The sequence below is a fragment of the Enhydra lutris genome, unplaced genomic scaffold (genome assembly GCF_002288905.1).
Source record: "Enhydra lutris kenyoni isolate GAN:26980312 unplaced genomic scaffold, ASM228890v2 scaffoldscaffold4, whole genome shotgun sequence".
Classification (NCBI taxonomy): Eukaryota; Metazoa; Chordata; class Mammalia; order Carnivora; family Mustelidae; genus Enhydra; species Enhydra lutris.
The window spans coordinates 2,136,861-2,208,949 of NW_019154088.1; the positions used below are offsets into that span (position 1 = coordinate 2,136,861).

The 72,089-nt window shown below is 36.7% G+C and overlaps 2 protein-coding genes across 2 annotated transcripts; both read right to left on the bottom strand.

Annotated features, from left to right (window-relative positions):
- Positions 1 to 19,771: 19,771 nt before the first annotated feature.
- Positions 19,772 to 20,710, bottom strand: LOC111138565 (olfactory receptor 4F3/4F16/4F29-like). Its single transcript, XM_022490587.1, has one exon. It carries the CDS (start codon positions 20,708 to 20,710, stop codon positions 19,772 to 19,774), a length of 939 nt encoding a protein of 312 aa, XP_022346295.1.
- Positions 20,711 to 38,157: 17,447 nt separating this feature from the next.
- LOC111162466 (olfactory receptor 4F3/4F16/4F29-like) lies at positions 38,158 to 39,096 on the bottom strand. Its single transcript, XM_022526907.1, has one exon. The coding sequence runs from the start codon at positions 39,094 to 39,096 to the stop codon at positions 38,158 to 38,160; it is 939 nt and encodes a 312-aa protein (XP_022382615.1).
- Positions 39,097 to 72,089: the final 32,993 nt, after the last annotated feature.

Genomic DNA, 72,089 nt, shown 5'->3' on the forward strand with positions numbered 1-72,089 from the left:
CAGTGTATGAGGGTTCCCCTTTATTTGCATACTCTCCAACATCTGTCATCTCCTGACTTGTTAATTTTAGCCATTCTGACCAGTGTGAGATGCTGTTTCATTGTGGTTTTGATTTATATTTCCCTGAGGCCAGATGATGATTTTTTTTTTTTTTTTTTAATGTGTCTGTTAGCCATTTGTATGTCTTCTTTGAAGAAATGTCTGTTCATGTCTTCTGCTCATTTCTTGACTGGATTTTTTGTATTTTTGGGTGTTGAGTTTGATAAGTTATTTATAGATCTTAGATACTAGCCCTTTATCTGATAAGGCATTTGCAAATATCTTCTCCCATTCTGTTGGTTGTGTTTTGGTTTTGTCAACTGTTTCCTTTGCTGTGCTTTTTTATCATGATGAAGTCCCAATAGTTCATTTTTGCTTTTGTTTCTCTCGCCTTTAGATGTCTAATAGGAAGTTGCTCTTGCCTACTTGCCTACTGCTCTTGCCTCTCTTGCCTACATGTCTAGTAGGAAGTTGCTTTGCCTGAAGTCACAGAGGTTGCTGCCTGTGTTCTCCTCTAGAATTTTGATGGATGCCTATCTCACATTTAGGTCTTTCATCCATTTTGAGTATATTTTTGTGTATGGTTTAAGGAAATGATCCAGTTTCATTCTCCTGTATGTGGCTGTCCAATTTTCCCAATGTGATTTGTTGAAGAGACTGTCCTTTTTCCATTTGTTGGAAAGATTAGCTTTGTTGAAGATTAGCTGACCATAGAGTTGAGGCTCCATTATGGTCATATACTCTGTGACCATAGAGTTGAGGCTCTCTCTTCTGTTCCATTGATTTATATGTCTGTTTTTGTGCCAGTACCATACTGTCTTGATGATTAGAGCTTTGTAATAGAGCTTGTCCAGGATTGTGATACCACCAGCTTCAGTTTTCTTTTTCAACATTCCTTTGGCTATTCAGGGTCTTTTCTGGTTCCATGCAAATTTTAGTGTTGTTTGTTCCAGCTTTTTGATGTCCATTAGCATGATAAATGGTTTTCAATCCCCTCACTTTAAATGTGGAGGTGTCTTTGGTTCTAAAATGAGTCTCTTGCAAACAGCATATCAATGGGTCTTGCTTTTTATCTACTCTAATATCCTGTGCCTTTTGATTGGGTCATTTAGCCCATTTACATTCAGAGTATATTGAAAGATATGAATTTAGTGCCATTATATTACCTGTATAGTTACTATTTCTGCATATTGTCTCTTTTTCTTTTTGGTCTATGTTACTTTTGGGGTCTTTCTTTGCTTATAGGATCCCTTTTAATATTGTAGGGCTGGTTTGGTGGTCACAAATTCTTTTAGGTTTTGTTTGTCCCGGAAGCTCTTTATCACTTCTTCTATTTTGAATGACAGCCTTGCTTGATAAAGTATTCTTGGCTGCATGTTTTTCTCATTTAGCTCCCTGAATATATCATGCCAGTCATTTCTGGCCTGCCTTGTCTCTGTGGATTAGTCTACTGCCAATCTAATGTTTCTACCCTTGTAGGTTACAGACTTCTTGTCCCAAGGTGCTTTCAGGATTTTCTCTTTGTCTCTGATTTGCAAGCTTCACTATTATATGTCGAGATGTTGTCCTATATTTTTTATTTTAAGGATGTTACCTGCACCTCGTGGAATTGAATGCCTGTTTCCATCCCCAGATTAGGGAAGTTCTCTGCTATAATTTCTCCAACATACCTTCTGGCCTTCTCTTTTCTTTTCTTCTGGGATCCCAATTATTCTAATATTGTTTTGGTTTATGGTATCATTTCTCTCTCAATTTCTCCCCCCATTATCCAGTAGTTATTTATCTCTCTTTTTCTCAGCTTCTTTATTCTCCATCATTATTTCTTCTATATCACTAATTCTCTCTTCTGGCTCATTTATCCTAGCATTAAGAGCCTCCATTTTTTATTGCATGTTGTTAATAGCTTCTTTGATTTTGACTTGATTAAATTTTAGTTCTTTTATTTCTCCATAAAGGGATTCTGTAGTGTCATCTATGCTTTTCTTCAGGCCAATCTTGTCTTTATAATCATTATTATGAACTCTAGTACTGATATCTTAATTATATCCATACTGATGAGGTCCCTGGCAGTCAGTACTGCTTCTTGTTCTCTTTTTTGTGGTGAGTTTTCATCATGTCATTCTGTCCAGAGAAGAATACATGAATGAGAGAATAAAATACTAAATTTGAACAATCAACCCAGAGCAGTATACACTAAATAAATCACAAGAGACCTGAAACTGAAAAATAATTAAGAAGAAAGAGAGGATATAGTCAGATAGGTGAACACAATGGAGCAGTACACTGGGTCTTATGTGTATTTTGGTCTGTTTGTTAGAAAACTAGATCCTAAAATTGTGAAGAAAGAAAAACATATATGTAGAAAAATAAAATTATATAAAATAAAAGGATAGAATGTCATTGGAAAAATATAATATTAAAGACAAAAAAAAAGAATGAAAAAGAGAATATTAACAGACGGATGAATAGAACAGAGCAATATACTGTATCCTGGGTGAATTTTTGTCTGTTTGTTAGAAGAAACTACATTCCAAAATTGCAAAGAAAGAAAAACTTATATTTGTACAAAAATAAAATGAAATACAATGAAAAGATAGTATGTAACTGCAAAAATGAAAATTAAAAAAGATTTAAAAGGTGATAAAATAAGAAATTGGTTGAAGAGGAAAGAGAAAAAAAATAAAATTGAAAGACTAAAGAATCATGAAAAAAACCAACAACCCTTGAATTCTATATACCTTTTTCCCCTAGCCCTGGAGATTTGCAGTTTTGTGTGATCCATAAACTTTGTCTTAGTTGGATAGTCTTGTTGATCTTATGTGGGGGGGGGCGGTCCTGTTTCACGCATTTTCAGATGTCTTTGCTCTGTGCTGAGTTGTGCCACCCTGGCCCTGTGGGCCAGGCTAATTAAGGGGCTCGGGAATACTCTACATGGTCTTTATTCCCTGAAGGCTTTCTGCACCATGTTAGAGGATAAGAATGAAAATGGCAGCCTCCTAATCTCTAGCCCAGGCACTGAAAGCTTGCACACACATACCCCCGCCCCCTCAGTGTGTCCTCAGGGAAAAGCAGTTGATCACTCCTGTCTCCCTGGTCTCCATCTCCACTCTTGGTCACCTAGCCTGTGACCAAGCATTTCAATCTCAGACACACGATCCTACTTCGAGTCCCCAAACCCTGTAGAGTCCTGCTGTGTGCACCTGCACCACTCATTCTGGGGGAAGATGGGAGGGTCTCCCCATGGTTTTGCCATTTGCTGGGCACCTACTGGGAGAGCAGTCACCTGACCTGTGCTGTGGTTCATGATTTTTGGTGACACTGAGCTGAAAGCCCACTCCTGGGCTCACTGACTGCAGCCAGCTTCCCATCTGGTGCATGGAACTCTGATGCAGTCAGACACCCCTGTTCTTTCTGTGACCCCATGGATCCTGAGCCCACACTCTCCCACCTAGGTTTCCAACCTGCTTCTCCACTTAAGTGCCTTTCAGGCAGGGTTGTCTCTCACCAGAGTAGACTTTTAAAAGTTCCAGTTTTGTGTTCAACTTCTACATCACTTCCCAGTAGCCAACTTACAGAACCTTCTTTCCCCTTGTGGTTTATCTTCCCATATATTGCCTCCGATTTACTTCTTTGCATCTCCTCCCTTGCAAAAAGTGGTCACTTTTGTATTTGTAGAATTGCAAATTCTTCTTAAATCTCTGGTTGAGTTCATAGGTGTTCAGAATGATTTGATAGTCGTCTAGCTGAATTCCTGGGACCAGACAAAACTAAAGCCAGACCAGACAAAATTCCTCCACCATCTTGCAAAAGCACTCAGTGTCAAAATTTCTGGAATGTAGTTATCGCAATGGATAGGGACAGGTTTATAAAAATACTAATGTATATGGAATATAAGGAAGTTATTAAGTCAGTACTCTAATATTTCACCATAAGAAAATAGAACAATATTAAATATAGATAAGCAGAAGAAAAGAAACAGTAATGGTAATAGAAATAAATTTTGAAAATAAATCTGAAACTAATTCACCATATGTCAATTGAACTTAAATAAAAAAGAAAATAGATATATAAAGTAAGTAATAACATTGAAACCAAAAGATTTTTGGAAAATACCAATAAAATTGAAAACTTTCTAATCAGACTAATCAAGAAAAAGAGAAGATTAAATTATTATTATCAGAAATGAAAGTTGTGGCCTCAGTGTGTACTCTAGACACATCAAAAGGAAAATAGTGAGATGGTACAGGTAATTATTCCCATAATTTTAACATCTTAAGTGTTTTGATTTTTGAAAGAAAATACTCAAGTTGAATCAAGAAGTAAATAACACAAATAGTCTTATATTAGTTAAGGAAATAGAATTACTAGTTAAAAACCTTATAATAAAGAGAACTCTAGATTGAAATGATTTCACTGGCAAATTCTATCAGATATTTAGGAAGGATATAATATTCATTTTACACAATCTTTTTTTCAGAAAATAGTAAAGGAGAGAACACTTTGCAGCTTAATATATGGGATCAACATTACTCTGGTATCAAAACTGTACAAATATATTAAAAGAAAAGAAATTGTAGACCAATATCAACCATGTGCATACACACAAAAATGCTCTAAAACTATTAGAAAATTAAAATCAGACATGTATAAAAAGGATAAGTACATCATAACTAATTAGGGTTTATCCAAGGCATGAAAGGCTGACTCAACACTTAATTATCAACTAAGAGACTAAAGAAGTAAGACCACATGATTGTCTTAATGGATGCAGAGAAAACATTTGACAAAATTTAATATCCGCTCATGATAAGAACCCTCAACAAACAAAAATAGAAGGGAATTCCTTAATCTGATTAAAGGCACCAAGAACCTATAGGTAGACTCAAACTCATTGGCAAAACACTGGATGCTTTCATCCTAAGATTGGGAACAAGGCAAAGAGATACATTCTCATAACTATCATCACAATAGAAGTCCAGCCAGTGAAAAAGGCAAGAGAAAAAAGAGACATGTAGTTTTAAATGGAGGAAATAAAAGACTGCTTCCATGTGCCAAAGACATGACTTTCTATAAAGTAAATTCTAAAGAATCTGTAAGACAAGCTCCAAAAACTGGTAAGTGAAGGTCACAGGCTTCAAGTCAATATATAAAATTCAATTGTATTTCTATGTACTGGAGATGTATAGTTGGAAATAAAAAATTTAAATATGCCATTTATGGTAATACTTATAAACACGAAACACTGAGGTACAAATATAACAATATATACACTTTGATAATTATAAAACATTGATGAAATAAATGAAAGGGTATAAATAAATTATTAATGGGAACACTTAATATTGTTAATATGTCATTTCTTTCCATACTGATCCACAGATTCAACAATACCATAGTGAAAATGCCATCAGATTTTTGAAGATATCAACAGACTGATTCTAAAATTTGTATGGAAATGCAAAGGAACTAGAACAGCAAAAAAGCAATTTAAAAAAGGTCAAGTTGAATTTTATAAGATACACATGGATCAGTATAATAGGAAAAAAGGCTCAAAGAATAGACTACATATGTACAAACACCATTCAATGGAGAACCAGTAGTCTTTTTAACAAATTGTGCTAAAACAAACATTTATATGCAAACATTGAACCTCAACCCTTATCTTACATCTTACATGGAATTAACTCACAGTGGATTCTAGATCTAAATGTAAAATCTAAAATTATGAAACTTCCAGAAGAAAATATTGAAAAAATTTTTGTGACCTTGTCTTAGTAAAGATTTCTAAGATAGGACACCAGAAACATAAAACAAGAATTGATATATTGTACCTCATCAAAATTAAAAATTTCCACTCTATTAATGAAGTGAGAAGCCACATAGTGGGGAAAAATATTTTCACATTTATATCCGAGAAATGACTTTTATTTTGAATCTATGAAGTATTCTCAATACTAAGAAAAAAATGACCTCATTTAAATTAGCAAAAGATTTGAACAGATACTTTCCTAAAGAAAATATGTGCTACCAAACACATGAAAAGTTGCTCAACACTGTTAGTTATTAATGGCAATAAATGAATACGTAATAGAAAGAAGAAAAGAATAGAAAAGAAAACCTAACAATTTCATGGGCTCTTGAGGTTGCGGAACATCTGGAACTGCCATGCAGTACAGATGATAACGTAAACTGTATAGCCACTTTGCAAAACTGTTTGGCAGTTTCTTTTAAAAAAGTTAAACTCGGGGGCGCCTGGGTGGCTCAGTGGGTTAAACCTCTGCCTTTGGTTCAGGTCATGATCTCAGGGTCCTGGGATCAAGTCCCACATCATGCTCTCTGCTCAGCAAGGAGCCTGCTTCCTCCCCCCCTCCCACACCCCACCTGCCTCTCTGCCTACTTGTGCTCTCTCTCTGTCAAATAAAAAAAAAATCATTTAAAAAAGTTAAACTCACACTTACCTCATGACTGAGAAATCCCATACCTAGCACTGGAGGCCTTAGAGTTCATTTATGCTTCACTCTGTTAGCCAGCCAAATAACAGGTCAGCTCAGCATCAAAAGGAAGGAAGGAATAGACCTTGTCTCTTATTTAGGGAGTGGTGCGTTTATTCAGGGTGGATGGGAAGGAATTGACCATGGTCTTGTTAGAGAAAGGCTACCACACCATCCGCTCTCAGGCTTCAACAGTGTAAGCCTCTTCCAGGCACAAAATACATCTACCTCTTCCCAAGAGCCCCCAAATCTCATCTCATTATAGCCTTAGCTGAAAGTCTAAGATCTTGCCTTTTAAATCAAATTCAGATAATATTCCCCAGGTATTGTTCCTTAGACACAGCTTTTGGAGTATGATTCTTCTTGGTTTAAAGGTAAGTTATTAGCTCTCTGTCCCCACACAATACATACAATGGGAAGACTTGCATAGGGTAACAACAATAGACACTATCATTCAGAAAGTTGGAAATAGTGGGAACATAGCAGTCAGTGCTGTTTTAGCAGGTTTGGCCAAGGGAATACAACAAAATAAAAAGAAGCAAGAAAACTGACCATGGAATTTAAGTTGGGAAAGGAAGAGAGGTGGAGTTGAACGATAGTAAAAATATTGGTAGGATCATTGGATTGGAGGTCCTAGTGGAGTTGAATAATTCCTAAAATTGAAGCATTAGTTAGAGTGAGTGCATCTCCAACTAAACCCGTCATCAAGCCCCGTTGATATTCTCTCCCAAATATATGGCAAATATACCTCCTTCCCAGACTCTTATACCTAGTCTAAAGAACACTTTTTGCCCTGACAAGTATGTTTCTTTCTATTTTATTTTTTTTAAATTAAATTAAATTAAATTAAATATTTTTGGTGTGTGTTCCAAAATTCATTGTTTATGCACCTCAGCCAGTGATCCATGTAATATGTGCGCTCCTTAATACCCACCACCAGGCTCACTCAACCCCCCAACCTCCTCCCCTCCAAAACCCTCAGTTTGTTTCCCAGAGTCCACAGTCTCTCATGGTTTGTCTCCCCCTCCGACTTCCCCCAGCTTACTTCTCCTCCCCAACTCCCGTTGTCCTCCATGTTATTCTTTATGCTCCACAAGTAAGTGAAACCATATGGTAATTGACTCTCTCTGCTTAACTTATTTCACTCAGCATAATCTCCTCCAGTCCCATCCATGTAGATACAAAAGCTGGGTATTCATCCTTTCTGATGGAGGCATAATACTCCATTGTATATGTGGACCATTTCTTCTTTATCCATTCGTCCGTTGAAGGGCATCTTGGTTCTTTCCACAATTTGGTGACTGTGGCCATTGCTGCTATGAACATTGGGGTACAGATGCTTTCTAAATGGCTCACCTGCATCCAGTTTGGACTCCTTCAAATCCATTCTGTACATTGTAGCAAGAGTAAGATTTATAAATGTCAAGTCTGGTCAAATCACCCTTCTGCTTTAAAATCTTCATTTTCATTCTCTCAGGAGCAGTCTTTCACTACATAATTCAGCCATATCCTATATAATGTTCACCTCATTTTCTTGCAGTGTGGTTCCAGACACAACTCCCAATGCCATCTTTGACCTCACAAGGGAGCAAAAATTGTTCCCTCTGCAGGGAATCCTTTGTCCTCCACTCCTAGTTAACTTCTGTTTATCCTTCAGATCTTTGTTCCAGTGTCACTTCCTCAGGGAAACCTCCCCTGACTTTCCTGTTTACATCAAATTCTTCTACTAATGTGACATTCACTCTTTTGCAGAGTGGTTTTTAAAAAAATATTTTTATTAACATATAATATATTATTTGCCCCAGGGGTACAGGTCTGTGAATCATCAGGCTTACACATTTCACAGCACTCATCACAGCCCATACTCTCCCCAGTGTCCATAACCCAACCACCCTATCCCTTCCCCCACCACCCCAGCAACCCTCAGTTTCTTTTGTGAGATTAAGAGTCTCTTATGGTTTGTCTCCCTCCTCATCCCATCTTGTTTTATTTTTTCCTTCCCTACCCCCACAGCTCTGACTCTCATATTTGCCCTGACTCTCAAATTCCTCATATAAGGGAGATCGTATGATAATTGTCTTTCTCTGATTGACTTATTTTGCTCAGCATAATACCCTCTAGTTCCATCCACGTTGTTGCAAATGGCAAGATTTCATTTCTTTTGATGGCTGCATGGTATTCCATTGTATTTGTGTGTGTGTGTGTGTGTGTGTGTGTGTGTGTGTGTGTACATCACTGTATATACATCTACATCACTGGCAGTCAGCACAATACTGGCATATGAGTGCTTAGTAAATATTAGTAGAATAATGAATGAATACATTTTTGCATCCATTTAATCCTTTTATTAAGATTTCTCTATATGATGTTTTATTTCTTTTGTGTGTGAATGGCTTAATAATACCGAAGGTTTATAGATCATTTTAATTATTCACTGTTTGTAAGTTAATTCTTCAATTTTGTGTTACCTCCAAAGATATTATCCATTGAATCTTCATGATGAGATAGAAAGAAATTATTATACTTTAACCCTGTACCCCACTTCCCTCTCTACCTTCACTCAATTTTGATTCTAGTATTCTTAGTTCTTCTAATCATTACACTTATACTTTAACATAAAACTCAATTACCCTTAAAATGATCTATTGATTCTCTCCCACCGAGAAAGGTGAGGAAACCAGAGTTTTTCAGTAGAATTCTTTTAAAATTTTTGTTACTAAGATAATTAATTTTTAATACTGTTATGGTTTGTAACATTTGTATTCTATTCTTTAATCATAATTCCTGGAACTGTTTAACATTAGGCTTCATAATTCAATATGTTATCTTTACTCACTTTTGATTAGTGAAGTTTGTTCTCTAACAGTTTTCTTTAATAATACCATAAAGGACCTCTATTTCCTATGGTTTTTGTTTGTTTGTTTTTGTTATTTTGTAGGCTTTGTATTTTGTGCACATGGAGTCTGGTATCTTCAACTAGATTGGCCTTGATGTGATCCATGGTAATATTTTCCCCCCTGGGTCATGGCAGTCTCTTTAGACTGTAGGTTCAATGTTTCTTTTATTTCAGAGAAGTTTTAGACTGTAGGTTCAATGTTTCTTTTATTTCAGAGAAGTTTTCTGTTGAATTTTTTTCTTTACCAAATATAACAAATTCTTAAGAAACACTAATTTTTCGGGATGCCTGGGTGGCTGTTGGTTAAGTGTCTGCCTTCAGCTCAGGTTATGATCTCAGAGTCCTGAGATTAAATGCTGCATCACCGGCCTCCTTGCTTATCAGGGAACCTGCTTCTCTCTCTACCCCTCCCCCTGCTTGTGTTCTCTCTCTGACAAATAAATAAGTAAAATCTTTAAAAGAAAAAAAATAAAGGAACACTAATTTTTCATTTCTTTTTTTTAAAAGATTTTATTTATTTATTTGACAGACAGAGACCACAAGTAGGCAGAGAGGCAGGCAGAGAGAGGTGTGGAGGCAGGCTCCCTGCTGAGCAGAGAGCCCGACGACGCGGGGCTCGATCCCAGGACCCTGGGATCATGACCCAAGCTGAAGGCAGAGGCTTAACCCACTGAGCCACCCAGGCGACTCTCATTTCTTTTTTTAAAAAGATTTTATTTATTTATTTGACAAAGAGAGATCACAAGTAGGCAGAGAGGCAGGCAGAGTGAGAGAGGGGAAGTAGACTCCTTGCTGAGCAGAGAGCCGGATGAGGGGCTCAATCCCAGGACCCTGAGATTATGATCTGAGCTGAAGGCAGAGGCTTAACCCACTGAGCCACCCAGGCACCCCTTATTTTTCATTTCTTAGATCTTATTTTAACCTATGTATTTTGTCTATTTCTTTTGAGTTCTTTGGTTTTCTGTTTTATTTGCTCAAGATGTTTAAGTCCATACTTTTTTTTCTTCTTAGAGTGATTTTCATATCATTTTTTTTTTAATTTACAAGCATACCTCAGAGTTATTGTGGGTTTAGACTACCTTAGTAAAGCAAATATTGCAATAAAGTTGATCAAATGAATTTTTTGGTTTCCCGATGCATATAAAAGTTATGTTTACATGATACATAGCCTATTAATAGTACAATACATTACATCTAAAAAACCATCTAAAACCATATAAAAACCCATCTAAGAAATCATACTTTGACTAAAAAAGTACTTTTTTGCTAAATAATACTAAACATTATCAGAGCTTTTAATGCATCATAGTCTTTTTGCCAGTGGAGGGTCTCACCTCAATATTGATGGCTGCTGACCAGGGTGGTGGTAAATGAAGGTTGGGGTTGCTGTAGCAATTTCTTAAAATAAGATTAAATGAAGTTTGCTATATCCATTGACTCTTCATTTCTTTAATGATTTCTCTGTAGCATGTGATGGTGTTTGATAGTATTTTATCTACAGTACAACTTCTTTCAAAATTAGAGTCAAACCTCTCAAACTCTGCCACTGCTTTATCAACTAAGTTTGTGGAATATTCTAAATCTTTTGTTGTCATTCTGACGGCCTTCCCAGTATCATCACCAGGAGTAGGTTCCATCTCAAGAAACCATTTTCTTTGGTCATCTTTAGGAAGCAACTTCTCATCTATTAATGTTTTATCCTAAGATTATGGCAGTTCAGTCACATCTTCAGACTCCATTTATAATTCTAGTTCTTTTGCTCTTAGCACCACATCTGCAGTTACTTTCTCCATGGAAGCCCCCTCAAAGTCGTCCATGAGTGTTGGAGTCAGCTTCTTCCACAGTCTTGTTCATGTTGATGTTTTTGACTTCTTCCCATGAATCATGATCATGAATATTCTTTTTTTAAAAGATTTTATGTATTTCTTCATTTGTCAGAGAGAGAGAGAGAGAGAGAAAGAGAGAGAGAGAGAGAAAATGCAGGCAGAGGCAGAGAGAGAAGGAGGCTCCCCGCTGAGCAAGGAGCCTGATGCAGGACTCGATCCCAGGACCCTGGGATCATGACCTGAGCCAAAGGCAGTGGCTTAACCGACTGAGCCACCCAGGTGTCCTGAATCATGAATATTCTTAATGGCACCTAGAATTATGGATCCTTTCCTAGTTTTCAAATGACTTTGCCCAGATTCATCAGAGAAATCACTGTTTATGTCAGCTATAGCCTTATGAAATGTATTTCTTAAATAATATGACTTGAAAGTGAACATTACTCCTTGATCCCTTAGCTGCAGAATGGATGTTGTGTTACCAGGCATGAAAATATTACATCTTCATAAGAACAGGTGCATTGTTAGTAAGTGATTATATTTTGAAAGGAATCTTTTTTTTGTGAGCAGTAGGTCTTAACCATGGGGTTAAAATATTTAATAAATTATGTTGTAAACAGATATGCTATCATCCCGGCTTTTTTGATCCATTTGTAGAGCATAGGCAGAGTAATTTAGCATAATTCTTGAGGGCTCTAGGACTTTTAGAATGGTACATGAACATTGGCTTCAACTTAAAGTCATAGCTGCTTTAGGACCCTAACAAGAGAGTCAGTTTCTCCTTTGAAGCTTTGAAGCCAAACATGGACTTCCCCTTCCTAGCTATGAAAATCCTAGATGGTATCGTCTTCCAATAGAAGACTATTTTTCTTGTTCATTGTAGCCATTGTTATAATCTTGGTGAGCTCTTCTGGATAACTTGCTGTAGCTTCTGCATTAGCGCTTGCTGCTTCACCTTGCACTTTTATGTTACAGAGATGCCTTCTTTCCTTAAACTTGTGGACCAGCCTCTGATAGCTTCAAACTTTTCTTCTGTAGCTTCCTCATCTCTCTCAGCCTTCATAGAACTGAAGAGAGTTAGGGCCTTGCTCTGGGATAGGCTTTTGCTTAAGGGAATGTTTTGGCTGCTTTGTTCTAGCCAGACCGCTGCAACTTTCTCCATATCAGCAGTCAGGCTGTTTTGATTTCTTATCATTTGTATATTCACTGGGGTACACTTTTAATTTCCTTCAAGAATTTTTCCTTTTCATTTGCAACTTAGCTGTTTTGTGCAAGAGGCCTACCTTTTGGCGTATCTTAGCTTTTGACATACTTTCCTCACTAAGCTTAATCATTTCCAGCTTTTAAATTAAAGTGAGAGACACATGACTCTTTACCTTATTTGAACACTTAGAGGGTTTTGTAAGGTTATTAACTGGCCCAATTCAATATTGTGTCTCAAGGAATAGGGAGGTTCCAGGAGAGGGAGAGAGATGGGGAATAGCCATGTGGTGGAGCAGTGAGAACATACACATTTTTTAAATTAAATTTGCTGTCTTATATGGGTGTGGTTTGTGGTACCCCAAAACAATTACAGTAATAACAGCAAAGATAACTGATCACAGCTCTCCCTAACAATCATAATATAATGAGAAAGTTTCAAGTATTGTGAGCAAACCAAAATGTGATACGGAGACATAAAGTAAGCAAATACTGTTAGAAAAATGGCACTAATAGACTTGCTCAAGGCAAGGTTACCACAAAACTTTAATTTGTAAAAAATGCAGTTCTGCAAAGTGCAGTAAAACAAAGCAAAATAAAATGAGGTCTGTTTGTATTTCTTGAATTTCTCCAATTTATTTTCACCACTTCATATTTTCTGTCGTTTATTTCATTGCATAACACACATATATTTTCTGTCATTTTAGAAAGAAGTTAGATTTTTAAAAATTCATAGGAAATTTTCCTCATACCTTTTACTACTTCATGGTATATAGCCTATTATGTATATGATATTTATTTTGTGTCATTTCCCTTTACTTTCTTGAAGTATTTTCATGTAGGTCAGCTCCTGCTTTATTTTATAATAAAATTGTTTTTGTTTTTGTTTTTTAACATTTTTTAAAATTTATTTTCAGCATAACAGTATTCATTGTTTTTGTACCACACCCAGTGCTCCATGCAGTCCATGCCCTCTCTAATACCCACCACCTGGTTCCCCCAACCTCCCACCCCCGCCCCTTCAAAACCCTCATATTGATTTTCAGAGTCCATAGTCTCTCATGATTCACCTCCCCTTCCAATTTCCCCCAACTCCCTTCTCCTCTCTAACTCCCCTTGTCCTCCATGCTATTTGTTATGCTCGACAAATAAGTGAGACCATATGATAATTGACTCTCTCTGCTTGACTTATTTCACTCAGCATAATCTCTTCCAGTCCCGTCCATGTTGCTACAAAAGTTGGGTATTCATCCTTTCTGATGGAGGCATAATACTCCATAGTGTATATGGACCACATCTTCCTTATCCATTCGTCCATTGAAGGGCATCTTCGTTCTTTCCACAGTTTGGCAACTGTGGCCATTGCTGCTCTAAACATTGGGGTACAGATGGCCCTTCTTTTCACTCCATCTGTATCTTTGGGGTCAAAACCCAGTAATGCAATGGCAAGGGACATAGGGAAGCTCTATTTCTAGTTTCTTGAGGAATCTCCACACTGTTCTCCAAAGTGGCTGCACCAACTTGCATTCCCACCAACAGTGTAAGAGGGTTCCCCTTTCTCCACGTCCCCTCCAACACATGTTGTTTCCTGTCTTGCTAATTTTGGCCATTCTAACTGGTGTAAGGTGATATCTCAATGTGGCTTTAATTTGAATCTCCCTGATGGCTAGTGATGATGAACATTTTTTCATGTGTCTGATAGCCATTTGTATGTCTTCACTGGAGAAGTGTCTGTTCATATCTTCTGCCCATTTTTTGATATGATTATCTGTTTTGTGTGTGTTGAGTTTGAGGAGTTCTTTATAGATCCTGGATATCAACCTTGTGTCTGTACTGTCATTTGCAAATATCTTCTCCCATTCCGTGGGTTGCCTCTTTGTTTTCTTGACTGTTTCCTTTGCTGTGCAGAAGCTTTTGATTTTGATGAAGTCCCAAAAGTTTATTTTGGCTTTTGTTTCCTTTGCCTTTGGAGACATATCTTGAAAGAAGTTGCTGTGGCTGATATCGAAGAGGTTACTGCCTATGTTCTCCTCTAGGATTCTGATGGATTCCTGTCTCACGTTGAGGTCTTTTATCCATTTAGAGTTTATCTTTGTGTACGGTGTAAGAGAATGGTCGAGTTTCATTCTTCTACATATAGCTGTCCAGTTTTCCCAGCACCATTTATTGAAGAGACTGACTTTTTTCCACTGTATATTTTTTCCTGTTTTGTCGAAGATTAACTGACCATAGAGTTGAGGGTCCATATCTGGCTCTCTACTCTGTTCCACTGGTCTATGTGTCTGTTTTTATGCCAGTACCATGCTGTCTTGGTGATCACAGCTTTGTAGTAAAGCTTGAAATCAGGTAACGTGATGCTGCCAGTTTTATTTTTGTTTTTCAACATTTCCTTAGCGATTTGGGGTCTCTTCTGGTTCCATACAAATTTTTGGATTATTTGCTCCAGCTCTTTGAAGAATACCGGTGGAATTTGATTGGAATGGCATTAAAAGTATAGATTGCTCTAGGCAGTCTAGACATTTTAACAATGTTTATTCTTCTGATCCAAGAGCATGGAATGGTCTTCCATCTTTTAGTGTCTTCTTCAATTTCTTTCATGAGTGTTCTGTAGTTCCTCGAGTACAGATCCTTTACCTCTTTGGTTAGGTTTATTCCCTATGACCCTGCAATTGCACTACTGGGTATTGACCCCAAAGATACAGATGGAGTGAAAAGAAGGGCCATCTGTACCCCAATGTTTATAGCAGCAATGGCCACAGTTGCCAAACTGTGGAAAGAACCAAGATGCCCTTCAACAGACGAATGGATAAGGAAGATGTGGTCCATATACACTATGGAATATTATGCCTTCATCAGAAAGGATGAATACCCAACTTTTGTAGCAACATGGACGGGACTGGAAGAGATTATGCTGAGTGAAATAAGTCAAGCAGAGAGAGTCAATTATCATATGGTTTCACTTATTTGTGGAACATAACAAATAGCATGGAGGACATGGGGAGTTAGGAGAAGGGAGTTGGGGGAAATTGGAAGGGGAGGTGAACCATGAGAGACTATGGACTCTGAAAAACAATCTGAGGGGTTTGAAGCGGCGGGGGGTGGGAGGTTGGGGGAACCAGGTGGTGGGTATTAGAGAGGGCACAGATTGCATGGAGCACTGGGTGAGGTACAAAAACAATGAATACTGTTATGTTGACAATAAATTTAAAAAATGATTAAAAAAAAAAACAAAAAAAAATAAATAAAGAAGAGTTAATACCTAGCCTTCTCAAACTATTCCAAAAACAGAAAAAAAAGGAAAACATCTACATTTAATTCTATGAGGCCAGCATTACCCAGACACCAAAGTAGATAAAGACACCACTTAACAAAAGAAATGCAGGCCAATATACCTGATGAACATAGATGTAGAAATTTTCAATAATAGACCAAAAAACTGAATCCAACAAAACATTAAAAAAAAAAAAATCATTCACCACAATCTAGTGGGATTTATTCTTGGGTTGCAAGTGTGGCTCAATATTCTTAAATCAATCAATGTATATTACATTAATAAAAAAGGATAATAACCATATAATCATTTCAAGAGATGTGGAAAAATCACTGGACAAAGTAAAATATCCATTCATGATAAAAAAAAAAAAAGCCCCTCCACAGGTAGTATTAGAAGGAACATACCTCAACATAATAAAAGCCATACAGTATCATCTTAAATCAGGAAAAACAGAGTTTTTCCTCTACAATCAGAAAAAAACTAGGATGTCCATTCTCACCACTGTTATTTAACAAAGTACTGGAAGTCCTAGCCACAGCAATAAGACAATAAAATTAAATAAAAGCATCTGAAGTGGCAAGGAAGAAGTAAAGCTTTTGCTATTTGTAGATGGCAAGATACCTGATAGAAAACCTGAAAGATTCTACCAAAAACCTGTTAGAAACGATAAATGAATTCACCTTTGTCACCAGATACAAAATCAACACACAGAAATCTGTTGCATTTCCATACACCAATAATGAAGCAGCAGAAAGAGAAATTAAGGACTCAGTGTATTTACCATTGCACAAGTACCTAAGATACCTAGGAATAAACCTAACCAAAGAGGTGAAAGACTATACTCTGCAAACTATAAAACACTGATAAAGAAATTTAAGACCACAAAAAAATGCAAAGACTCGGGGTGCCTGGGTGGCTCAGTGGGTTAAGCCTCTGCCTTTGGCTCAGGTCATGATCTCAGGGTCCTGGAATCAAGCCCCACATCAGACTGTTTGCTCAGCAGGGAGCCTGCTTCCCCCTCCTCCCTCTGCCTGCCTCTCTGCCTACTTGTGATCTCTCTCTATATGTCAAATAAATAAATAAAATCTTAAAGAAAAAATGGAAAGACATTCCATGCTCATGGAGTGGAAGAAAAAATACTGCTAAAATATCTATACTACTCAAATCAATCTACATATTTAATGTAATCCCAATCAAAATACCACCAGCATTTTTCACAGAGCCAGAACAATCCTAAAATTTCTATGAAACTACACACAAAGACTCTGAATAGCCAAAGAAATATTGAAAAAGAAGAGCAAATCTGAAGGCATCACAATTCTAGATTTTGAGCTATATTGCAAAGCTATAGCCATCAAAACAGTATTATATGGCACAAATACAGACACATGGATCAATAGAACAGAATAGAAAACCCAGAAATTAACCCAAAACTTTATGGTCAATTAATCTTCAGCAAATTCCTTGACACTGGCCACAGCAACTTCTTTCTAGATATGTCTCCTGAGGCAAGGGAAACAAAACAAAAAATAAGCTATTGGGAAGTCACCAAAATAAAAAGCTTCGCAACAGTGAAGGAAACAATCAAGAAAGCTAATAGGCAACCTACGGAATGGGAGAAGATTTGCAAATGACATATCTGATAAAGGGTTAGTATCTAAAATCTATAAAGAACTTATCAAACTCAACACCCAAAAAACAAATAATCCAGTTAAATAATGGGCAGAAGACATGAATAGACATGTTTCCAAAGAAGACATATAGGTAGCCAAGAGACACATAAAAAGATGCTCAACATCACTGATCATCAAGGAAATGCAAATAAAAACTACAATGAGATACCACTGTGTGGCTAAAATCAACAACACAAGGAACAACATGGTAAAGATGCAGAAAAAGGGGAACCCTTTTGCATTCTTGGTGGGATTGCAAACTGGTACAGCAACTCTGGAAAACAATATGGAGTTTCCTCAAAAAGTTAAAATAAAACAATCCTACAATTCAGCAATTGCACTCCTAGGTATCTACCCAAAGAATACAAAAACACTAATTCAAAGGGATACATGTACCCCAATGTTTATGGCAGCATTATCTACAATAGCCAAACTATGGAAGCAATCCAAATGACCATGGACTAATGAATGAATAACAAAGAGTTGGTATGTGTGTATATATATATACATATATATATATATACACACACACATATACACATACATACATACATACATACATACATACATAGTGGACTATTACACAGCCATAAAAGAAGAATGAAATCTTGCCATCTGCAACGACATAGTTAGAGCTAGAGAGTATTATACTAAGTGAAGTAAGTCAGTCAGAGAATGACAAATACCACATGATTTCATTCTTAACAAACTATAGAACAAACTGATGGTTACCAAAATGGGGCAGGAGGGAAGGAGGAAACAGGTGAGGAGATTAAACAGTGCACTTGTGATGAGCAGTGGGTATTGTATGGAGTGCTAAATCACTGTATTGTACACCTGAAACTAGTATTACAGGGTGTGTTAACTAACTAGAATTCAAATAAGCTTTTAAAAAATTGAATAAAATAAAACAAGTGAATAAACAAAAGGCATAATGAAATCTGCAAATACAAAGAACAAATTGATAGTTTCCAGAGGGGAGGAAGTGGAGGGTGGGCAAAATGAATGAAAGTGAGTGGAAGATACAGGATTCTAGTTATAGAGCAAGTAAGTCATGGGAATAAAAGACACAGCATTGGTAATATACTCAGTGGTATCATAACAACACTGTATGATGATGGTAGCTATACTTATGGTGTGCATAGCATAACATATACAGAAGCTGAATTGCTGTTATATACCTAAAACTAATGTAACACTGTGTGTCAACTACATTGAAATAAAATTTATTAAACTTTTCAATTAAAATAAAATAGATAAATATAAACATAATCTTCTAGGCCATACATTTTAGGGTACTTCCATGAATTCCTGGAACCAATTCCAGATATAGAGTAAGCACAGCTCCATATATATAGTAAGACAAAAAAATCGTTTTAGAGAACAAATGAATGAAACGAAGAATGAATTACTGGTTCATGAACATGCACATGTATGTGATCAAAAGGAAATCAGAAGGTGTCATTGTTTTATGCTTTTCAAAATTCTTCCCAGAAGGAGTTACATCACCAATAGATAAAATATTGAATGATCATGAGGCACTTATCTAAGAGAAAGGTTAGCAAGAAAAGGGGGCTGAAGTGAGAACACAATGAAGCAGGGAAGATCAGTACTCCTCTAGTCTGAATCAGATTGTTTTTAATTATCTGAAGAACAATATGAACACAAAATTTTCCTGCTGAACAAGATAACTATGTCCTCCAAATCATAAAGAAAAAGTTGGCTTGTAAGAGACTTGAAGAACCTGGATTAGATGGGGCACCTGAGTGGCTCAGACGGTTAAGCCTCCACCTTCAGCTCAGGTCATGATCTCTAGGTCCTGGGATGGAGCCCCACATCAAGCCTTCCAGGGGGCTCCCAGATCAGCAGGGAGTCTGCTTTTCTCTCTGCCATTCTCCCTGCTTGTGTTCTCTCTGTCTCCCTCTCTAATGAATAAATAAAATCTTCAAATAAAAAAACCTGGATTAGATATGAATATTTCCCAATTCACCATAGGAATAAGAAAAAGCCATTATTGGTAAAAGAGGAGATTATCGATCATAAGTGAATAACTAGCACCTGGGATACATCAAGAGAAAGATTATAAGAAAGTATGTGGATAAATTGAACAAACAATGATAAACTGAAAACTTTAACAGAAAAAGTGAAGCAAAGAAAATAAGAAAAGTAGCACATTTATGTGCAACTCCTCGTGAATCAATGTAAGTTTTCAATTAAGGTTTTATTTGTCAAAGTCGTCATTATTCTAAGGAAAGAGGAGCATTCATAAAGGATGTGGTAACACACAAATCAACTGCAGATGCACTAAAGAAACCAGTTCTAAAATGCCAGATACAAGCTACATGATGATCATGATAAAAATCTTATAACATTTTTTATGAAATCTTTCTAAAAATCACTAATGGGCTGAAAGCTCTTTTCATTGCTACCTTCATCTCTTTACTCCTGAATGTGTAGATGCCTGGATTTAAAAAAGGAGTGAGAACAGCATCAGAGAGAGCAAGAAATTTGTCCAGTTGTGAATTGGGATGTGGCCATGTATAAATAAACATGGTTGGACCAAAGAAAAAAAGTACCACAGTGATGTGAGCTGACAGTGTGGAAAGAGCTTTGGACGAACTGCCTGAGGAATGTTTCCAAACAGTAAACAGGATGAAGACGTAGGAGATGAGGAGTATAGAGAAAGAGCCAACACAGATAAATCCACTGTTGACAGTGACCATGAACTGCAATCTGTAGGTATCTGTACAAGCCAGTCTGAGGAGACGAGGAAGGTCACAGTAAAAGCTGTCTAATACATTAGGATCACAGAAGGGTAAATTAACAATAAATGCTAGTTGGAACAGTGAGTGTATTATGCAAAGGGCCCAAGCAGCAACCAGAAACAAAATGCACATCCGTGGACTCATGATGGTCAAGTAGTGCAGAGGTTTACAAATGGCAACATATCTGTCAAAGGCCATGGCAATGAGCAGCACCATCTCCACGCCACCAATGACGTGGATGAAGAAGATCTGGGCAATGCAGCCTCCAAAGGAGATAACTTTGCGCTTTCTGAAAAGATCATAAATCATCTTGGGTGAGGTGGCAGAGCAGGCTCCCAAGTCAATGAAAGAGAGACTGGCCAGTAGGAAGTACATGGGGGAATGTAAGTGAGGATCGATGGTCACAGAAAACACAATGAGGATGTTTCCAGTCATGCTTGCCACATAGAGCACAGAGGAGAACACCAGGAGAAGAAGCTGGATCTCCCATGAATGAGTCAGTCCCAGAAACACAAACTCAGACACAACCGAGTGATTCCCTCCATCCATGAACCCAGCCAACTCGGCTGCCACTAAAATGAGGAGAACTAACAAGGTGAGAAAGAAATTATGATTTTCAAGAATGATAGTGGTATTAATGATTTATGTTGCATTACGAATCAGAACTACCTGGTAACCCAATTCTTCAGACTTGATAAGTAATGATGATAATGACAATGACATAAGCACAACTCAGAAGATCATATTATAACTGGAACTATCAGGAAAATCTCTCATTGCCTAAAATTAATAGGAGAATTTGGCAAGAAGAAAAGCTTCTCAGGTACCTGTAACAAGAAACAGAATATACAGCAAGAAGGTGTATTTACTCACAAAAGAAAAAGAGACAGCAAGTGAATATAAAATTTAATTACCCGCAAAGGAAAATTATACAGTTATACAAATTATATCTGACCTTACTTTCCCATATCAACATATTTCATCTCCCTTTTATGATCATTTTAAGGGGCACCTGGGTGGCTCAGTGAGTTAAGCCTCTCTGCCTTTGGCTCAGGTCATGATCTCAGTCCCGGGATTGAGCCCCCCATCAGGATCTCTGCTCAGTGGGGAGACTGCTTCCCCCTCTCTCTGCCTGCCTCTCTGCCTACTTGTGATCTCTCTGTCAAATAAATAAATAAAATCTTTAAAAAAAAAAGAAACTATGATCATTTTCAATTTCTTCTCTCTGTACAATTTACAGTCAGAGTAAGTAAGATTGTGGAGAAACTGATTAATCAATGGATCACCATTTAGGAATGAAAGTTTTCTGAAACATGAGATAGGAATGAATTAAGGAGAAACACACTGTAGAACAAGATGCAGACTGAGATTAGAGACAATAAAACTGGGGAATAAGAAAATACCAAAATCAGTCAAGAGTAGTAAAAGGGGAGAAATGGGCTTTATCAAAGATAGAATTTCATTATTTTTCATCACATCAGATCAGGTTCACTGCTTTTCTGAATCTTTCCATTTTTTTTTATTGTGGTAAAAACCATGTAGCTTTAAATATTATGACACAAATCCTGAATAAGTGTACAGTTCAGTATTATTAAGTGTATTCACCTGTGGTAGGAAAGATCCCTAGAATTTCTTCATCTTCTAAATCTGAAACTCAATACCCATTAAACAACTCCCCTCAGCTCCTGGTAATCACCATTCTACTTTCTGTTTTTATGAATTTGAGTACTTTAGGTACCTCACAGAAGTGGAATCACACAGTATTTATTTTTGACTGTCTCATTTCACTCAGCATTATATCTGCAGATTCATCAACTACATCTTCCCATTTTTAAAAGTACTATCAAGGGGCGCCTAGGTGGCTCAGTGGGTTAAGCCTCTGCTTTCGGCTCAGGCCATGGTCTCAGGGTCCTGGGATCAAGCCCCGAATTGGCCTCTCTGCTCAGCAGGGAGCCTGTTTCCCCCTCTCTCTCTGTCTGCCTCTCTGCCTACTTGTGAACTCTCTCTCTCTCTCTGTCAAATAAATAAATAAAATCTTTTAAAAAAAAAAGTACTATCAAAATCATACAGAGATCTCTACCGGCCATTCAATAAAGTTGTAACCTACTCTGATACTTGATAAGATTGTGCTCAATGTGTCTGAAATCCATGCAGGTATGTGATTATCTCCAAGATCATTTGTACTTTTCAGCTTTAGCCCATTTTGAAATGAAAAGAATGTCAAACTTCAGTAACATAGGAGGGCACCAGAGCTATCACCTTGGCTTGCTCACATGCACCTAAAACAGATACTAAAAGCTTGGCAGCTGGGACACCTGGCTGGCTCAGCTGGTATAGCATGTGACTCTTGATCTCAGGGTTGTAAGTTCAAGTCCCACAGTAGGTGCAGAGATTACTTAAAATCTTCAAAAAAAAAAGAAAGAAAAAGTTGAGGGTGAGTTGGTGTCTATTAAGTTTGGGCTATGTTTTGTATTTGGGAGAAGAAGGGATGAAAGTGCTGAAGATTCCATTGCTCTATGTCCAAATACCCATCATAATGAATTCCCCAGTAGAGGGTAAGCCCTGAAAATAGCTGCTGAAATTTTATTCCTTTAGCAGGTGCTGGAATGTAATACAGGCTTACTGACAATCTTCTCCTTTTGCAGACACAGCTCCAGGAATTTGAAGAATCTTCTCAAAAAAAAAAAAAAAATACAGTTGATACTCTCATCTCTCCTAAAACATCCCTCTGCCCCAAAACTTAAAAAAGCACTCACTGATCTAACCCCAATTCTAGCTCGCCAATACAAAGCTGAGTCTCTCTACACGTAACTGAATCAAATGATTTTGCTGTCACCTCCTGAGTCTACAGTCCATAGTCTCAAGATACACACTTACTAAAGCTCTGAAGCTCTTCGGCCAAAAATCTCTGAGCCTGGGCTGGAGAAAAACGAACCACCTATGTTGCCATTGTGTGAGGGACAGATGACCTGTTGAATAAATATGTGTGGGTGACTTGACAGAAGCACTGGGCTGATGGTCAGAAATACTCAGCAAGTGAGGATGCAACATTGAAACTCTACATGGAAAGCATACTCACCTAGTGAAGTCATACCAATATTTCTATCTAAGGGACAGCCTATCCCAGATTGACCATTATTCAGATGAAAAACCTGAGATTCAAAAATGTAAACTGAATTGCTTATAGTCAGCAGAAAGGAAGGTTGATCTCCAGTTCTGGGGATCAGAATCCAGGTCTCTGGATTCTTGATCCAGAAACTACTGTTCCTGTAGAATATAACCTAAGAAAGAAGAGTAAAAAATCAAAATTAAAAATGTGATTTTCTGAGTAAAAATTGACACCAAATACCAGCATTTACACAAACCACCTATTATTTGCACTATTTTGCATGACAATAACTACATGCTACAACAACAAAGTGACCAATTAAATGTTATATGTAAATGGTATATAGAAATGAGATCTTTTGAAAGGCAAATACCATATGATGTCATTCACATGTGGAATTTAAGAAACAACACATGAACATAGGGGAAAAGGAAAAAAAGAGAGGAGGGAGGCAAACCATAAGAGACTCCTAACTATAGAGAACAAACTGAGGGTTGCTGGAGAGGAGGTGGGGGGGATGGGCTAAATGAGTGATAGGTATTAAAGAGGGCACTTGTGATGAGCACTGGGTGTTATATGTAAGTGATGAATCACTAAATTCTATGCCTGAAACCGATATTACACAATGTGTTAACTAACTAGAATTTAAATAAAAACTTGAAATAAACGAACAAAAAAAGAAATGACATCATTTATTGCTGCCGCACTTTGAGTGCTCACTCTACTCATTTTAGTGCTCATTTGGAAGAACACAAGAGTCGTACAATATTTGAAAAAATATTTATCACACCACACCATCATTTCTGCCTCTTTATAGCTTGCTGTCCTCAAAAGTCAAATAAATGTTCTCAATTATTTTAATAAAGCTTCCCTTGAAGTTCCAGTACATTATGGTCAGGGGGTTTTTTTGTTGTTTTTTTATTTTGTTTTTCTCATTTCTATAAGTCACCAACTCAATAAACCCATTGGAAAGACATAAACTGCACACATAATAACTACAAATAAGGTAGTATACAGTATATGCCATACAAACAGTAGAGAAAATTATTTGCTCAATGTGTGAGGAAAAAAAAAAAAAAAGAAAGAAATTCAGAGGGAGGACCATCATTATCCAGTAAGGTCAAGGATTTCAGGTAGAGGATGGAATGTAATGTGTCCTTTTTTTTTTTTTAAGATTTTATTAATTATTTATTTGAGAGAGAGAGAGAGAGAAAGCAAGAAAGGGAAGGGGAAAGGACAAGCAAACACGTCACTGAGTGCAAGCCTGACACAGGCCTTGATCTCAGGGACCCAAGATTATAGGCTGAGCCAAAATCAAAAGTACAATATTTAACCACCTGAGCCACCCAGGTGTCCCATGGTGTGTCCTCTTAAATATGACTGGGAAACACCTTAATCTACAAACTGTAGTCTTTTGCTATTAACTAATGTCTTAAAAGTTTTATTTGTATTGCCCAAAGCTCCTAAGTGTAAAAGTTAGTAACTATTTCCAGAATGAAATGTTGGTTAATAACCACTCCACACTCAGGAACCAGTGATTCCAACACTGTTTCTCTACCATCTTTGAAATAGATCCCACACACATAGAAGAATATTTCTTATCTCTTATATCAAAACTCATAATAACCATAACTAATAGTCTCTATTCAGAGGCACTCCAACCTCTACAACATATACCTTGCTTGCAGATGGAAGCAAACCTACACCTAACACTCAATTTCATGAAGCTTGGCAATAATCTGAGAGGTAGAAAAAAACAGGGAAGAGAGGAAATAGAAAGCAATATGAAAAGAGAGAAAGACACAAGGAAAGGAGAAATTAGAAAAGACACATACTGCAGGGCCTGGGTGGCTCAGTCAGTTAAGCATCTGACTCTCGATCTCAGCTCAGGCCTTAATCTCAGGGTCATGAGTTGGGCCCCACACTAGGTGTGGAGCCTACTTAAACACACACACACACACACATACATACACACACACACACACACACACACACACACACACACACACACACACACACTATGATAATGGAAGGAAAAGAGACCATACAAGGAGAGAGGGGGTAAGTTCAGAAGAGTTCAGATAAAATTAAATAGGAAGATCCAATTCCCACTTCCAAATAAGTGAATGAATTTGAGAAGGCAAACTCCTTCAGTATACCCAGCAGGCTCAATTTCCTGTGACTATCACATATGATAATGAATGGAAAGACTGCTTTTTATAACGCAATGCAAATGAAAATTACCCAATGGTTTTAAGTGTTACTCTAACTTGGAGGGCCACAAAAGTGCTGTGTATAGCTTGGGCTCTGAAGTCTGTGATATCTGTTTTCAAATCAGACTCCACTACAACGTGCTATATGAGCATGGGAAAGTTACCTAACCTCTCCAAGCCTCAGTTTCCTCATTTACAAAAGGAGATAACAACACCTCCCTTGCAGGGCATGGTGGGAGCTAGGTGATACGATGATATAATGTAACATGTACCTAATGCGGTACCTACCACATTGTAAGGGCACAGTAAGTGGTACCTAATAAGTAGTAAGGACCAACTAGCTCTATGTCCTAGTTCTGAGTTCCAAGTCTTAAAAACTTTTGAATTTTGAATCCATTATTTTGAGATAATTAAGAACTGGTTAGGTTTTCATGTCTACGCTGGTGTCTAATAGCTTGGAAGTCTTCATTAGGGATATTTCCTATAGAATAATTTTTTCGCTCCTAAGTGGAGACACTTCTCGGGGCTTGATTTGTGAGAAGTCTATGTCCTAACAAATAATAAGAAGGGCTGTGCCATTTCCACAACCTCCCTAGAGCCAAAGTTATAAATAAATTCTCACAAAAACTATTCTGAAGCCTTTCTTGAGCACCTCAGATAATACTGGTCATTTGCACCTTCATGGGGGTGAGGTGCTTCATGGGATTTCCCAAGTTGTGCTCATCCAGATAAAAATTTACATAAACTTCTCTAAAAAAAGGAGGCAAACCCACAAATACCTGCCTTTCAGGAAATAATTTGCTCCCTATCTCCCTTTTCCAAGATCCATTTAGCATCTTTAGCTGTAACTGTTGCTAACTCTGTACAAATGGAAAATACAAGGAGAATTTATGTATGTCAACAAATCAGTTATGGATGCAGATGACAACTCAGGCCAATGTAGTCCTAGTTCTGTTTATTACTACTCAACTGTGCCTTCTTATTTAATTATTTCACTAATTAAAATGTACTTACTTAGTATCTGTTTTTGCTAGTTGCTTGCAAAGACAATGCCTACCTCACATCTTAAGTCACTATCAACAATCATAGTAAGATGAATGCCATAGACTTAGTAACACCTGAGTTACTAAGAGCAGGAGAAAGCCACAGATGTGGTGATCAGAAAGATGAAATGGAAAATGCAACACTGAGCAGAACTTTTATAAATAGTAATATTATAATACATATAGAGAGTCTAAAGAATCATTTCAAGCAGATACTGCAATATAGAAATCAGTTAAGTTCAAGATACTCTGAGATAATAGTGAAGAGTGCAGGTTGCCCAGAGAATGGAAAATGTTTAAAGAACAGTAGAAAATAAGATGAGAAGGAAAGCTGAGATCAGTTTTATCTGACCTAAGGCTCTAACTTCAGATGGTGGAGTAATAAGTGCTATTAATAAATAAAAGGGAATAAAGACCTAGAGCAAGAAATTAATGCATGAGACCAGTGCTGGAGGAAGATTATTCATTTGCCAGTGTGACAGAAAGGCTGGAAGGAAAGATTAAGCAAGAAAAGAAGCCCAATTAAGAGACTGCTGTAATAGAATGGATCTGACCTCAGAAAATCTTCATCGCATTACCAAAACCATCTCTACCCCTAGACTGGAGAAACCTTTGTTCTCTGATTTTCTTACCATTCTTACCCCCTCACCTACCTGTTTTGTGAAGGGAACTAAGAGATCAGCATCACTAAAGATTTAGATTTGGTCCCCCAATCAGATCCTATTCAGAATCATTATAGACATACACAAAGAGCTTTATAAAAACAATATCACAGTCAGGAAGAGTGAAAGCTAATTACAGCCCCAGAGGGAAGTGACCAAGTGATGCTGCTGAGATCTGGGACTGCCAGACTGAGATCACTTGACCTGGGGAATTATCACCTATGATCATTTTAGTTTTCCCAGTATAGCTAAGCAGAGAGGCTATTCATGAGAAGAAATAAGAGTTTGTAGTTTTCTGAGAAAGAGACTCTTTGCCATATTCTAGAACAATTTGGAGTCTTTATTTTACTGTAACTGAATATGCATTCCACAGAAAAATATAAAGTGGACTTTTGCATTTTTAATCATTTTATGATCATTTCAATAGTACATATTCCATCTTAGAAATGCAAAAATACAGAGAAGTATTTTTAAAGTCTTGACAGAATATTTTGAGTTTTTTTAAAAAGAAAGAATATTTTCAAATGTGAAAATAAAGTGCTTTTGGAAATCAATATTTTGCATATTATTTTATTGAATCCTTAAAACAGCATAGTAGAGTAAGCACTATTATTATATGCATGACTTCAATTTATGTATTAAACTAGATTATATATCTAATAAAACTTAGTTTCATCTTTGAACCCAAAACTACAAAATTCATTCTTGTTCTTCTCTTCAACATTCTTCTTTGACACAAATTTTGTCAAAGTACAGGATAAAGATACAATGTTACCCACCTATTTTATAAGGCAAAATCGAAGTACCAGGCAAGAACACCACAACAAAGAAAATTAGCAGCCACATCACTTTTGAAAATAGATATAGAATTCTAGCTTAAGAGACCAGAAAAGGGGGTGCCTGGGTGGCTCAGTGGGTTAAAGCCTCTGCCTTCAGCTCGGATCATGGTCTCAGGGTCCTGGGATCGAGCCCCACATCGGGCTCTCTGCTCAGCAGGGAGCCTGCTTCCCTCTCTCTCTCTCTCTCTGCCTGCCTCTCTGCCTACTTGTGATCTCTCTCTCTCTCTCTGTCAAATAAATAAAATCTTAAAAAAAAAAAAAAAGAGACCAGAAAAGATGTCCTCTTGTCTTCCCTCTATAACAAAGTGACAAGGCTCTCACCAAACCTCATTCATTATAACCCTTCCTTCATGTGCACTCAAGAACCACTCCAGCTTTCCCCCCTCTCTCTCTTCTACATCATCTGTGCTTCCTTCTCTATTGTACTGTTCCACTCAGCTTTCACCATGTATTATATCTCCCATCTTACTAAAATCTCTTGATCCAACTTTCCCTTCTGGCTACTGTTTAATTACTCTAAATACCTTTGCAATAAAATTCCTCAAAAGAGTTGCCTCTACTCTCTTGGTCCAATTCCTCTCCTGTATTTCCTTTCAAATTCACTCCAAACAAAATTTGCCCACACAACCTCCACTAAATTCTTTCAATTCTCTCATGACCTCTGTATCAAAATCTAATGATCAAGTCTCAGTCCTCATCTTTTAACCATCATCTACTCCAATATTCATGTACATTTTCTTCATTTGGCTTCTCAGGTACCATACAATCCTGGTTTTCCTACTAAGTCACTGGTGGCTCTTCCTTAGTCTCCATTAATTGTTATTTACTCTCTGATCTCTTGATTTTTTAAGAATACCAGGGCTCATGCCTTTTCTATCTATATTCATGCTCCAGGTTTTCTCATCTAGTACCTTGCCTTTAAATAACATCTGTGTATCAGCTAATATCATCCTCAATGGGGAAAACCAGAGAGGTTTTCCTCTACAGTCAGGAATAAGACAGGGATGTCCACTCTCACCATTACTATTTAACAAAATACTGGAAGTTAGCCTCAGCAATCAGACAACAAAAATAAATAAAAGGCATCCAACTAGCAAGGAAGAAATCAAACTGAAACTATTTGCAAATGACATCATACTCTACAAAGAAAACCCAAAAGACTCTACAAAAAAAAAAAAAAAATTCTAGAACTAACACATGAATTTAGCAAAGTTACAGGATACAAAGTCAATGTGCAGAAATCAGTTGCATTTCTATACAGCAATAACAAAGCAGCAGGAAAAGCAATCAAGGAATCAAACCCATTTACAATTACACCAAAAACAATAACATACCTAGGAGTAAACCAAATCAAAGTTTCTGTACTCTGAAGACTATGGAATGCTTACAAAAGAAATTAAAAAGGATACAAAGAAATGGAAAAATATTCCATGCTCATGGATTGGAAGAAAAAGCATTGTTAAAATGTCTACACTATCCAAAGCAATCTGCATATTTAATGCAGTCCCTATCAAAATAAAGGGAGCTTTTTTTTTTTCACAGAGTTTTCACAGAGCTAGGACAAACAATCCTAAAATTTGTATGCAACCAGACACAAGGACCCTGAATAGCCAAAGCAATCCTGAAAAAGAACAGCTATGCTGGAGGCATCGCGATTCCAGACTTCAAGCCATATTACAAAGCTTGACTATATTACAAAGATGACTACAAAGCACTCATCAAGAAAGTAAGGTACTGATACAAAAACAGACACATAGATCAGTGGAAAGAATAGAAAATCCATAAATGGACCCACAACAATATGGTCAATTAATCTTTGACAAAGCAGGAAAGGATATCCAATGGAAAAAAGACAGTCTCTTCAACAAATGGTGTTAGGAAAACTGGACAGCAACATGCAGAATAATGAAACTGGACCACTTTCTTATATCACACACAAAAATAAATTCAAAATGAATGAAAGAACTAAATGAGACAGGAATCCATCAAAATCCTTGAGGAGAACACAGGCAGCAACCTCTTTGACCTCAGCTACAGCAAATTCTTACTAGACATGTCACCAGTGGCAAGGGAAACAAAAGCAAAAATGAACTATTGAGACTTCATCAGGATAAAAAACTTCTGCACAATGAAAGAATCAATCAAGAAAACTACAAGGCAACCTACAGAATGGGAGAAGATATTTGCAAATGACATATCAGATAAAAGGTTAGTATCCAAAATCTATAAAGAACTTATCAAACTAAATACCCCAAAACCAAATAATCCAGTTATGAAATGGGCAGAGGACATGAATAGACATTTTTCCAAAGACATACAGATGGTTAATAGGCATATGAAAAGATGTTCAACATCACTCATCATCAGGGGTATACAAATCAAAATCATGATGAGATATCCCCTTACACCTACTAGAATGGCTAAAATTAAGAACCCAGGAAACAACAGGTGTTGATGAGAATGTGGAGAAAGAGGAGCCCTTTTGCACTATTGGTGGGAATGCAAACTGGTGCAGCCACTCAGGAAAACAGTATGGAGTTTCCTTAAAAAATTAAAAATAGAACTACCCTATGACCCAGCAATTGCATTACTAGGTATTTACCCAAAGTGTACAAAAATACAGATTCAAAGGGGTACATGCCCCCCAATATAGCATTATCAACCAAACTATGGGGAAAGCCCAAATGCCCATCGACTGGTGAATGGAAAAAGAAAAAGTGATATAGGGGTGCGTAGGTGGCTCAGTTTGTTAAGCATCTGCCTTTAGCTCAGGTCATGATTCCAGGGTCCTTGGATTGAATCCTGTGTCTGGCTCCCTGCTCAGTGAAGAGTCTCCTTCTCCCTCTGCACCCTGCCCCCTCACGTTCTCTCTCACTCTCTCTCAAATAAACAAAAATCTTTAAAAAAAAAAAAAGTGACATACATACAAACACACACACACAATGGAATGTTACTCAGCCATCAGAAACAATGGAATCTTGCCATTTGCAACAACATGGCTGAAGCTAGACTGTATTATACTAAGTGAAATCAGTTCAGAAAGAGATATACCATACGATTTCATTCATATGTGGAATTTAAAAAAAACAGAGGAACACATGGGAAGGAAAATGGAAAAAAGAGAGGGAAGCAAACCAGAAGAGACTATTAATGATAGAGAACAAACTGAAGGTTGATGGAAGGAGGTGGGTGGTGTGGGATGGATAAATGGGTGATAGGTATTAAGGAGGGCACTTGTTATGATGAGCACTGGGTGTTTATGGAAGTGATGAACCATTAAATTTAAATAATTAGTTAAAAATAAAGCAATCAAATTAATCATAAAAATAAATAAATAAATTACATCTGTGTATCAATGTCCTGCTCATACTTCTAACCTGTATATCAGGCTCACTTATCCAGATACCTACTTTACATTTCCACTTGGATATCCAGAAAGCATCTTCAATGAAACGTGCACACAACTGAGCTCCTACTTTAACCTCCTCCTTCATCTTTTTTTTTAATTATTTTATTTTATTTTATTTCTTTATTTTTTTAAAAGATTTTATTTATTTATTTGACAGACAGAGATCACAAGTAGGCAGAGAGGCAGGCAGAGAGGTAGGGGGGAGAAGCAGGCTTTCTGCTGAGCAGAGGGCCCGATGCAGGGCTTGATCCCAGGACCCTGAGATCATGACCTGAGCCGAAGGCAGAGGCTTAACCCACTGAGCCACCCAGGCTCCTCTAACCTCCTTCTTCATCTTAAGTGATTACAAATCCATCTCTCCAACTGCTTATGTCAAAAAACTTGGGAATCACTTCTCTAAAATTCGATATCCATTAAATGGCAAATTTTGTTAGCTAACCCTTCAAAATCTCATCATTTCTTACTATTTGCATTGCTACCCAAACCACAAGTTCCCTTAATCTTCCCTTAAACTGCAACACAGTAGTAACTTACCACTACTTAGACCATTGTACCACTTTTCCTAGACTATTCTTAGCAAGACACTAGACATAAAGTTAATTTTACTTTTCCTTTTTTTTTTTCAACTTACTTTAAAAAAATTCAATTTTCAGTGCAGGGCTTGAACTCAAAACCCTGAGATCAAGACCTGAGATCAAGAATCAGATCCTCAATGGACTGAGCCACCTGGATGCCCCAAAGTTAATTTTAAATGTAAATGATACCATGTCACCTCTCTGCTCAGAATCCTCCAATGATCCCCCTTTCCCAGAGTAAAAGGCAAATATGTTACAATGATTTACGGAATCCTGTATGACTTGGCCCCACTTTACCTCCATGAATAGTCTCCTACTATTTTCCCTCTTATACTGACAAAGTCACACACCTTCTTGCTGTTTCTTGAATACAACGAAGCATGTTAGACCTTTGTACTGACTATCCTCTTGGCCTGGGATGCTCTTCTCCCTGATATTTAATTAATAATCCACTGACATAAAAAAGTCAGTGGATTATTATATATATAATATTTTAATATTATAATATTATATATTTCATATATTATATATAATATGTATAATAAAAATATATAATAAAATATAATATATATATTGGTATATTGATATATAATATAAATATATTAGTACATATTATTATATATAAAATATATATTATATATAATTATAATAAAATACATTAAAATATATTGTTATTTTATTATATTAATATTATAGTATTTATATATCCACTAAATATATTAATCCACTGACATATATACATATACACATTTATATATATATATATATATATATATATATATATATATATATATATAAAATCTACTTCCCAAGGATGCCTACACCCTGACTACCTTATTCAGAAGTGCAACTCACTCCCCAAATCTCTGGAGTTTCAGATTCACCTTAACCTCTTCTATTATACTGGTAGTACACTTATTTCTATTTAACTTACTATAGTACTTGTTTATTTGGCTTATTATTTATTGTCTAGATAGCTCCACAATGTTGGGAATTTTATATACACATATAAAATATATATATATTATATATAATATTATATATATATGTGTTAAATACATATATTTTTTAACTGAGCTATTCCAAAAGCCTGCAATAATGGCTGGCACTTGCTATTTGCTGCATAAATGAAAAATTGAAAAGGGGAGTGTAGGGAAAAGGTAAGGGAGAGGATGAGATGCACTCCTGGGTTTCTTGTTTTCATGACTGGATAGATTAACAGTGGAAGAAGACACAGTTTTAAGTGATGATCATAAGGCTCATTTTGCATTTATTCAGTCAAAGGATGTATGAAAGACACCGGAAGATATATTACATATGAATCTGGGATCTCAGAAGAGACAAGGACTATGTTTTATATAATAGTGTGATAGAAAATGATTACAGATCAGAAGAGAAATGATTATTCACCAAATGGTATGAAGAAAATTAAAAAGCAAATTTGAGAAATTTAGATCCTCTTCTATTATTTCCACTAAAAATAATTTTCAGGTGGATAAAATATTTTAGAAACACATGTTCAGGGGCACCTGGATGGCTCAGTCATTATGCATCTGCCTTCGGCTCAGGTCATGATCCCAGGGTCCTGGGATCGAGCCCCACATTGGGCTCCCCGCTCGGTGGGAAGCCTACTTCTCCCTCTCCCACTCCCCCTGTTTGTGTTCACTCTCTTACTGTGTCTCTTGTCAAATAAATAAATAAAATCTTAAAAAAAAAAAAAAGAAAGAAATACATGTTCACGGATATTCTTTAGGCATTAGAATGGAAAAGGACCAAGAATAAATCTTAGTCATAATAAAGAATAAAACTATAAAGCCACAATTTTAAAACTCCATGAAGTTGGAGTGACGGAAATCATTACTTTCATGTTGCAGAATATGATAGGTAAAATTAAAAAGAAAACAACAAATTGGGGGAAATATTTTGAACACAAATATGATAACAAAGATAATGTCCTCAACATATATGTGAAACTGGTAAATCAATATGACAGAACTAATATTCTATATATGAAGATGGGGAGGAAGAACATCTCAGCAAACATTCTACTTCAAATAAGAAAAAATATGCGACTATTTTTTGCCTGCCCTAAATCACTTTTTCCCTTTCACTGATGGTTGCTCCCCATCTCCTCCATTTGGGAAATGCTCCTCCTCAAATTCATGTAGTTCTTTGGAGGATCTCGGCCAGAATATGTTGGCCCCTACACACTGCGGTGGGCATGTGATCCAGACCCAGCCTATGGAAGACCCATCACAGTTAGGATCAATCAAAACAATGCCAGTTAGGATCCTTTCACTGGGTTTTAATACAGAGCTGAGAAAGAAAACTTTTCCCTCTTCTATGAGGTTGCTCTGCTGGAATGACTTAAACTTGGGAGTTATTTGCAGCCTCTCCTTTCTCCCAACACCATACAAAAAGAAATCTATGTGTGAAACAAGAAAATGAGATTAAGGTACAGAGACAGAGTTAAAAGAGAGAGGGAAGAGAGAAAGAAAGAGAGAGAGCAGCAAGAGAAAGGGAGTGAATGAGAGAGAAAATCTGAGAGTGTAAAATTGAGTGAACCCCTGGAGTCCATGTGGCTGATGCCACTCTTGGACATACCAATAACCTGAGTCAATAAATTCCTTTCTTTTTAAATTATTTTTATTAAATATAATATATTATTTGCCCCAGGAGTACAGGTCTGTGAATCATCAGGCTTACACATTTCACAGCACTCACCATAGTACATACCCTCCCCAATGTCCATAACCCAACCACCCTTTCCCTAGGCAACCCCCCCAGCAACCCTCAGTTTGTTTTGTGAGATTAAGAGTCTCTTATGGTTTATCTCCCTCCCGATCCTATCTTGTTGCATTTTTTTCCTTCCCTACCCCTCACAACCCCCCAGTCTACCTCACAATTCCTTTTTTATCAAATTCCTCAATTCCTTTTTTATCTGGAGTGCCTTGGTGGCTCAGTTGGTTTAGAGTCTGCCTTTGGCTCAGGTCATTATCTCAGGGTCCTGGGATCAAAGCCTAATTTGGGTTCCCCACTCAGCAGGGGGTCTGCTTCTCCCTCTGCCCCTCCTTCCACTCATGTGTGCAAGCTCTCTCTCTCTCTCTCCCACTCACATAAATAAAATCTTTAAAAATAAAATAAAATATCTTTTTTTATTAATGTCTTAAAATTTGCCACCTTAAGCAGTTTTAGGTGTATGGTTCGAGTGTTAAGTGCATTAACATTGTTGTAAAACATCTCTAGATCTTTTTCCTTTTGCAAGACTAAAACTATCCTTTTTTTTTTTTTTTAAGTTCTTTTAAACTAGTTTTGACTGAATTCCTGACACATGTAATTCAAAGAGTTCAGGTAAATTACAATATTTGAAAAATTACAAGCATACATAAATTGAAGAAGTCCGGAAAAAGATTTTATCTTTTTTGTCTCTTAAACTGGCAAATATTTTTAATAAATGGTCATATTCAGTACTTTGGGAGGGGTACTAAAGTGGATATACTTCTTAGCAGGTAAAAATCTTTGGGGAGAAATGATAATGTGAATAAAGAGTTTAAAAAGATTATGATCCCCTATTAACTCTAAATATATCAATCTATAAATATAGGAAGAAATCTGAAATATAGACAATATATATGCAAGATTTTCAAGACAGAGTAAAAATTTAAAGATAATCTAATTGGCCAATGCTGGAGGAATAACAAATATGATACAGTCATGTAATGCAATACTAAATTATTAAATAATTAATATTATTACAAAATAATTTTATTTTGTACCCCAATATTCAATAATGTGAATAACTTCTCAGCATATAATAATCATCAAAAAGGATAAAAATGCAGAGACCATTAAATCCCTATTTTGTAAATATATGTTTTTATTTAGATATAGAAAAACATTAGAAATAAGTATACCAAGATATTACTACTAATTATCTCTACATGGTGATTTTATGGATGGTTTCTATTTTATCATCTCTAATTTACACATAAATTTTTCTTTATTAGAAGAATTTTATTTTATTAAAGAAAAATAATATTTTCTTAAATAAATAATAAAACATAGAGGAGTCCACATTAGAAGTAATGGAAAATAAAATATTCCTAGAACCAGAGATGTGTTTATCAGTATTCTTTTGATTATAAATGACAGAACTGCACCTTAAATGGACTTAAGCAAGAGGGTTAATGTATAATGTATAATGTAATGTATCATTTATTCACTTAGCTGGTAACCAAACTAATTGGAGGGCAAGAATGAAGCTAAATGCTCAAGGCAGCTGGAACCAAGAAACTGATTACCAAGCTTCTGTCTTTAAAACTTACATCTTCTCCCACATAACTTTTTTCAGTATCCCAGACTTGATTTTTGACAGCAGGAAATATGATTGCCAGAAGTTTCTACAAATACAGCTCCAAAAGGGATTTAGTTTGGTTTCACTCTATTCTCAAATCCCTGGGGAAAAGCTCCGATTCGGCCCATCTTGGTCAGAGGCTCATAACTATACCCTTTAACTGTGGCTAAGAGATGTGCATTATGACTGGTTCAGAAGCCCAACCTCTGACCAATAGTTTGGGTTAAAGAAGTAGGATTTACCTATTATGTTCATAATCATACTACATGGTTACTGCAAGAAAAAGCTACATTTACAAGAGAAGGAAGTTGCTGATTTGAGCAAACAACAGACTAGATGTCCACTAAAAGTAGTTGTTTCTTCAGAGTAAAAAGAATGACCTTTAAAAGTAGATGATACAGAAAACCTTTTGGCACTATGAAGTTGAAGAACGTATCTGCTAATAGATACAGACCTGAGAGAAAAGCAGAAAGACAAAAGACTAGGAGGGGTAGGCCATTTTCTAAATCTATGTAATCATGTAAACAGTGAGGAATCTGGGAATCCCTGCTGGAGCTATTAAATGTTATTTAATCAATGAAAGAGAAAACTGAGTGGAATTTCCATTTTAAAAACACAGCTTCCAAATAAATTTTAGGGAAATTGAGCATAAGTGGTAGCAAGTAAACTGATAATATATGTATTGGTTTTCCAAGTGTCCAACAGAGGGCTCAAAAAAATGAATGAATTATATAAGAACAATGGAAATCAAAAGAAGTATATAAATTAACAAGTGAGATACAATATGAGGTAAATAATAACCACTTATAAGACAATAGGAATATTGATAAACTGGTTAAGATGTATGGAGTATGTGTAAGGATATATACGGTTAAGAGTTATTTGCACTACATCGCTGAGAAGGAGCCTTGGTTCCTCTTTATTGAAATGGATAGGAACTGGAATTTCTAAATCTGTGTACATAAATCCCGCATTCTGAGAGAAGAGAATACAATCACATATATAAAGCCTTCCAAACTAAAATTTAGCTTGTAATGACTCAAATCATGTAAATGCAACGGGAATAGTATTGTGACATCAGAAGAAAAAGGAAGAAACTGGCTATTTACAAATGAAAATAAGAATGAATCTTAAAGAACACAGGGGTTAGACAACCTGAAACATAGTACAAACAAAAGTCAAAAAGTTAAGTCTTGTGAGACCAGCCAGAAAGGTGGTCTGGTCTAAGGATCCTACCTCATCAAAATCTGACATGATTAAATATTTGAATAATCCATCTAACTCCTCCTACTCTGATTCCCTACTCATTAATGTCCTTTTCATCACCTGACTTCTCAGAAATTTCCCTATAATCAAACAGTAAGTTAGGTTTTCATGACAGTTCAGACCACTTTACTAATTTTTAACAGCAAATTGATAGACTGCCATCTTGATATACATATATTTGTATCAGTGCCAAAATATTTAGTGTCAATAGCAAGCATTCCCTTATATAACCCACTTGGATATTGACGAGATTCAATTTTGAATTCTAGACCATAGTAAATTCATCAAGGTAATGTCTCCTGAGAGACAAACAATTGGCCTTCTCTGGAAGATACTTTTTATCACACCACACACTTCCTCCAACCAGAGACAGCAACACAATTTCTCAGTTAAGATTCTTAAAGAACCATACTGTTTTCATCTGGAACACCTAAACAGTAATAAGGTACCTGGAAACTGATACTGAAACCATAGAAATTTAACGTTATCTCAAGTCAGTAAGGAAACTCCCTAATACTTTTGTCATTTACGAAATCCTTCTATAAGCAATAAATTGACTACATACTTTCCTCATTGCCACTTTCATTTCTTTGTTCCTAAATGTATAGATGACTGAATTAAAAAAGGGAGTAAGAACTGCATCAAAAACAGCAAGAAATTTGTCTAAGTGTGATGTGGGGTGAGGCCAGATATAAACAAAGATGCAAGGACCAAAGAACAAAATCACCACCATGACATGAGTTGACAAAGTGGAAAGGGCCTTGGATGAGCCTCTTGAGGAGTGTTTCCAAACAGTGATCAGGATAAAGCTGTAGGAGACAATCAATATGAAGAATGATCCCAGAGATATAAACCCACTGTTGGCTATGACCATGAACTCTAAACTGTAGGTATCTGTGCAGGCAAGTTTGAGGAACCGAGGGAAGTCACAGTAAAAGCTGTCTAATAAATTAGGGCCACAGAATGGCAATTTTATAACAAAAAGCAGTTGAATCGCAGAGTGGGTCAAGCCAATTACCCATGCAGCGACCAGAAGCAAAATACACATTTTTAGGTTCATAATAGTCAAATAGTGCAGAGGCTTACATATGGCAACATATCTGTCAAAAGCCATGGCAATGAGCAGCACCATCTCCACACCACCAATGACGTGAAGAAAGAAGATTTGAGTGATACAGCCACCAAAGGAGATGACTTTACGCTTTCTAAAAAGATCATAAATCATCTTGGGAGAAATGACAGAAGAAACCCCCAGGTCAATGAAGGAGAGGTTGGCCAACAGAAAGTACATGGGGGAGTGCAAGTGAGGGTCAGAAGCCACAGTGAACATGATGAGGGAGTTTCCCAACATGCTTGCCACATAAAACATGGAGGAAAAAACAAAGAGAATAAGTTGGATCTCCCAGGAGTTGGCGAGTCCCAGGAACACAAACTCTGACACCACAGAATGATTCATGCCATCCATTACTTTATCAGCTAGAATGTTTCCAGATAAAAGAAAATAAAAAGGAATCTAAAATAAGAATGTTAATAAAGTTCTATATTACAATGATTAATTATTCAAGGATATTAACACTGTGAAGAATATCCCCTCAATTCCCTCACAGGGCCATTATTAAATAAGCATTTTACCTGGTATCACCTAAAGCAGTTGCATCACTTACATATGCAACATCCCTAACACCATGGCTTCCAGGCTATTCATCTATAAACGAGAAAATGAAGCAAATATGAAAACATTTTACATGCACATAGCAAGGATTGGGAGGGGCAGGGAAGGTAGTATAGTACAAAACAATGAGAAAAAGAAAGAGGAGGTAAGAAAGATGGCATTTGCCAGACTTCACTGGTACTCTTTTAATTGTTCATAGAAAATTCTTCAGCCATTCAAGTTGTCTCATTTCTTTCCCTTGTTAATCTCAGGCACATAATATGTCTCTTATAGTCATACTTATACCACTATCTATAATCATATTTGCAATTCACACAATGCCCACAGGGTAACAGTGAGCGTAAGAGAACCAGGCATAGGGTATAGAGGTTATTCAAGAGTATAACAGGATTGAGGCAAGCATAGATTAGATATTAATGGCACAGAGTATTTGCATGGGCACCCAAAAAGTATAAGTACCTAGTAGGATGGTTAGCAGCCAGGACATGACCAGAAGTACAAGAATGAAGGGGGTATTGGGGCGCCTGGGTGGCTCAGTGGGTTAAGCCGCTGCCTTCGGCTCAGGTCATGATCTCAGGGTCCTGGGATCGAGTCCCGCATCGGGTTCTCTGCTCAGCAGGAAACCTGCTTCCCTCTCTCTCTCTCTCTCTGCCTGCCTCTCCATCTACTTGTGATCTCTCTCTGTCAAATAAATAAATAAATAAAATCTTTAAAAAAAAAAAAAAAGAATGAAGGGTATTATGGGAAGTTAAGGAAGCCAGTTTAATTTATCTGTCCAGATTCTTCATAATCTCTGAAGTTTGTGAGCCTTGGTTATAGCTATTAGAGCCCTAAGCTTTTGGAATTTGCTGGGGATGAAGAAATGCACACTAACGGTGTAATTGCCATGTAACTATTGACTCTGTCCTATCCCTTCATCAGCCTTAGCCCCTTTTATCCCTCTTATCTCTCTGCTTCAAATCTGTCAAGTGTCTGGGATCCAATGCCAAGTATGACTATTCCCTAGCCTAATTCTGGGTGACTACATGAATCTCTCTAGTTATTACCCATTTTTTTTTTTGCAAAGAATACAATGTTACCACATGGAAGATATATTCTCTTGCCTATAGGTCCAACAGTTCTGTTTTGTGTGTCTCAAACCCTCTTGTTCCCATAATATTTAGAAATGCTACTAAAAGGTACAGTGATCTGAGGAGATAGGTTGCAGGATAAAAAGTAAAGGGCTGGTAAAATAAAGGTACATAAATGCACAAAAAGCCTCACACCCGGAACTGAAAGGAAAGGGCAAGAGAAACCCAGAAATAGAAAAAAAAAAATGGATCCCAAAGCTTTGTCTTTTATTATGTGTATTTATATACGCACATATACATTCATCTCAGTTGTACATGATGAGTGAAATCAGTCATAAAAATATTATCTCACAAATCTCATGAGTGATTACCTACTTCAAATTAATCACTTGCAAATGAGAAAACAGGGGCACCTGGGTGGCTCAGTTCGCTAAGTGTCTACCTTCAGCTCAGGTCACGATCCCAAGGTCCTGGGATCAAGCCCTGCATCACATAGGGCTCCCTACTCAGCAGGGAGTCTGCTTCTCCCTCTGCCATCCCCTGCTGGTTCTCTCTCTCTCTCCCTCTTTCTCTCTCAAATAAATAAAAATAAAATATTTTTTTAAAAAGGAGAAAACAGTAGTCTAGTGAGGAACAAACAACTAGTAATAGACAGAGAATCTGGGTTTTCTAGTCCACATATGGCTTCAGATTCCACATACGAGAAAAATCATAAAGTTGGGAGGAGACATGCCAAACCTGGATCTACTCAGCCCAAAATCATAGCCACTAATTACATATGGTTATTAAATGAAACTAAAATCTATTTCCTTAGTTGTACTAGTCACATTTCAGGTGCTCAATAGCCTCATCTAGCTAGTGGTTATGGATAGAAGAGTGGAATATAGAACATTTCCAATCACTACTGATCCCTTAAAGGTAAATCAAAATCCCATTTCCTCCATGAAAATTCTCCTAGTAACTCTACTTCATATGTATCTCTTCTCTTATTCCTAGAAGTCAGGAAACCTAAATTTTAATTGAAAAATAATTATCCATATATAAATAAACCACAATATGTAGTACCACAGGAGACATACCAGATGTCCACTCTTGGCCAGGAAGGATACACAAGATTCCAGGAAATTCAGAGACAACTTCATGAAGGAGAAAGGTCTTATGAGTTTTGAGAAAACAACTGTAGAAGTTTAGTAAGTTGAGAGGGGAGACGAAAGCTTTCTAAAAAGAGATAATAACTGATTGCTTATTTAGAGCAATCAGTTTTTACTAATCATAATTCCTCAATGGTTTCAAAGTTATAGATTTTCCCTCCTTAAATACATGTAAGTTTGAGAAGGAAAAGGACCACTTCATCTGGCTCCTGTGTTTCCTAAAATATAGTTAATACTTCTCTGAAATAAAGCCACTTTCTCTGGTCCATAATTTTTCACAGTTCTAGTTTTTCTGGTCTACCATCTTTTTCTATGAAGTCAGCATGCACAAAGCAAGTCTCCAAATTCAAAACTAGGCATTAACACATTTCCCAATCACTCCCTAGAGAATGCCCGGTATTCTTGCTATAAACTTCCTGTTGAGGAGTATGGAAGCCTCATCTCAAGACTTACAATGGTCCATGGTTTAACTTCATGAAGTTTTAGAAAACAAGAAGAATCATGTAAAAGGAAAAGAAAGGGCTGGGGGGAGCAATAGTTCCAATAGCAGCCAGTATAGCAGGGAATTTATACAGTTTCTATTTTCCAGACTTCATGATATAATTAGTAATAATCTTCCATGCCCTTGTTAAAGTCAAAAAAGAAAATACAGATTTTTTTCGCCATACTCCAGAAGTTTCTAAAGTATTTAATGGTGGAATCTTAGAGGTAGAAAATCATACATTATTTTTATGGCACATATTTACTAAATACTCTCGTATGTTTGATCCTTGTGATTACCTGTAGGGTAGATATACCTGATAGAATTATTTTCATATATAGATGCAAAATCTCAAAATCAGAGAGGTTAGTAACTTACCTAAAAACATAGTAACTTTAGTCTGAAATCAAAAACCAGACTTTCTGATTCCAAATCCAGTGCTGTTCTGACATATGCAAATATGGATATCTGTTCATGATCTAAAACAATTATTCCTGTTATGAACTTTGAGCAAGAATGCAAAAAAAAATGTACACCTTAAGCTGACTCAATATTATATGTCAATTATTATTTCAATAAATCTGGAAAAAAAAAGAATTCCATTTTACTCAGAAGAATATTCCATCCCACCCACATAAACATTTAATATATACATAAATTAACTTACACAAGATTTTATAGCTACCAGTGGCACACCCAAACTTAAACCTACATATGATTGCTACAAGTTACGGGGAAGGGAGAAAGCTGAATGCTTTCACCAACGTTTTGGTGCTAGTAAAAGACTCACCAGGGGTGCCTGAATGGCTCAGTCACTTAGGTGTCTGACTTTGGCTCAGGCCATGATGTCAGGGTTCTGGGATCCAGCCCTGCTGGATTCCTGCTCAGCAGGGAGTCTATTTGTCCCTCTCCCTCTGCTCTCCCTCCTCCTCCCCACCCACTCCTGCAAGTGTGTGCTCTCACAAATAAATAAAATCTTAAAAAAAAAAAAAAAAAGAATCACCAAGTCAGGGGACCATTTATTCATAAAAAGCCATAGTAATTGACAGACAAGTAATTTCCCACCTAGAGAGAAAAATTTAGGAGGCATCCAAAATTTGAAGTCATAAGAAACAAAGATTTACTTAAAGGATAACATATAAAGAGCTAATGGAGGAAACATACGTGGCCAAAAAAGAACAAACACATAGTATTTGTCATCATCATTATTATATTACTATTACTACTATTTTTACATATTATCTGCCTTTTAAAAGCCCTGCTTCAATGTACAAAAAGCAGGGGAAAAGGAATGTCAAAGAATTAAGCAATGGTCTACTTTCACATGATAAAAAGTGATCAAAATTAGCAAGACTAAGTAAAAGGCATAGATTTAGGGCTGAATATCACTGGTGCCATTTAAGAGAGAGAAAGTCAGACAGCAGAGAGAAAAATCAAGATTTTAGGGAGGTAACAGATGGTGTTAAAGTAGAGAAAGCAAAATCAGGAAATAACAATTTCAATAATACAGGGGGAAAGTTTTGGGGTGGGAGTAGGAAAATAAGGCAATATGCTATGTGTAGAAAATTTATAGAGTACCAGAAATCTACAAAAATAGTTACATTTTCCTAGCAACTGTGACAGTCTTATTGAAGACGGGTATCATGAACTTAGTCAAAAGCTAGATGGAATCTTTTTGTGACACCATTCAGAAATGTTCAGGGACTTATATTAAGAATTTTAGAGTAGCACATTTGTTTGGCACATTAAGCAGAATAGAGTATCAAAAGAGACAGAAATCCTTTGTTCACTTGTTTTGTTTCTTAAATTCCACATGAGTGAAACTGCACGGTACTTGTCTTTCTCGGACTTATTTTGCTTACCATTATACTTTTTAGATCCATTCTGTGTTGTTACAAATGGCAAGGTTTATTCTTTTTGTGGCTGAATGATATTCCACATCTTCTTAATCCATTCATATATCGATAAACACTTGGGCTGCTTCCATAATACGGCTATTGTATTTAATGCTGCAATAACCGTAGGGGTGCATGTATCATTTTGACTTTAAACAGAGAACTGATGGTTATGAGAGCAGAGATGATTGGGGGAATGGGTAAAATAGGTGAAGGGGATTAAGAGTACACTTATCACAATGAGCACTGAGCAATGTATAGAATTGTCAAATCACTGCACCTAAAACTAACCTAACACTGTTAACTATATGGAATTAAAATTAGAAACTTTATTTAAAAAATAAATATATTCCCTTAAAAGAGAGAAAGAGACAGACATCCTTGGAAGTTTTAGGTCACACTAAAATTGACCAAATTACATACTGGACAATGCAGCAAGGGAAGCCAAAGATGAGCTGACAGATGGAGATAACAGAATACAGATCAGAGATCTTAAGCACAGGGACAGTAATTGTAACCTTGTGGTAATTCTTTTACTCTATCTCTCTCCCCTATCCTGATTCTCAAGACTGGACTCCCACTAAAAATCAACTTCACTACAACATTAGGACTATAGTTAACACTGCTATATGATATATAAAAAAGTTGTTGAGAGTTAAGCCTAAGAGTTCTCATCACAAGAATTTTTTTTCTCTTTTCTTTTTATTTAATCTATAAGATTATCGGTGTTAATTAAACCTATTGTGGTAATCATTTCATAATATATGTAAATCAATCCATCATACTGTATACCTTCAACTTATAGCAATGTATGTCAATTATTTCTCAAAAAAAAAAAAACTAGAAAAAAATCAACTTTACTTTCTTTCATATGCCTTTCTCTATATAGTTGTCCCACACTTCTTTCCTATATAATTTCTGTTCCTGCTCATTTTATTATATCTTTCCTCTCTGGAAGCATAGGAATCTGTGAAGGACATTTTTCTTCTGATAGAAGATGGTCCACCAAGCCCTCAGTTCCTCTTCACTAGACCACCTACCTAATCTATCAAAAGATCTCGGGTGGCAGCATAACCAAGGAGTCAGAGAAGTTCCACCAACTGAATTTGCTCCTGTGTATAAGCATTGCCCATATCCTTCCACCCACCCTCCCCAGGGCAAGGAGCTAAATAAAACTCTGTTGTTTTGAGAAAGGCATCTAATTACAGCAGAAGGCTGTAACCAAGTGATGAATAGAGTTCCAGGATTTTCAAACTGAGATCATCAGGCCAAGGGAACTGCCGCATAGGATTACAAGGGATAGAGGAAAGAGGTGTAGAATTTTCTTATAAAAAGTAAAGCTCCACTGTTCTATTTCTTACATACTTTCTATCTTTATTTTAGGATATGACCCAGGAAAATATCTAATAAAAGATGCATTTTCTAATTTTTAAATGGAAAAAACTCCAAAACTTTTATGAAAAAAAAATTGTAGAACTTAGAAATCTTGACACATTTTGTCAACTCAGTCTCTGTGTGTTCAAAGGTCCAAACAACAATTAAGAGCAACAAGCATGAGTAAATATGAAAGACTTAGAATAATGGAGGAAGATATGAACACGTGGAGTAGAAACAGATTAGGACAAGAGACATAGAGATGGAGATGGAGAGATGTGTGAACAAACCCTTTACTTTCAGGAGAAACAATAGAGAATCAACTAAAAGAATTGTCAGAGTGCCGCAAATTTGAATACTACAAGATAACTCATGCAAAAACTGTTAATACAAGGATACATAATTAAGTACATTAAGATTATTGCATTCAAAATAAGACCCAAAATACAATTTTCTTGGATTTTACATATATTAAATATGAAAAACATTAAAATAAAATACAATTTAAATAAGAATATAAATTAACCATTACAGATATATACTGTCTTCTACTCTAGTAAACCAAATATAGTAGAACCAGTAGAAGACAAAAAAGAATGAATTGACAATTCATAAAGAAGAAAAATTAAAAGGACAGCAAACATGCAGAAGTATAAAACTTTGAGGCAAAAAGTTTGGTGTTTATCCTTTCAACATTACATGATGGCAAAGGGCACTTGCGGATTATCCAGGAGAATATACTTAATTCACCTAAGTATTCATTAAAGGATACAGACTTAGTGACGTTCCCATTTTCCTCATAGATTTTTGCTCAATAGATATGTATATAATTTCTGTCCAAAAGAACAGATAACTCCAGATATGGCCTGTTGAATATTAACCAGTGTTATAATTCACCAATCATGCTAGAATCTCTTTGTAAAAATGCCTATAAATATCCCTTTTTTTCCAGATTTACTGAGATATTGGCATATGATACTAAGTTTAAAGTGTACATCATGTAAAAAATAAATAAAAATTTAAAAAATGTGTACAGCATGATTTGGTACACACATACATTATAAAATTATCACAATAAACATCACCAACACCTCAATAGTTACTATTATGTATATGGTGGTAACATTTAAAATTTACACTCAACAATTTTCTGTATATAATACAGAATTGTTAGCTACTGTTACTGTGCTATACTTTAAACTCCCAGAACTTATCCATCTTATAAATGGAAGTTTGTACCCTTTGGACAATATCTTCCCATTTTCCTACCCTTTGCTCCTTGGCAACCACTGTTCTACAGTTTCTATGAGTTTGGCTTTTCAAAATTCCACATATAAGAAAGAATGTACAGTATTTGTCTTTCTCTGCCTGACTTACTCCACTTAGCATCATGCCCTCAAGGTGCACCCATACTAAAAAAGGCAGGATTTCCTTCTTTTTATGGCTGAATAATATTCCACTCTGTGTGTGCATGTGTGTGTATCACAGCTTCTTTATCCATACATCCATCAGTGGACACTAAGGTTGTTTCCATGTGTTGGCTATTGTAAACAACCCTGCAATGAACATAGGAGTACAGCTATCTCCTTAACACAGTGATTTCATTTCCTTCAAGAATATGCCCAGAAGTGAGATTGTTGGACCATACGGTAGTTCTATTTTAATTCTTTGAGGAAACTCCAGACGGTTTTCTACAGTGGCTGCACAAATTTATCTTTCTACCAACATTGCACAAAGTTTCCATTTTTTCCACATCCTTGCCAACACTTGTTATCCCTTGTTTTTTATAATAGCCATTCTAACAGGTACATGGTACTACCTGATTTCATTTCCCTGATAATTAGCGAGCAACTTTGCATGTACCTGTTGTTGGCCATTTGTATGTTTTGGGAAATGTCTATTCATTCCTTTACTCATTTTGATTGGATTATTTGTTTTGCTACTGAGTTATAGGAGTTCTTTATATATTTTGGATACTAACACTTTATAATATAGATTATTTGAAAATATTTTCTCCCATTCTGTAAGTAGTTTCTTCTGCTGTGCAGCAGTTTTGAGAGTTTTGAGTTTGATGTAATCTTATTTCTTTTTTTTTCTAAGATTTTATTTATTTATTTGAGAGAGAATGTGTGTGCATGCCCACACAAGCAGGGTGAGAGATAAAGGGGGAGGGAGAGGGACAAGCAGGCTCCAGGCAGAGTACAGAGCCAGACACGGGGCTTGACCTCATGACCCTGAGATCATGATCTAAGCTGAAATCAAGAGCCAGACACTTAACCAACTGAGCCACCCAGGTGCCCCACCCACTTCTTTTGAGTGTGAGTGTATATATAGGGATTTGTTATGGGATCTTGATTCTATTTCACTGACATATGTGTCTGTTTTTATGCCAGTACCACACTATTTTGATCACTATAGCTTTTTGTAATAAAGTTTGAAATTAGGAAGCGTGGTATCTCCAGGTTTGTTCTTCTTTCTTAGGATTGTTTTAGCCATCTAGGGTCTTTTGTCTGACAAATTTTAGGATTCTTTTTTGTATATTGGTGAAAAAATGCCATTGTAATTTTGATATGTATTGCATTGGATCTGTAGAAGTATAAAATTAATAATTATAGAATTTTTAAAGTGTTTCACAGCTATGAAAGAGCTATGAAACATTTTTTTCATTCTTCCAATCCATGAACACAAGATATTTTTCCATTTATTTGTTTCTTCTTCAATGTCTTTCATTAATTTCTTTGAATCTTTTACCTTCTTGGTTAAAAATTTTTTTAATTTTTATTTTTTTTATTTTAATTTTTTTTAATAAACATATAATGTATTTTTATCCCCAGGGGCACATGTCTGTAAATCGCCAGATTTACACATTTCACAGCACTCATCATAGCACATACCCTCCCCAATGTCCATATCCCCACCACCCTCTCCCATTCCCCCCTCCTCCCAGCAACCCTAGGTCTGTTTTTTGAGATTGAGTCTTTTATGGTTTGTCTCCCTCCCAATTCCACCTTCTTTCATTTTTTCTTTTCCTACTCCCCCAAACCCCCACATTGCATCTCTACTTCCTCATATCAGGGAGATCATATGATAGTTGTCTTTCTCCAATTGACTTATTTTGCAAAGCATAATACCCTCTAGTTCCATCCATGTTGTCACAAATGGCAAGATTTCATTTCTTTTGATGGCTGCATAGTATTCCATTGTGTATATATACCACATCTTCTTTATCCATTCATCTGTTGATGGACATCTAGGTTCTTTCCATAGTTTGGCTATTGTGGACATTGCTGCTATATACATTCGGGTGCACGTGCCCCTTCAGAGCACCACGTTTGTATCTTTAGGATATATACCCAGTAGTGCAATCGCTGGGTCATAGGGTAGCTCTATTTTCAGTTTTTTGAGGAACCTCCACACTGTTTTCCAGAGTGGTTTTACCAGCTTACATTCCCACCAACAGTGTAGGAGGGTTCCCTTCTCTCCGCATCCTCGCCAGCATCTGTCATTTCTTGAAGTGTTAATTTTAGCCATTATGACTGGTGTGAGGTGGTATCTCATTGTGGTTTTTTATTTGTATTTCTCTGATGCCGAGATGTGGAGCATTTTTTCATGTGTCTGTTGGCCATCTGGATGTCTTCTTTGCAGAAATGTCTGTTCATGGGACGCCTGGGTGGCTCAGTTGGTTAAGCAGCTGCCTTCGGCTCAGGTCATGATCCCAGCGTCCTGGGATCGAGTCCCACATCGGGCTCCTTGCTCAGCAGGGAGCCTGCTTCTCCCTCTGCCTCTGCCTGCCATTCTGTCTGCCTGTGCTTGCTCTCTCTCCCTCTCTCTCTCTCTGACAAATAAATAAATAAAATCTTTAAAAAAAAAAAAAAGAAAAAAAAAGAAATGTCTGTTCATGTCCTCTGCCCATTTCTTGATTGGATTATTTGTTCTTTGGGTGTTAAGTTTGCTAAGCTCTTTAGAGATTTTGGATACTAGCCCTTTATCTGATATGTCGTTTGCAAATATCTTCTCCCATTCTGTCAGTTGTCTTTTGGTTTTGTTAACTGTTTCCTTTGCTGTGCAAAAGCTTTTGATCTTGATGAAATCCCAATAGTTCATTTTTGCCCTTGCTTCCCTTGCCTTTGGCGATGTTCCTAGGAAGAAGTTGCTGCGGTTGAGGTCAAAGAGGTTGCTGCCTGTGTTCTCCTCAAGGATTTTGATGGATTCCTTTCTCACATTGAGGTCCTTCATCCATTTTGAGTCTATTTTGTGTGTGGTGTAAGGAAATAGTCCCATTTCATTTTTCTGCATGTGGCTGTCCAATTTTCCCAGCACCATTTGTTGAAGAGGCTGTCTTTTTTCCATTGGACATTCCTTCCTGCTTTGTCGAAGATGAGTTGACCATAGAGTTGAGGGTCTATTTCTGGGGCTCTCTATTCTGTTGCATTGATCTATGTGTCTGTTTTTGTGCCAGCACCATAGTGTCTTGATGATGACAGCTTTGGAATAGAGCTTGAAGTCAGGAATTGTGATACCACCAACTTTGGCTTCCTTTTTCAATATTCCTTTGGCTATTCGAGGTCTTTTCTGGTTCCATATAAATTTTAGGATTGTTTGTTCTATTTCTTTGGAAAAAAATGGATGGGATTTTGATATGGATTGCATTAAATGTGTAGATTGCTTTAGGTAGAATAGACATTTTCACAATATGTGTTCTTCCAATCCATGAGCATGGAACATTTTTCCATTTCTTTGTGTCTTCCTCAATGTCTTTCATGAGTACTTTATAGTTTTCTGAGTATAGATTCTTTGCCTCTTTGGTTAGGTTTATTCCTAGGTATCTTATGGTTTTGGGTGCAATTGTAAATGGGATTGACTCCTTAATTTCTCTTTCTTCTGTCTTGTTGTTAATGTAAAGAAATGCAACTGCTTTCTGTGCATTGATTTTATATCCTGACACTTTACTAAATTCCTGTACAAGTTCTAGCAGTTTGGGAGTGGAGCCTTTTGGGTTTTCCACATATAGTATCATATCATCTGCGAAGAGTGATAGTTTGACTTCTTCTTTGCCAATTTGGATGCCTTTAATTTCTTTTTGTTGTCTGATTGCTGAGGCTAGGACTTCTAGTACTATGTTGAACAGCAGTGGTGATAACGGACATCCTTGCCGTGTTCCTGACCTTAGCAGAAAAGCTTTCAGTTTTTCTCCATTGAGAATGATATTTGCAGTGGGTTTTTCATAGATGGCTTTGATAATATTGAGGTATGTGCCCTCCCTCCCTACACTTTGAAGAGTTTTAATCAGGAAGGGATGCTGCACTTTGTCAAATGCTCTTTCAGCATCTATTGAGAGTATCATATGGTTCTTGTTCTTTCTTTTATTAATGTATTGTATCACATTGATTGATTTGCGGATGTTGAACCAACCTTGCAGCCCTGGAATAAATCCCACTTGGTCGTGATGAATAATCCTTTTAATGTAATGTTGGATCCTATTGGCCAGTATTTTGGTGAGAATTTTCACATCTGTGTTCATCAAGGATATTGGTTTGTAATTCTCTTTTTTTTATGGGATCCTGTCTGGTTTTGGGATCAAGGTGATGCTGGCCTCAAAATATGAGTTTGGAAGTTTTCCTTCCATTTTTAATTTTTGGAACAGTTTCAGGAGAATAGGAATTAATTCTTCTTTAAATGTTTGGTAGAATTCCCCTGGGAAGCCGTCTGGCCCAGGACTTTTGTTTGTTTGGAGATTTTTGATGACTGTTTCAATCTCCTTACTGGTTATGGGTTTGTTCAGGTTTTCTATTTCTTCCTGGTTGAGTTGTGGTAGTTTATATGTCTCTAGAAACGTATCCATTTCTTCCAGATTGTCGAATTTGTAGGTGTAGAGCTGCTCATAGTATGTTCTTATAATTGTTTGTATTTCTTTGGTGTTGGTTGTGATCTCTCCTCTTTCATTCATGATTTTATTTATTTGGGTCCTTTCTCTTTACTTCTTGATAAGTCTGGCCAGAGGTTTATCAATCTTATTAATTCTATCGGAGAACCAGCTCCTAGTTTTGTTGATTGGTTCTATTGTTTTTTTGGTTTCTATTTCATTGATTTCTGCTCTGATCTTTATGATTTCACTTCTTCTGCTGGGTTTAGGCTTTCTTTGTTGTTCCTTCTCCAGCTCCTTCAAGTGTAGGGTTAGGTTGTGTATTTGAGACCTTTCTTGTTTCTTGAGAAAGGCTTGTATCGCTATATATTTTCCGCTCAGGACTGCCTTTGTTGTGTCCCACAGATTTTGAACCGTTGTGTTTTCTTTATCATTTGTTTCCATGAATTTTTTCAATTCTTCTTTAATTTCCTGTTTGACCCATTCATTTTTTAGAAGGATACTGTTTAGTCTCCATGTATTTGGGTTCTTTCCAAATTTCCTCTTGTGATTGAGTTCTACCTTCAGAGCATTGTGGTCTGAAAATATGCAAGGAATGATCCCAATCTTTTGATACCAGTTGAGACCTGATTTAGGACACAGGATGTGATCTATTCTGGAGAATGTTCCATGTGCACTAGAGAAGAATGTGTATTCTGTTGTTTTGGGATGGAATGTTCTGAATATATCTGTGATGTCCATCTGGTCCAGTGTGTCATTTAAGCCTTTTATTTCCTTGTTGATCTTTTGCATAGATGATCTGTCCATTTCAGTGAGGGGAGTGTTAAAGTCCCCTAATATTATTGTATTATTGTCGATGTGTTTCTTTGATTTTGTTATTAATTGGTTTATATAGTTGGCTGCTCCCATGTTAGGGGCATAGATATTTAAAATTGTTAGATCTTCTTGTTGGACAGTTCCTTTGAGTATGATATAGTGTCCTTCCTCATCTCTTATTATAGTCTTTGGCTTAAAATCGAATTGATCTGATATAAGGATTGCCACTCCTGCTTTCTTCTGATGTCCATTAGCATGGTAAATTCTTTTCCACCCCCTCACTTTAAATCTGGAGGTGTCTTCGGGTTTAAGATGAGTTTCTTGTAGGCAACATATAGATGGGTTTTGTTTTTTTATCCATTCTGATACCCTGTGTCTTTTGATTGGGGCATTTAGCCCATTAACATTCAGGGTAAGTATTGAGAGATATAAATTTAGTGCCATTGTATTGCCTGTAAGGTGACTGTTATTGTATATTGTCTCTGTTCCTTTCTGATCTACTACTTTTAGGGTCTCTCTTTGCTTAGAGGACCCCTTTCAATATTTCCTGTAGAGCTGGTTTGGTGTTTGCAAATTCTTTCAGTTTTTGTTTGTCCTGGAAGCTTTTTCTCTCTCCTTCTATTTTCAATGATAGCCTAGCTGGATATAGTATTCTTGGCTGCATGTTTTTCTCGTTTAGTGCTCTGAATATACCATGCCAGCTCTTTCTGGCCTGGCAGGTCTCTGTGGATGGGTCTGCTGCCAATCTAATGTTTTTACCCTTGTATGTTACAGACTTCTTTTCCCGGGCTGCTTTCAGGATTTTCTCTTTGTCACTAAGACTTTTAAATTTTACTATCAGGTGACGAGGTGTGGACCTATTTTTATTGATTTTGAGGGGTGTTCTTAGCATCTCTTGGATTTTGATGTTTGTTCCCTTTGCCATATTAGGGAAATTCTCTTCAATAATTCTCTCCAATATACCTTCTGCTCCCCTCTCTCTTTCTTCTTCTTTTGGAATCCCAATTATTCTAATGTTGTGTTGTCTTATGGTGTCACTTATCTCTCAAATTCTCTCCTCGTGGTCCAGTATTTGTTTGTCTCTATTTTGCTCACCTTCTTTATTCTCTGTCATTTGGTCTTCTATGTCACTAATTCTTTCTTCTGCCTCTTTATCCTAGCAGTAAGAGCTTCCATTTTTTATTGCAGCACATTAATAGCTTTTTTTTATTTCAACTTGGTTAGATTTTAGTTCTTTTATTTCTCCAGAAAGGGCTTTTATCTCTCTGGAGAGGGTTTCTCTAAAATTATTTTTAAGTATCTTATTCTTTTGATGTTACTGTAAATTAATTATTTTATTTCTTTTTCAAATAGTTCATTGTTAGTATAAGAAATGCAACTGATTTCTGTATGTTGTTTTTATATCCTGCAACCTTAGTTCTAAGGGTTTTTTGGAGGTGTGTTGGGGATTTTCTATATTAAAGAAAATCATATCAACTGCAAACATAGGCTATTTACTTTCTCCTTTCTGACTGGTGAACTTTTACTTCTTTTTCTTATCTATTTGCTGTGGCTAGGATGTTAGCATTATGTCAATAGAAGCAGCAAGAATGGGCATCTTTGTCTTGTTTGTTCCTAACCTTACAGGAAAAGGTTTCAACCTTTCCCCATTGAGCACAATGTTTGCTGTCATTTTGTCACACATGGCCTTTATTTTGTTTGGGTACATCCCTTCTACACCCAAAATGTGAGAGTTTTTAATTATGAAAGTATGTTGAAGTTTGTTAAATTTTTTTTGTATGTACTGAGATAATCGTATAATTTTTATCTCTCCATTAGTGCGGTATATCACATTTATTGATTTGAATATGGACATCAAATTATCACACTGTACACCTCAAACTTACATATGTATCAATAATACCTTAATAAAGCTGTAAAATATATAACATATTTTTAATTTTCAGATTCTGTCTTTAATGATGGTTGTTAAAAAGAAATAAGACTTATAGGGACACCGGGGTGGCTCAGTCAGTTAAGCTTCTGCCTTTAGGTCAGGTCATAATCCCAGGATCTTGGGATCCCAGTGTCTTGGGATCAAGTCCTGCTATCAGGCTCCCTACCTAGTGGGGTGTCTGCTTCTCCCTCTCCTCCTGCCCCTACCCCTGCTCATTCTCTCTCTCAAATAAATAAATGTTAAAGAAAAAAAGAAACTAGACTTATCAATGTAATCATTTAATCAGGAAACCATATTTGCCCCAGAGAATTCCAGTTGTGTACTTAAGTTATAAAACAATATGTATATTATTAGGAGGAAAATTTGTTAACTAAAGCTATATAACTACTCAATACTTCTGTGATAAGTAAATCCATCACTATTAAGGTTTATAGATCTTTCTTGCTAGTCAGAAAACTTCAGCCCCTAAGTCCACCATTCTCTTTCCAGCCCTAAAAATTGGAAGTCAAGTCAAACTACAAAAATCCCTTTTGTTTTAGATAGCAACTTCCAACACAGGGTAATAAAACAAACAAGATTATCACTAAATCACAGGTACACCAAAAAATTAGAGCTAGATCCCTTTCTTTAGTGCTTTCAAGTTAAAGCTCTCTGTCTCTGCAGATGATTTCTAATTTGGGATAGTACCGGTTTGTTTTGCTCTGTTCCTTTTTTTTTTTTTTTCCTATAAATTTGCCTAAAGCATTAATGAGATAAGGAAAAGGAAATTCGTGAAATTACTGGGTAAGGATCCAAGGTCATATGATGTTGTGAAAAGCTGTACTTTTCCACTCATGAGCTTTTATAAGATTCTCTGTACCTAAAAGCAGTTTTAGGAACTGAAAAATGGAAATAGGAGCAATAAATTCTCAGGAGCAAAACCAAATCAAAAGCAATGACCACCATGAACCATAAACTGACCAGTCGTGAAAAAAATCACAGTAATGTTGAAAATGAACAAGCTGTACCACCACCTCACTTTAAGTTAACAAACGTTTGCCGAGCCATGTCTCAATAAAAATGCCAACTAAAATTTATTCAGGTAGTCGCTACTACAGTCCTCTTGAGTAAAGTACCCGCATTAGTCTCTATGTAGAGGCTAGTTAGTCTCAATTTCCACCTTGTCTGTATGGTAAAATAAAAATTAACAGACAGAAGAAAGTGCTGAATGGAAACATTTTATCAAATCTAATCCAGAAACAGAATTTAAAAAAACTTAAATGACTGGTAGATCAAAGGAAAGGGGAAAAAAGAAGTAACTGTATTAAAGCTGAAACTCAATGATCTGACTCCATCCCCTATTGGGAAAGCAATGTGAATTTTGTTGATTGGTTGGCAGTATCCAGGTAGATGGGTTAAGTAAGCACTGACTCCCGGGGCTAGCTGCTGGCAGTGTACTGCAAGTGAGGTGTCAAACTCTATGTCACACAGGTGTGAAAGGATAATTTTCAAACCACTAAAATCATGACACTCATCCAAAGTCATTCATTAATGAACAAACTAACAAAATATTAAAATCAATTCAAATGGGGATCTGACTTACAGAGACTTACATTCTCTGTATTTGCATTGCCATAAACAACATGTATGGACACTGCCATGGACAGAATCAATTTCCATTATTCTAAACAAAAAATGTGCATCACTATCAATTTTCTACAACTTAACTTCTATTTGTATAGGATGGTAAAATAGCCTAATCAAAGACAAAGGCCTACATTCATATAGAAACACACAATCCCAGAAGATACCCTAGCCAATGCCCAGTATTCCACAGAAAGGGAAAACACTAATATTTTTGCCATTTCTAAGTCATTCTTAATTCTTCCTAACAGAGAAACAGGAAAACAAGTTATTTCCTTGTTTCCCAGGGCAAGACCTGATTGACTTGAGTTAAAAAAAAAAAAAAAAAAAGTCTCTCCTCCAGTCCAGTTAAATCATATTCAAAGGAAAGTAAAAATTCTCCTGTGGGTACCCATCGGCCAAATATAACCATCTCACTGCAGAGAAACTAATCTACAAGAATATTTAAAGTGCTGTCCCAAGGTGATTTGGTTTGAGGTTGTTCTTCATGAAATAAAGTTAAAAACACTCAGTTGAGTTCTGAAACTGACTCAGTATGAACCAAGTTTCTCTGTTTGACCCTGATATAATAGAGACAAATAGAAATGTTGTCGTGTGTTTACAGTGCCTTCACCTCAAATACACTTTCTGCACAAACAGAAATCGATTCTGAAATAAGGGGAAGAGCTTTCTCTATAAAGAATTTGTCAGAGGAGAAGAGCAAGATGACAGAGGAGTAGGAGTCCTAAATTTCATCTGGTCCCAGGAATTCACCTAGATAGTTATCAACACCTACAGAACACCTACTATGAACACCTACAGATTCAAAAGGAGATCAAAGAAAAGAATAGCAGCAATTCTATGAACACAAAAGCAACCACTTTCTGGAAGGTAGGATGTGCAGACAAGCAAATCTGAGGCAATATATGGGAAGATAGACCATGGCGGGAGGGAGCCTCCTGGCAAGTGATAGAGCAGCAGAGTACAAAATCGGAACATTTAGAAGTCTGCTCCACTGAGGGACATCGCTCCAGTGGCTAAGGGGTTAGAGGGGGGACTGTGTGGTCTCAGGACCCTCTGCATCACAGAAAGTCTGGGGGTGCCTAAGTGCGGCAGACCACCCATGTATCGGAGTGGGGAAGCCAGCTGCAAAGACAGAGCCAGGGAAGTGGCTCTCAGCTTAGGGTTACCATAAACCGTGAGCCATGGCAAAGTCGGGTCACTGCTCTTAGAGCAGGGACCCCACAAGCAGCAGATCCAGGAGACTCCCCTTCCTCCGCCAGGAGGAGTGGCATGGGAGCACACCGCAAGAATCTACTGGGTTTGGAGACTTCAAACAGGGCCATGTGCCAGAGACAGAAACGTGTGGTCACAAACTGGGTGAGCGCAGAGTGCAGCAGGAGACCAGGGAGACATGAGTGACTGATTGCTTTTCTCTGAGGGTGCACTAAGGAGTGGTGTTCCAAGTTCTCGGCTCCTCCAGGGCCAGAGATTGGGAGGCTGCAACTTTCATTCTTGTCCTCCAAAGCTGTACAGAAAGCTTTCAAGGAACAAAAGCTACCGAGAGCAAATCCAAACAGGTTTCTTAGTCTGGCTCCTGGCAAGGGCAGTGTAATTCTGCCTCAGGCAAAGACATTTGAGAATCACTGCAACACGCCCATCCTTCAGAAGATCAATAAGAATATCCAGCCAAGAGGAAGTTTACCAATCAATGAGAACTACAAAACTCCAGCACTAGGGAAACACAGCACATAGAATTTATGGCTTCTTCCCCCATGATTCTTTAGTCTTTCAAACTTGATTTTTGAATTTTCTTTCTTTCTTCAATTTTTTTGAATTTTTCTTCTTTCCTTTTTCAACCAACATCTTATCAATTCATTTTTTAAAACTTCCTTTAATTGTCACTTTTACAGTCATATTCTTATTTTTTTAATCATTTTTTTAATTTATTTTCACCATAACAGTATTCATTGTTTTTGTACCACACCGAGTGCTCCATGCAGTCCGTGTCCTCTCTAATACCCACCACCTGGTTCCCCCAACCTCCCACCCTCCCCACCTCTTCAAACCCTTCAGATTGTTTTTCAGAATCCATAGTCTCTCATGGTTCACCTCCCCTTCCAATTTCCCCGAACTGCCTTCTCCTAACTCCCCATGTCCTCCATGCTATTTGTTATGCTCCACAAATAAGTGAAACCATATGATAATTGACTCTCTCTGCTTGACTTATTTCACTCAGCATAATCTCTTCCAGTCCCATCCATGTTGCTACAAAAGTTGGGTATTCATCCTTTCTGATGGAGGCATAATACTCCATAGTGTATATGGACCACATCTTCCTTATCCATTCGTCCATTGAAGGGCATCTTGGTTCTTTCCACAGTTTGGCAACCGTGGCCATTGCTGCTATAAACATTGGGGTACAGATGGCCCTTCTTTTCACTCCATCTGTATCTTTGTGGTAAATACCCAGTAGTGCAATTGCAGGGTCATAGGGAAGCTCTATTTTTAATTTCTTGAGGAATCTCCACACTGTTCTCCAAAGAGGCTGCACCAACTTGCATTCATATTCTTATTTTTAATATTTATTTTTTTTAATTAACATATAACATATTATTTGCTTCAGGGGTACAGGTCGGTGAATCATCAGTCTTACACAATTCACAGCACTCACCATAGCACATTCCCTCCCCAATTTTCATAACCCAGTCACCCTATCCCTTCCCTCCCCTACCATATCCCTTCATTGTATTTAACCTTATTTTATACACACACACAAACACACACACATGTGTGTATGTGTTCTTCTTTCTTTAAAATTTTGGAAGGCAGTTTCTTCTAACATACCAAAATACACCCAAAATCTACTGTGTGACTCTTCTACTCACCAGCCTGATCGTATTCTTTTTCTTTTTTTTTCCTTTCCTTTCCCCCTGGTATCAGGTCTCTTCTACTTTGTTTAGTGTATATTTTTCTGGGGTCGTTGTTACCCTTTCAGCATTTTGTCTCTCATTCATCCATTCTCCTCTGGACAAAATGACAAAACATAAAACTAATCTCAAAAAAAAGAACAAGAGGCAGTACCAACTCCTACGGACCTAATCAATACAGGCATGAGTAAGATGTCAGAACTAGAGTTCAGAATGACAATGATAAAGATACTAGCTGGTGTTGAAAAAAGCATAGAAGATACTAGAGAATCCCTTTCTGGAGAAATAACAGAACTAAAATCTAACCAAGTCGAATTCAAAAGGGCTATTAATGAGGTCCAATCAAAAATGGCAGCTCTAGGGCACCTGGGTGGCTCAATCGTTAAGCGTCTGCCTTCAGTTCAGGTCATGATCCAGAGTTCTGGGATCGAGGCCCACATTGGGCTCTCTGCTCTTCAGGAAGCCTGCTTCTCCCTCTCCTACTCTCCCTGCTGTGCTCCCTCTCTCCGTGTTTCTCTCTGTCAAAAAATAAATAAAACCTTTAAAAAAAAATCGCAGCTCTAACTGCTAGGATAAATGAGGCAGAAGAGAGAATTAGTGATATATAAGACCAAATGATGGAGAATCAAGAAACTGAGAAAGAGAGAGATAAACAACTACTGGATCATGAGGGGAGAATTTGAGAGATAAGTTATATCATAAGTCAAACAATATTAGAATAATTGGGATCCCAGAAGAAGAAGAAAGAGAGCGAGAGGCAGAAAGTATATTGGAGCAAATTATACTAGAAAACATCCCTCATTTGGGGAAGAAAACGGCATCAAAATCCAGGAGGCACAGAAAACCCCCCTCAGAATCAATAAAAATAGGTCAAGGGGCACCTGGATGGCTCAATGGGTTAAGCCTCTACCTTTGGCTCGGGTCATGATATCAGGATCCTGGGATCGAGCCCCACATTGGGCTCTCTGCTCAGCAGGGAGCCTGCTTCCCCGACTCCTCTCTCTCTCTGCCTGCCTCTCTGCCTACTAGTGATCTCTCTCTCTCTCAAATAAATAAAATCTTAAAAAAATAAATAAAATACATAAAAATAAAAATAGGTCAACAACCTATCATCTAACAGTAAAACTTACAAGCCTCAGACACAAAGAGGAAATACTGAAAACAGCTTCGGACAAGAGGTCTGTAACCCGCAACAGCAGAAATATTAGATTGATAGCAGACTATCCACAGAGACCTGACACTCCAGAAAGGACCAGCATGATATAGTCAGAGCACTAAACAAGAAAAATATGCAGCCAAGGATACTATACACAGGTAGACTGTCACTGAAAATAGAAGGAGAGATAAAAAGCTTCCAGGACAAACAAAAACTAAAAGAATCTGGAAACACCAAACCAGCCCTAAAGGAAATATTGAAAGGAGTCCTCTAAGCAAATAGAGAGCCCAAAAGTAACACAGACCAGTAAGGAACAAGGACAATATACAGTGACAGTCACGTTACAGGCAATACAATGGCACTAAATTCATATCTTTCAATAGTTACCCTGAATGTAAATGAGCTAAATGGCCTCAGTCAAAAGATACAGGGTATCAGACTGGATAAAGAAACTCATTTTAGACCCAAATACACCTCCAGATTTAAAGTGAGGGGTTAGAAAACAATTTACCATGCTAATGGACATCAAAAAAAAAAAAAAAAGCTGGGGTGGTAATCTTTATAACAGACAAACTATTTTAAAACAAAGACTATAATAAGAGTTGAAGGACACTATGTCATAATTAAAGGGTCTAGTCAACAAGAAGATCCAACAATTTTAAATATCTATGCCCCTAACATGGGAACAGCCACTTTTAAAAGCCAATTAATAACAAAATCAAAGAAACACATCAACAATAATATAATAATAGTAGGGACCTTTAACACCTCACTCGCTGAAATGGACAAATCATCTAAACAAAACATCAACAAGGAAATAAGGGCTTTGAGTGACACACTGAACCAGATGGACTTCACAGATATATTCAGAACATCCCATCCAAAGCAAAAGAATTCACATTCTTCTCTAGTGCACATGGAACATTCTCCAGAATAGTTCACATCCTGGATCAAAAATCAGGTCTCAATCAGTGTCAAAGATTGGGATCATTCCCTGCATATTTTCCAAACACACTGCTTTGAAACTGGAACTCATCACAAGAGGAAATTGGAAAGAACTCAAATAAATGGAGGCTAGAGTGTTTCGTACTAAAGAAGGAATGGGTCAATCAGGAAATTAAAGAAGAATTTTAAAAATTCATGGAAATAAATGAAAATGAAATCACAACTGTTCAAAATCTTTGCGATGCAGCAAAGGCAGTCCTAAGTCAGAAATATATATAACACTACAAGACTTTCTCAAGAAATAAGAAAGGTCTCAAATAGGAAACCTAACCCTACACCTAAAGGAGCTGTAGAAAGAACAATAAAGAAAGTTTAAACCCAACAGGAGAAGAGAAATAATAAAGATCAGAGCAGAAATCAATGTAATAGAAGTCAAAGGAAAAGTAGAAAAGATCACAACACAAGAAGCTGCTTCTTTGAAAGAATTAATAAGACTGATAAGCCTCTGGCCAGATTTACCAAATAGAAAAGAGAAAGGACCCAAATTAATAAACTCATGGATGAAAGAGGAGAGATCACAACCAACACCGAAGAAATACAAACAACTGTAAGAACATATTATAAGCAACTATATACCAGCGAATTTGACAATCTGGAAGAAATGGATGCATTCCTACAGACATATAAACTACCAAAACTGAACCCGGAAGAACTAGAAACCATGAACAGACTCATAACCAGTAAGGAAATTGAAGCAGTCATCAAAAATCTCCCAACAAACAAGAGCCCAAGGCCAGATGGCTTCCCAGAGGAATTCCACCAAACATTTGAAGAAGAATTAATACCTCTTCTCCAGAAATCATTCCAAAAAATAGAAATGGAAGGAAAAGTTCCAAACTCATTTTATGAGGCCAGCATTACCCTGATCCCAAAACCTGAAAAAGACCCCCATCAAAAAGGAGAATTACTGAGCAATATCTCTGATGAACATGGATGCAAAAATTCTCACCAAAATACTAGCCAATAGAACCCAATAGTACATTAAAAGGTCTATGCATCATGACCAAGTGGAATTTATTCCTGGGCTGAAAGGTTGGTTCAACACCCACAAATCAATCAATGTGATGCAATACATTAGTAAAAGAAAGAACAAGAACCATACGATGCTCTCAATAGATGCAGAAAAAGCATTTGACATAGTACAGCATCCTTTCTTGATCAAAACTCTTCACAGTGTAGGGATAGAGGGAACATACCTCAATATCATAAAAGCCATCTAAGGAAAACGCACAGCAAATATCATTCTTAGCGGGGAAAAGCTAAGAGTTTTTCCCTAAGGTCAGGAACACAGCCAGGATGCCCACTACCTCCACTGCTATTCAATATAGTACTAGAAGTCCTAGCCTCAGCAATCAGACAACAAAAACAAATTAAAGGCATCCGAATTGGCAAACAAGTAGTCAAACTCTCACTCTTTGCAGATGCTATGATACTTTATATGGAAAACCCAAAAGACTCCACCCAAAAACCACTAGAACACATACAGGAATTCAGTAAAGTGTCAGGATATAAAATCAATGCACACAAGTCAGTTGCATTTCTATACACCAACAACAAGACAGAAGAAAGAGTAATTAAGGAGTCAATCCCATTTACAATTGCACCCAAACCATAAGTTATCTAGGAAAAAACCTAACCAAAGAGGCAAAGAATCTGTACTCAGACTACAATAGAGTATTCATGAAAGACACTGAGGAAGACACAAAGAAATGGAAAAACATTCCATGCCCATGGACTGGAAGAACAAATATCATGAAAATGTCTATGCTACCTACAGCAATCTAGGTAGCAATCCCATTTAATGCGATTCCTATCAAAATACCATCAACTTTTTTCTAAGTAATGGAACAAATAATCCTAAAATTTGTATGGAACCAGAAAAGACCTTGAATAGCCAGACGAATGTTGAAAAAAGAAGCTGATGGCATCACAATTCTGGACTTCCAGTTCTTTTACAAAGCTGTATTTATCAAGACAGTATTGTACTGGCCCAAAAACAGACACATAGTTCAATGGAACAGAATAGAGAGCCCAGAAATGGACCCTCAACTCTATGGTCAACTAATCTTCAACAAAGCAGGAGAGAATATCCAATGGAAAAATGTCTCTTTAACAAATGGTATTGGGAAAATTGGACAGCCACATGCAGAAGAATGAAAATGGACCATTTCCTTACACCATACACAAAAATAGATTCAAAAATGGATGAAAGACCTCAATGTGAGACAGGAATCCATCAAAATCCTTGAGGAGAACACAAGCAGCAACCTCTCCAACCTTAGTCACAGCAACTTCTTACTAGAAATATCGCCAAAGGCAAAGCAAGGGCAAAAATGGAACTATTGGGACTCCATCAAGATAGAAAGCATTTGCACAGCAAAGGAAACACTCAACAAAACCAAAAGACAACGACACAATGGGAGAAGACATTTGCAAATGACATATCAGATAAAGGGCTGATATACAAAATCTATAAAGAACTTATCAAGCTCAACACCCAAAGAAAAAAATAATCCAATCAAGAAAAGGGCAGAAGACACAAACAGACATTTCTCCAAAGAAGACATACAAACAGCCAACAGACACATGAAAAAGTGCTCAACATCACTTAGCATCAGTGAAATACAAATCAAAACCACAGGGCCATACCACCTCACACCAGTTAGAATGGCTAAAATTAACAAGTCAGAGAATGACAGATGTTTGTGAGGATGCAGAGAAAGGGGAACACTCATACACTATTGGTGGGAATGCAAGCTGGTGCAGCCACTCTGGAAAACCTTATGGAGGTTCCTCAAAAAGTTGAAAATAGGCCTACCCTAGGACCCAGCAATTGCACTGCTGGGTATTTACCCTAAAGATACAAATGTATTGATCCAAAGAGGCATGTGCACCCCGAAGTTTATAGTAGCAACTACAATAGACAAACTATGGAAAGAGCCTAGATGTCCATCAACAGATGAATGGATAAAGAAGATGAGGTGTATATATATACATATATATGTATATATATATATTTATGCATATATATGTATACACACACACAATGGAATATTATACAGCTATCAAACATGAAATCTTGCCATTTGCAATGACATGGATGGAACTACAGGGTATTATGCTAAGTGAAATAAGTCAATCAGAGAAAAGCAATTATCATATGATCTCACTGGTATTAGGAATTTCAGAAACAAGACAGAGGATCATAAGGGAAGGGAGGGAAAAATGAAACAAGATGAAACCAGAAAGGGAAATAAACCATAAAAGACTCAATCTCAGGAAAAAAACTGAGGGTTGTTGATGTGGAGGGGGTGAGAGGGATGGGGTGGCTGGATGATGGACACTGGGGATGGTATGTGCTATGGTGAACGCTGTGAATCGTGTAAGACTGATGAATCACAGACCTGTAACCCTAAAACAAATAATACATTATATGTTAATAAAATTCTTTTAAATACAGAGAATACTACTAAAAAAAAAAAAAGAATCTGTCAAGTCACAAATTTTTGAGGTGGAATTATTTTGTTCCAGTCATGTATATAATTATTCATAAAACAATTAACTTACACAAAACTGCCAGGTTATCGAGGAAAAAAACAATCAAAGTGGAGGTCATAAAGAAACTGCCTATACAAGAGAGTAAAAGAACCTTGTCAGAAAAACTGCAACACAATTATAAAATTATAAAAATGTGGGGAAAGTATCTTTATATTTTCCTCTCTCGCTCTTTCTCTTACTAGAAGAAATAACTGAGCTTCCTGCGTTTGGAGCTTGGTGCAGCTATGGGAATAACATTATAATCACAGTCTTCTACCCTTTTTCCTTTCCCAAGTACCTAGCAATTTACAGCTCAGGAATATCTTACTTGAGGATGACTGTTTCCCATTTGTACTAGTGACCTATAGAAAATTAAAAATGACTCAGGGTGTTGCCCATATGCATGGCTCATACAGATAAAACACAGAAATAAGCTTAAAAAATAGATACTAAAGACAAGTCTGTATTTCAATGTATTGAAAATATAGAAAATAATAATTAACGTAAGGGAGGACAAACAGAGTAAAACTAACACGTAAGCCATCATTTGGCCTCTAACCAGAAAAGACTGACTTACAACATAAACTGATAAAATCTTTCTCATTTTAGCTTTAAAAATCAACAAAAATCCTCTTCTGGCAAAGAGAGTTGGTTAAACGCTAAGGCTACTGATGGGAAGTGGCAAGGATGAAGCTTTAAAATGCTATTTTGATTATATTTTTCCTTTTTTTTTTTTTTTTTTTAAGATTTATTTATTTGACAGACAAAGATCACAAGTAGGCAGTGAGGCAGGCAGAGAGAGAGGAGGAAGCAGGCTCCCTGATGAGCAAGGAGCCCGATGTGGGACTCGATCCCAGGACACTGGGATCATGACCCGAGCCAAAGGCAGCTGCTCAACCAACTGAGCCACCCAGGCATCCCAATATATGTTTCCTTTTTTTTTAGATGAGAACTGCACCTTAACTTCTCTTTGAAAGATAACTATATGAAAACAATGTAGCTAGACAGATGGTTTACATGAATTTGTGAAAAGTTTTGTTTGGTTTCTCAAAAAGGCTGGATGCCTTTTGTCATTCTAGGATACTTGATGGATTCTGAGTACCCTAGATTTTAAAGGTCTTACAAGTAAGTAATTGAATTGTCTTATCACAATCTGAGCTATTCATAAAATCATTAATTTGAGGAGTTCACGTTTGCTCTATTAAAAACTAAAAGTTTACTGAGAGGAAACTAATTTCAGTGAAAGATCTCTTTTATCTCAAGGACAGACTTAAGATGATTCTTTAAGGTTAGAGATCAAATAAACATAAGAGATAAAGACTAAAATGCAGACACATGTTTGAGAAAGTGTCTGGCCTCCTTTGAATCTTGATTTGAAGCTACTGCTACTATGGTTTCTGATTTGAGAAAGTCAAAGAAACAGCCACCCATCCTTCAATATTTTCTAAAGTAAATATGAATTTTAAAATTCACATTACAAGCATTAAAGGTTTCCACATTTGGGGACTTTTTATGCTAAGTGTTTTTGTTTATAAGACCAGAAAAATTATGGAACAATTTTTTATAGTCTTAGTTTAGGAATTTCCTAAATGTTTCAAAGCATTAATTAGTAAATTTAAGGATTTTTACGTGGAAATCTCCTTCTCAAATAAAAAATCTGCTACAATATTACTAAACAATTAAACTGACTTACTACAGCAAAGAAGAACACAATTCCAAAATAGCACTTAATTGAGGAAAATAAGAACATAGTTTCCATGGCATATGGGTTGATCTCATAGTTATTAAAACGGGCTTTCAAAAACTGGGCAAATCTTTGAATTGGCTGATGTCTTAAGGCAAGAGTTGATGGAGGCCAGGCAAGGTTTTAGGCAAAAGGAAGGAAGGAAGGAAGGAAGGAAGGGAAGGAAGGAAGCAAGCAAGCAAGCAATGTGAATCACAAGATATTCCCTGATTATAATTACACAATTGATGGAGATGGTTGTTCTAGTTCTCAGTCATGCATAACTGATAACTGTGTTTTGTTCTGACCCATCCAGAGGGTCAGAAAAAAGTAGCCTCACTCTTGACTACATCATTCTCAAAGGATTTCTAGATGTCACTGGTGTCATAGAAACAACAGTTTGGAGTCCAATTAGGAACTGATCTCCATGTTCCCTTTGTCAAGTGCTGAGTTGTTGGATCATGTGGTATGATAGTGATTATATAGCAGCCATTAAAACTTTGGAAATCACTTGCAATCATAATACACAGAAATTCAAGAGCAAAATAATGATTAAATACGGCAGAATGCTTCAGAGACATAATTTAAAATTACCAAACTCAAGCTAAAACATGTCCCTCAATCTATTTACCTACTTGACAGCCAGATAAACCATCTTCTTCAATTCAGAGATTAATTGTTTCTTCCAGCTCACAACCAAGTGCAACAAAAAGTTTGGCAATAGCACAGACATAACTTACTTGGCTACCTAAAAAAAGTCTAAAGCTATTTGGTTGTCTACTATCGCATAGGCTAAAATGTTTAGTTGCCTATTGAGCCTCAAAAGCTGTCAGTTAATTACAATTTTAACTAAGGTTAACTACACATTTCTGGCCATGTTTTCCAATTAACGATCACTTAGAAAAATCTCCATTTGGATGGAACCAGGAAAAGTGAATCAGTGATTCGTCTAGGAAATTCTCCAGCTGTTAGGTCATGGAAGGTTTCCTTGGGAGGTGAAGAAAGATGGTAGTATCTGCTAATAATAAACCCAAGTGTATTACGTGAGTTCCTTGTAGTACTGGGCCATATCTGCTTGCAGCAAAATGGCGTCTAAGAGCAGATGATATTCTAAAAAGCACAGATTGGTCTGCTACTAAGCCATAAGGAGAGAGACTATGAACTATGGAAGCTCAAATATTTCTGAATGTTTTCTACTAGACCAGAAGATGGGAGATCGTACAGAAAGTGGAGTCCTTGTGTAAGTGAGAATGCCTGGCAGAGCTCTTTAATGAGAGCCTCATGATTCCCCAAATGGGAAACTGAGGAAACCTTTGCCAGTAAGGGAGCCATGGATCTTTAACAAAGACTATGACATTCTGAAAACAAACAGAGAAAAAAAAAAAAAAACATACATCCAATTGTAGGGAGTAATAGTAGGAAGCCAATTTAGAAGTATTCAAATAGGCTGTGAGATTCTGTCCCCTACATATGTCTAACTTTTAGAGTTTTACCAGGATTATACTATTGGAAAATAAGGCATGTATTAGAGGTACTATAAGTGATTTTTTCTAAAAATTCCCTAGCAGAATTGGTTTAGAATGATGGCAAACTTTGTCCCTGCTATGACAGATCTGTTCATGTAGAGTCAAAACAGGGTTCTACCTGAAATCACCTGCAACTACAAGACAAGTATCCTGGCAACGCCAGAGATTATGTTCATATAACTTATATCCAAATCATTTCCAATATTCTGTCTTAGCTGCTAGAAACCAATTATGGCATTCTGTGACCTCTTTGAACTCCTCCAAAGTCCTATTTAAGGGAAGTATCACAGGAGCAAGCACCTTTTTAAAGGCTTTATACTGACTCCCTGCGGTGGGGCATTCTCACATAACAATTCCATTATCCCTATCATCTCCAATCTTCTGGTTTAGTAGAAAATACAAATGTAATTCTCAAATTAAAATTACTCAAACTTGCCTTATAAGATAACTAATTGCAATGTTCCTTAATTTACATGTTCCCTTAAATTTTATCTGGTGTGGAGACAAGTAAGAAGGGCATTTGTCAATCTTTGATCAGAATGGATGAGGCAGGGCTCCAAAAATATGTTGGTACATACCAGCCTAAAAATAGTAGTATTGAATACTATACATCAGAGACTCATATTTCCAGATTGCAAACAGTCATTTTAACTAAATGACTACTAAGGGATAAAAATAGAGGTACCTAGGAATCCAAATCTAGGGATTTTTCACAACATTCTTCCACAAATTCTCATTAATGAGCATCTCCCCTTGGCTCTATCTCTGCTTGAGAAGCATATTAACCTAATCAATTGGTACCATATAGATAGATCAAAGAACATAAGGCAACTTTGCCCTTAATTCCAATTGTTGCTAAATCCACATGAAGTCTTTTTCTCACTCCATTCTTTGTCTCCCTTTCACTAATCTGCAATGAAAATAAGCTACCTTTCTTTCTCCAGCAGCCCAGTTCCCTTGGAAAAGGGCAGTTGGTTTATATTCCATCTATCCGTAACTCCTAGAAGACTACTCTACAGAGAATAGACAATCAGTTATCATTAGGAGGCACATAGACCAAATCTATACTATATCTGCCATGTTTTCCCATATAAATATCGGCACTTTAGGCAACTTTATAAAAATGTTAAGAGGATTTTAACTTTCTTTTGTGTGACTGGCTTTCAGTGCTTGCCTCTAAGTCAACCTATAAGGCATTCATTACTGGTGACAACTCCAGTCTGTCTCACTCTTATTTTCAACAATGACTACCCAGGGTTAAAATTCAAACACCAAAGTATCTCCTCATGGACTCTGCAGAGAATCAGGGCTTGCCAGTGTACCCTCCATTTCTAAAGGGCATAGCAATTGCATGTGAAAGCATCCCGGTATCCCCAGTGATACCAATCTCAGAGATCTCAAACTCACTCAGTGAATAAAGGATCTGCAGACTAGTAAGATATAATTTCCTTTCAGGGAGGATAACAAAATGTATAATGACCTGTAGGTTCACCAAAGACATACTAGGAGAAAGGCAATGCAATTTTTGAGACTAAAATCATGGCTGTTAGTATTCTTTTAGAGGTCAAGTATGAAGACACATAAATTACCACCAGTGATTATGATTTACACATAGCCTAGCAAAATGCCTTTGTCAGGTTCAACATCAAAAATCTGTGAAAAATATCAGACCTTAAGAGATCTTAGTGTGTGTTTGACTCTTTTAGTTTCTTTCATTATTGCAATATTTGTTACAAAAATATAAAATGAAGGATAATTACAAGAAGATAATTAAAAAACCATCTATATTTATGTCCCCCAAGAAATAATCACTATTAACATTTTGGTTTATACATATACATTCAGTTTAAAATAGAATGAATTTTAAACCTTGTTTTTTCTCCACCTTTTTCACTTATCAATCTACCCTGGGCAATTTTCCATGTTATTAAATATTCAATATAGTGTAGCTAACATATATATATATATATATATATGCATATATAAATATATATGTGTGTGTGTATATGTATATATACACACACACATATATATATAATACATACTTCCACTGTGTTCACAACATAACTTATTTAATTCATTTTTTAATCATCAACAAAGAAATGACATAAATACAGGAAGGAAAAAAATAGACAAATAGGTCCAAAATGAAGGTAAACTAGGTAGACTAGGCCTTCCTAGGGATCAATGTTAAACCAACTTATAAAAAGAAGAAAAAGTGTAATGATTAAAAGTCCAGACTCAGAACCACACTGATTGGATTTAAAATCAAATCTATCATTTACTATCATTAGATAAGTCATTTAGCCTCCAACCCATTCTGTAAAATAGGAATGACAATAATATCTCTCTCAAGGATTGCTGTGAGGATTAAATGAGTTAATGCAGGTATAGCTAAGAGCAATGCCTGACAAATAGTATATACTTTCTAAATATTCACCACTATTACTTTTACCATTGAACTGAAGAAGAAAGTAAACTATTAAATCTTAGATTTCACAGTTAACACAACACAATGAGAGTGTATACCAAAATACTATGAAAAGACTAAGTTAATGACAATGCATCACAAGATGTGTGTGTATGTGTGTGTGCGCACGCACACACAAGTGTGTATAAGAGAAAGAAGAAAGAGATAGAATTAGAAGGTAAGTTTAATGTGAATTAGAAGATAAAACAAATTTTATTTTGAAGCTGACAGACTCCAAGCAAATGGCTATAGTTCAAGAAAGGAACCCAGGCTAATTTTTAAATTGATAAAGTCTTTTCAAATATCATCTCAATTACTCATAACCATGTGAGTTCTGGTGCAGTGTAGGAAGAAACTGAAATTCAGACTGGTTAAGTGACTTAGGTAAGATAACATAGCAAGTGAGTTGGTGCCACTGGGACCAAAAATTCTGAATTGCAACTGCAAATTTTGTGTGATGCTATACCGCCTTTCATTTTAAACTTGTTTTAAGACAAAGATTGTGATATTTAGGGGAGTAGGCAAATCCATATACTGGGCACCCCAGACCTGGCCTGCCTCCTGTTTTTGTAAGTAAAGTTTTACTGAAACTCAGCAATGTCTATTCATTTATGTATTCTTTATGGCTAGTTCAATACTACCACAGCATAACTGAGTGATTGCAAAAGATATCATACAGCCCACAAATCTGAAACTATTTACAATCTGATTCTTGTTGACACAAAATGAACAAACCTTATAGAATCTCTAAAAGGAAGAAAGAGACTTTTATTCAAGCCCAAGTTAGGACAGCTGCCCAGGAAACACGCTCTTCACAGGAAAAAAAGTGTCTGTAGACTGAACAGTTTTCACAGAGTTTTATACTTTTTACATCTTGTAATAATCTTGCAAATGCTCCAAAGATTACAGATTACCATATAGGCAGGAATCAAAGTTTTAATATCAAGGAATAGGGAGTAGGAGCTTTGATCAATATCTTTAAGGACAAAATGGTTTTCCTTTAGGGTACTCATCTACAAAGCAGGTATACAGTGTGCTTGATGGGCCCTAAGTTAGGCTTTTGGTTTAAAAGAAGAGTCGTCAGGCACTGAAATAAAGCCCTCAGGCACTAGTCTGAGCGGTCATGCAGGGCTGTCTCTACAAGGGAGAGGAGCAGCACAAAAAGTTGCTCTTTATAGACTGTGGCTTACTTAAAGGTGTCCCCATAACTAACAAGTTTATAACAGACAGAAAAATAAATCAGAGAGAAATTGAAAGTAAATGCTGCATGCCTGAAGAAAGAAAAAAGATCGATCAATGGTCACTCTGTTGCAGGCATCCCTAGTGCCTGTAGTTCCTACCGGGATGAGCAGACATCCTATCCCTTTCTCGGGCTTCAGGAGTGACCTGTGTGCAGGCAGGGAGTACATGGAGTACATGACCACCAAAGATAAATGTTTCTCCTAAGCATTTACTCCCTGGATGAGTGTTGAGTGCACTGATTCTTGCAACAAGAATCTGACTGTTTTCAGCCCAGAAACTTCAAAGGAGGCCCAATTTTCTGGATACTCCTTTGCTTTTCAGTTAGTCTCATCCAGGGAGACATATGTTTAATAAATCTTATCTAGCCAGGCATTATGAATTCCCACAAAAAGTTAATGTACAGCAATACTGACTTAGAAATCTGAAATCTCCGGCCTTTGGAGAGTTCGTTCATCACCCATTATAGAAAGTCTGCCAGCACCTGATCTATTTGACTGAAAATAGAGAACATTCTTTAACATATGGAATGCAAAATGAAAGCAAGAGCTATAAATTGGAATGTGTAAGTAACCACAGATCTTAAAGAAGATGACTGCTTCTTACCAAAACCAAAAGGCTAAAATAGCAAAGCAGAACAAGTGAAAGGGAGAGATGAGATATGAGATACAGATAATAAAGCATGATGTTAACAAATACATCAATTATAGGGCAGGACAGCCTGAAAATAGTAATATGGTTATCCTGAGAAACAAACTGATTTACGTCATTACCTATTATTTGTGACATGTATTACTGACATGGTTGTGAAGGAACTGAAAAGTAAGGCCTAGATCTTCGATTTCTAAACCATTAATAAAAAACCATTAATATAAAAGTTCCTCTCTTTTTTGGCGGGGGGGAGGGGGGCGGAGATTGTCACCTATTATTCAGTGAGAACCAAAGAGATCACGGAATGAGTGAGGAAGGTCCGTGAACATGCGGTTATGACATAGAGTAGGAAGACGGTCTC

Coding starts and splice junctions, on each gene's coding strand:
- LOC111162466 (XM_022526907.1), bottom strand. CDS start 39,096: ATGGATGGCATGAATCATTCTGTGGTGTCAGAGTTTGTGTTCCTGGGA.
- LOC111138565 (XM_022490587.1), bottom strand. CDS start 20,710: ATGGATGGAGGGAATCACTCGGTTGTGTCTGAGTTTGTGTTTCTGGGA.